A 72,089-nucleotide genomic window follows, 5' to 3' on the forward strand; every position below is an offset into this window, starting at 1 on the left:
TTCTTTTTTATGCTACGTGCAAAATATTTCGAAAACAATTTTTCATCAAATATTGAAACGAAACTAAACCACAAAAAGTTTGGAAACGATCTAACTAAGAAAATGAGTGCTCACACTTATATGTTTCGTTTAGAAAAAAAAGAAAATTATTTGCCGTTTTTCGAGCGCTACTGACTGATGCAATGTTAAATATTTAGAAAATATAGGGGTCAGCTATAAACGTCTCGGTTAAATCTATCAAAAAGTCTTATTACACAGCAAAGTCCGCTACAAATTATAAGTGCTAACCAAATAAGACTCTTTTAAATTTTGTCTTCATTTTTAGGTTAGTAATTATTTTTAATGTTAAATAAATTACTATGTTGATTTTCCAGTAAATGCCTTACCCTTATAATCTTTCGGTATAATAAAATAAATATTGCATTCCTGAGAGGGTATATGAGAAATGTTCGCCCCTCGAAAAATGAATATAACCTCGGGTGGCGCCTTTGGTCAATATTCATATATCTCGCGGTGAACATTTTTCATATCACCCTCTCAGGAATGCAATATTTATATAATAACATTTAACAAATTATTCACAGCAAAGAGAAGTTAAAATTAAAAACAAAATCCTAAGTCTACACAAAAATCCTTAACATGTGGCGATAGGGCAAAATACAGCCCAAAATGTGACGTAACATGCATGTTGTACACTGAAAAGCGGTCTCGATTTTTTCCCTACAGTCAGTCATTATATGTTCAAGATCAAACCATTTTAGTAACAACAAACGGAAGTTATTCTAAATTACGGACCTGGTTCTTCAGCGTAACACTCCGTCTCATGATGATGAACAATTTTGCCAAGTAACATCAAATCCCGTCCATGCATTAAGAAGAAATGATCCGGACAAAGTCATTCTTGTACCTGACATTTGGCCTCTAAGTGTGGCCTTGGCCTTAGAGCTAGGTGTGAGCTAGGGCTAAGGAGATTTCGCATGACACGTTGTCTCATTATGGTAAACACTTGTTCTAAGTAATTACAAAATCCATTTGTGAATGGCCCGAGTTTTGAAACGGACACAAAAAGACCTGTTAACCTTGACTTCTAAGTGTGACCTTGTCCTTGGAGTTAGGTGTCTTGGTCTTGCTGAAAATGATGATACCAGATATCAAAGCCCTAGCCCTGTGGTTTTGTACAATGTCATTTTTATTTTTCCTTTCGGTTACCATGGCAACGAGAGTTCTGCAAAGAATTCAAATCTTTTGAACAATGTTGAAGGGGGGCAAACCCCAAAGGGTCATTCCTGTGAAGTTAGGTGTAATTCTGCCCAGTGGTTTTCAAGAAGAAGATTCTTTTTAGAAATGTTGAGGGGCGGGCGACACACGACACACCCCAAAATGACACACGTCACACGACGGACGGTCACAAAACCTCACCATGAGTCTTTTTGCTCAGTGACTAAGATATCTTATTACTAAAAGGCCACATCCGGGCGCGCTCCTCACTGTGAATTACCCATCATGGCAGAAGGGTTCCGAACTCACACACGGAGAATTACGTAATCTCACGGAATTCCCGAATGTCACACCGGTACACTACCTAAGTTAAACTCTTGATTCATAGAAAGTCTGTATAAACTTACCGGCATGTTCAATTCCATTAGTATTTGGTGACACGTTTCCGAATCCTTTTGACGTCAGTGACGTAAACGTTAAAATATAACGCTGTGATTAATACGTCTTTATGCTGGGTCCACTATCTGTAGCGTTGGCAACGTAAGCTTCATTGATTCCGTGGCTGCAGTTTCTAACCATCCTAGAATACCAAAAAACGGTAAAACCTTTCCCTACAAAAACATGAATATATACAAATAAGACGTCACGATTACATTCAAAACATTAAGTGCCTTCAACGGTGTACTTTTTGTAGCAAAATTCATATTGAAAAACATTGCCAATATTCAATAATCATTAACACAGAATAAAAATGTTACAGATATATTATAAAACATATCTGACATTCAAAAAGCGAGATATCCAGACTTCTTTTTTAGTAATTGCCGCATGACCTATAATTATGTCGGTGTGACGTTATCCACAAGAAGCGAAAACAAAGAGGAAAAAGAGGTATCCATAAAAAAAAAACATTTCTTAAATAATATCTGATGAAATATAAATTAGGGCTTCAAATCATTTGTTCGTCAGCTACTAGGTGGGCTAGAGGCTAATGTTATTTTTTTAATTAAAAAAACACACGTAGTGCGCATCAACCTTACACAGTACGCATTTTAAACCGCGCAGAGTGCGCACTAAATCTCGCATAGTTCGCGCAAGACCATATACTGCGCGCACATAACCTCGCACAGTTTGCACCAAATCTCACAGCTCACAGAATATCAACACCTCATGTACTTCAGAAAATTATGCTGCTCATTTGTGATTTCTGCTTTCTCCTTTTTAGGAAATACTTGGACCCCGCCTTATAAAGAACCGAGGAAAAATGTTTTTTGCAGATAGCCCTTGATAATAACATACTGCTGTTTACAGTGGGCTATTTGAAAAAAAAAATCATATAAAATTTTAACTCTTTATTACAACTATTTCTGCGGTGTATTATCAAAAATCATGGGATGAAATTCGAATTATGTGATATTTATAAAGTCTTTACTTTTCACTGTTCTTCTTTGAACGTTGTCTTTGTGTCACCTTGGCTTGCTACAGAGCAATTAAGAATGTCATAGATGTCGGCTCACCTTCACCTTACTGCGGTCCCGTGCTAGCAGGTAGATCGCCCACTTGTCGAGATGGTGTCAAACGAAGAAACACTTCAGCATCTTGAAGAAATCAAAAAAGATAATAATGTGTTTAAGAAGATGGACTGTAAATGCTAACAAAATCGAGGTGCGGTGGGGGCTTGGGGGCGGTTGGCGGGGGGTAGTGTCTGGAGTTACTTGAAATTCAATGATGTAAAACTGAATAAACCCTGTGAATTAGTGTTCTGTCCTTGTGACTGCATTTGCGACCTCTTGTCGTATAAAGATATTTAGTGTCAATCAATTACACTCATTATAGATAGACAATCTGACCCCTCCGAGGTTAAGATTGATTATGACATCTTATTACAGGCTATGGCAAATTCAGCATTGCAGAGGTACTGTAACAGAAATATGTAGAATTTAACTTCTTGACATTTGAGCTGCACCATGAGAAAACCAACATTGTTGGCTTTGCGACCATCAGTGATCCAGACCAGTCTGCACATCCATGCAGTCTGGTCTGGATCCGTGTTGTTCGCTAACAGATTCTTTAATGACAGTAGTCGGATGCGCATGCTAGTCTGGATCCATGCTGATCGTAAACGCACTATGTTGGTTTTGTCATGGCGTGGCTCATTTTATACAACGTGCAGGAGAAAGATACTAAAGATGTGAATTTTAAAAGGAAGCAAACTCATGATTGAATGTAAACAAATCACAATGATTTCATTTGTAAAGAAAAATCAAAATAAAGATGGAAATATCAATATTCCTTTGTGTTTGTTTTTCTTTTTAAAGATTGTTCCAGCTGCTGTAGCAGTCTTTTTCGAGAAAGAGATGCCACTTTTCAACCAACGACAGAGATTGACCATAAAATGTTTTAACGAAAAGGCTTGCCTATGACCAGCATAAAAACAAAGAACTAAAAATACAATATTATTTTTATAGCTCTTTGATAAAAAAAAGAGTACTACATGAGTAGCATAAGAAAAAGATAACATATGAAAAGCATATAAAAGTAGAATCATATGAGTTGCATATAAAAGGAGCTAACATATGAAAAGCATATTGAAGGAGAAGCATATGAATAGCATATGAAAGGAGGTAACATATGAACTTGATATTGGTATCATGCCCATATCATATGCTAGGCCTTTCAATTTGCATATGAAATTCATATGCTAATCATTCATATGAAACTGATATAATTTTCATATGAGAATCATAAACTGATATCATATGCTTATCATATGAGGCTCTTTCTTATGATTAGCATATTAAAAGGTCTCATATGAAAAGCATATGATAATCATATCGGTTTCATATGTGGCGACATTGGCTGTGTACCCAGAGCACAAGACAAATTACCTATGTTCCGGCGATTTTAGAGGGAATAGCGACACGGTGCGCCCTAATCCCCACATTATGAATCCGCTAGTGGTAATCCTATCTGTACAAAATTCATATCGCGGCCATTTAAACTTTTCAAGCCTGATGTAGCGCTATTGTATAAAACGGCCGTTGTTTTGGAGTTAAAGTATGCTGCATCTTAAGCCTGGCAGCATAACAACTTCATGATCTCAGCAAGACCTCTGCTGACGTCGTTGATAAGCTTAAATGTTGTAAAACTTTGCTAGATCCATCGTCCGACAACGAAAGATCCCTCTTAATTTGCGCTATTAGTGTTAATTGGCATTAATCTAGTTTTTGATATTGTCAATTTGCAAGTAGAACAAAAAGTCGGAAATTGTCGGACTGGATGCCCAGGCTTGATCCGGACCTGCCTTAAGCTTGAGGACTGAGTATAGGACACTCGGCGGCTAAAATATATGCATTACTTTGGACCAAATATCATTTATTGTTTAGATCTTCCCCTGCATAATGTACATATTCATCGAGTGTTAACGAAATCGTAACATTTATAAAAAAATACGGACAACTGAAACTGAGAACACTTCTTGTGTGAATGCCTAGCTATGTTCCTCTTTGTGGACTTGTAATACTTCGCATTTCTATGTAAGACGGATGATCGACATTTGATACGGACGAAGGATTTCTTTTCACACACGTTCCAAGATTAACTATTCTGTCTTAGATAATTAAGTAGAACATATTCACAACAAATGTGTTTGTATAAAGCATTTTCTCTGAATGACTGTGCTACTAACGGTAAAAGGATGAAATGGACAACAAGTTAAGAAATTAATAATGACCTTTTTATTTTGCAGTATAACAAATTCCATGTTCAAACAAATAAAAGTATATATGATCAATACACAATTATGCATAGAAAGTTGTGCTACAAAAGGAAGCAAACTCTTCCCCTTATCGGTATAGTTTAACAATATTCCTTCACGAAGGTTGCAAAGCGAACTAGAATGGTGTCGACAAAAAATGTTTCATTCAATATTTTAGTATAAGGACGACTCAATAATGTTATAATGTAAAAAATATATAACTAAAACAACTGAACACAAAACAAATGCGCATGTCTACATAAAGTTTATGATGCTAAAAATAGTTTTATTTGAAATAAACAGAAATGTAGGAAACTACAATGAAGTTGTCATCCGTCGTTAAAGAAGGACCGCAACTCCAGCCAGAACACGGCAGTCTGAAAGACAGCTATATCACCCACCACTGTGTCGGATAGTGATAGGATAAACCTTTGACTTCGAGCTGTGACATTGAACTGACATGGCTGACTCTTGAATTCTGCACATTGTCTTGATGAGGTGATCATTTGACCAAAGTTTCATGAAAATCCTTACAAGGGGTTTAGGAGATAGGAGCTCAAACCCTTGAAATTGAGTTGTGACTTTGACCTTGAGTTGACATGGCTGACTCATGAGTTCTTGATGAGATGATCATTTACACAAAGTTTCATGAAAATCCTTTGAGGGTTGAGGAGACACAGAGTGAACACAAAATGGAAGGCTTAAACCTTTGACCCTAATAGTGACTTGAACTTGAGCTGGCATGACTGACTCATAAGTTCTGCACATCGTATTAATTAATAAGATATTCTTGCCTACCTAGCAGGGAAAGTATACATTTGTTGTCCGAGCACGCGCAAGGGATAAATATTCCTGTCTTTCCCTAGGGAAAAACCTTGTCTAAAATAACCTGCACTTTGGTGACGTCACATCGTACTGACACTGTTATGACGTCATAAACTATATAAAGAATGTCAGGAGATTCCCAAATCTATTTGTCTCCATGACCTTTTTCGAACGTGATAGGCAAGAAAAATGATCTAACATGTCCGTTTGTGTAAGACAGCTGTTTTCCCAACCCTCGGGACAGATTGGATAAAAAACCTCGCTAAAGCTCCGTTTTTCATTCCACACTGTCCCTCGGGTACTAAATGAAAACCCTGTCTTACACAGGCAGGCATGTAAGATCCTTATAATCATTTGACTTAAGTTTGATGAAAATCCTTCAAGGGATACTGATTACAACTAAAATGTACGGTTCAGGTACGGATAGATACGGATTACTACGTTTCTATCCGTCGCTAGACTGGTCCTCTGCGAACTTTGAACCAATATTGGATAGGGAACCAGATTATATCCGTGGCTAGACGTAGCTATATCCGCGCCGTATGTGGGACTGGGGTATTAGGTAGCACATATTTTTTCTAGTGTATTCACACACTTGAAACTCTATGACTAAATATTTGTATAATCATATCCCACCAAAATAGTCTTTAAAATCCTTCAAGGGGTTCAAGATACAGAGCGGACACGAAACTGCTAACGGACGGATGGGCGGACAGAGGGACACCGGCGTCATAACATAATACGTCCCTTCGGGCGTATAAAAATTGATTGATGTGAACATCTACTTATTTCGCGTCCATAAACAATATCACTAATAAAAATCTATAAATTTCGCAAACTGTCACACGAAACAGTCTTGGTTTCAGAATTATCTCATTGTGAAATATCACAGTTTTTAAATATGTTCGAATGCACTATGGAGTGTCTATTGATTATCTCTCATTAATCTCGAGTGGATACAATTTAACTATTAGTCTGGTAGTGGACCCATCACTGGTACGGACCTTCGCTGCTAGCACACGCCCATCTCCGCCAGTAATGTTTCTCAACAACTGCGAGTTTCCACAGTAATCTAGGAACTTCATCGTGCACCTGCACAATGTCGCCGCTGATAATCAGATTGCTGCCGGTTTGCGTATGTCGTTCTCGTAATTTGCAGGTTTTAGTGACTCTTTTATGTATTGTTTAGGTGAAAACTTTGTTCTCTCAAAATATGTTTGTGAAGGTGGCTGTGGTATATATATATACTCACAATATGTTTGCAAAAAAATCTATGTAAGCCTAACATACAAACTGTTTTGAAGGGAATTAACCCTTGTATCTTTGAGAGATCTGTAACACAGTATTGCCGTTACCATATTATTATATTATCATATTAAATACTGTCACATCTTTCATGCTTCTGTAATTCGTTTTTGTAATTAAAAATAGTTAAACTTGGATTTGGATTAAAATTGTTCAAATTTCAGTAGAAAATTGTGGTTTCTTGAATTGAATTGATGTTACCATGGAAACGAAGCCCGTGACCTATGTATCTAAATGTAAAATTCAAAAGCGTTGACACTGGTCTATTTAAGAAACACAGCTTCAGCTTTTTATTTTCATTTCAACAATATCCATGAGAATAATAGCAGCACGCTGAACGATTTTTCCATCAAAAATGGCAGACGAGGGGTACTGCTGTACATATTCTAAGCTGTGAAATTTGTTTGAATAAATGCAAATAACACGAAAATGTAACCTACGTTAGAAATAATATGTTTTAAAGCTACAACAACTAGAAAGATAATCTTATTCAATATTTTTTTAAAGAAATCACGACAAACAGCAAGATATAAGCTATTTTAAACATCTCTGTTGCCATGGTTTCTTTAAAATTTAAGGAAAATAGGGTACCATGTAAAGTGCTTGGTATTTTGCTAATAATTTTACCCAAATATTTCATGTTGGTCATTAACAGAATGGCACTGAAGCCGTCGAAAACCCCTATTTTTATACATAGCTGTTTAAAAATGAGAGAAAATGCGTTACCATGGAAACACGAGCCCAGCGACATATACATTTTAAGCTTATATTAGAAAGATAACGTGCATACCAGTAAAATGATCAATTATGCAGACTTCTACGGATATGAATGAAACTAAAATACACTGAAAAGTGTTAAATATCCGTATTTTCCTTCTTCTTTCAATATGAAATACCTTTGGAGGGTCATGTTCTTCAAACCTAGATAAAAATTGAACTTGAAGGGACAGAGACAAACGAAATTGAGATTGTAGCAGTTAAAACTTCATATTACACGAAATACAAAAACATGCTACGGTTCAACTAATTTACCCTTGTAACAAGGTATCCTACTTCCTTAACTATACATATTTATTTTATATTAGTTTCAGACATTAGAATTACTGAAACTGCAAGAATTACCTTATGATTCAAACATTAAACACCAGAAACTTATAAAATTAAGAACATATGTACGGTGTTTAACCCTTTCCTGACCATGCCCACTGAGGCGTTGGAGAGTACATTGTCGAAGTCAAAGTGCTAGTCTGTAAATGTGTGATCTGAGAAAATTAAATTATTACCTGCACTAAAGATATTAAAAATAGAAATATAAAAAGGACTTCATGTTATCAATTCACATTAACGTGAATTTAGACACTGGAACCAACAACCCAGAATTCCAGTATCAGTCAATGGATGGCTTCCATATCGGTGTTCAAGCCAGAATTCCAGTATCAGTCAATGGATGACTTCCATATCGGTGTACACTGCCTAGAGAGTTGCCTAACCTGAAAAGGAACAATGAATACAAACAACAGTGATCCTCGGTCATACATCCTTTAAGTGTACACTGCCTAGAGAGTTGCCTAACCTGAAAAGGAACAATGAATACAAACAACAGTGATCCTCGGTCATACATCCTTTAAGTGTACACTGCCTAGAGAGTTGCCTAACCTGAAAAGGAACAATGAATACAAACAACAGTGATCCTCGGTCATACATCCTTTAAGTGTACACTGCCTAGAGAGTTGCCTAACCTGAAAAGGAACAATGAATACAAACAACAGTGATCCTCGGTCATACATCATTTAAGTGCTTGATTCTTATATCAATTATTAACCCTTATCCTGCTAAATTTCTATCCATCTTTCAATTTGAATAATACCATTAACTGTTAAATGGGGTGCTTAACAAAAGGTTACCAATTGAAAAGCAAATGGTGCAGATCTTGATCAGACTGCACAGAAGGCATAATCAATCGTGTTCAGCATGATAAAAGTTTAAGAACAACCACACTGTGCTTGCTAGTCGATGCACTATAGAAGTCGTATTTAAGCCATGTATATAAATCCAAATTTTTCATCTTTTAGAAACAATCATATTATTCTTACTTTTCACAAGGCAAATACTATAATATTTGAATAAGGCAGCCTGAAAGACAGCTAAATTTCCCGCCACTGTTATGGATATTGAAAGGGTAAACCCTTGATTGACCTTGAGCTGTGACATTGACCTCTAACTGACATGACCGACTCATGCGTTCTGCACATGATCATGATGAGGTGATCATTTCACCCAAGTATAATGAAAATCCTTCAAGGGGTTTAGGAGATACAGAGTTGACACAAAATGGAATACTCAAACCTTTGTGACCTTGACCCTGAGCTGGCATGGCTGACACAAGAGTTCTGCACATTGTCTTGATGAGCTGATCATTTGACCCGGGTTACATATGAATCCTTCAAGAGGATTAGGAGATACAGAGCAGACACAACATGGAAGGCTCAAACCTTTGACCCTGAGTTGTACCATTGACCTTGAGGCAACATGGCCGACTCACAAGTCCTGCACATCGTCTTGATGAGCTGATCATTTGACCAAAGTTTCATGAAAATCCTTCAAGGGGTTAAGGAGATACAGAGCGGGCACAAAATGGAAGGCTCAAACTTTGTGACCTTGACCTTGAGTCGGCATGGCTGACTCATAAGTTCTGCACATCGCCTTGATGAGATGATCATTTGAAGTTTCATAAAAATCCTTCAAGGGGTTTAAGAGATCTAGAGCGGACACTAAAGTGTTACAGACAGACGGACGGATGGAGACCATTTTTATACCCCCCCCCCACCACCACTCGTGGCGGGGACTTAAAAAGGAATTAACATAAAGTTGTTCCAGTCCAAAGGTCTTTAAGATCAAATGCTAAGTAAACCAAAGCAACATAACATTACTGAGATACCCAGGACTCTGCGGAAAACACAATTTGCATAAAAGTGGTTTTCAGGCAACACAGAAAACAGTACGGAACAGAAAGCTTTATTGGAACATTCAACTATGGCAAATTCAACTAAACGTTCCTCCATCTGTAATTTGAAACAAGAGGACCATGGTTGTCCTGAATCGCTCACCTGTCCCCACATGACCCAGTTTTGAACTGAGTATGACGTCATTTTATTATTATTTGACATAGTGACCTAGTTTTTGAGCTCATGTGACCCAGTTTTGAGCTTGACCTAGACATCATCAAGATAAAAATTCTGACCAATTTTCAGGAAGATCCATTGAACAATATGGCCTTCATAGAGGGCAATTTTTTTTTATTATTATTTGACCTAATGACCTTGCTTTTGAAGGCACATGACCCAGTTTCGAACTTAAACTAGATATCATCAAGGGAACATTCTCACCAATTTTCATGAAGATCTCATGAAAAGTATGGCCTCTAGGGAGGTCACAAGGATTTTCTATTTTTAGACCTACTGACCCAGTTTTGAACCGCATGTAATCTAGTTTCAAACTTGACCTAGATATCATCAAGGTGAACATTCTGACCAACTTCATGAAGATCCATTCCAAAATATGGCCTCTAGGGATGTCACAAGGTATTTCTATTTTTAGACCTACTGACCCAGTTTTTTGACAGCACCTTACACAGTTTCAAACTGAACTAGATATCATCAAGGTGAACAATCTGACCAATTTTCATGAAGATCTCATGAAAAATATGGCCTCTAGAGAGGTCACAAGGTTTTTCTATTATTTGACCTAATGACCTAGTTTTGGACCGCATTTGACCCAGTTTCGAACATGACCTAGATATCATCAAGATGAACATACTGACCAACTTGCATACATATCCCATGAAAAATATGGCCTCTAGAGAGGTCACAAGGATTTTCTATTTTTAGACCTACTGACCTAGTTTTGATCACACGTGACCCAGTTTCAAACCTGACCTAGATATCATCAAGGTGAACATTCTCATCAATTTTCATGAAGATCCATTAAAACAAGAGCTGTCAGAGGACAGCAACGCTCGACTATTCAACAGCCTTGTCAATTGAATTAATACAAAAGTTGAAAAAGGGGCATAATTTTGTAAAATGCAAAGTAGATGTATTGAACCTCTGTACTGCATGTCATTTCATGACAGTTAACAAGTGTGTGAAGTTTCGATCCTTTCCAATTTGTGGATACTGAGATACCAGCTTACATACAAAAACTTAACCAAAATCTGCTAAGTCCAAAAAAGGGGCATAATTTTGTAAAAATGCAAAGTAGAGTTATGGGACCTTCACAGTGCATGTTAGATCATGATAGTGAACAAGTGTTTCAATCCATTCCAGTTAGTGGATACTGAGATATCAGATTACATACAAAACTTTAACCAAAAACTGCTAAGTCGAAAAAGGGGCATAATTTTGTAAAAAAGTAAAATAGAGTTATGGAACCAGCTGTGCAATGTAGGTCAGTTTATCATAGTGAATAAGTGTGTGAAGTTTCAATCCATTTCCACAAGTGGTTACTGAGATACCAGCTTACATACAAAACCTTAACTAAAAATTTCTAAGTCGAAAAAGGGGCATAATTTTGAAAAAAAAGAGCAGAGTTATGGGACTTGCTTAGTGCATGTCAGATCATGACAGTGAACAAGTATGGGAAGTTTCAATCCATTCCCATCAGTAAGTAATGAGATACCAGCTTACATACAAAACCTTAACCAAAAATTTCTAAGACGAAAAAGGGGCATAATTTTGTAAAAAAGCAAAATAGAGTTATGGAACCTGTGCAGTGTAGGTCAGCTTATCACAGTGAATAAGTGTGTGAAGTTTCAATCCATTCCCACAAGTGGTTACTGAGATACCAGCTTACATACAAAACCATAACCAAATCGGGACGCGGAAGCGGACACCGACGCAGACGCGGACGCCGACGCATGGGCGAGTCCAATAGCTCTACTATTCTATGAATAGTCGAGCTAAAAATATGGCCTCTAGAGAGGTCAAAAGGATTTTCTGTTTTTAGACCTACTGACCTAGTTTTTGACCACACGTAACCCAGTTTCAAACTTGACCTAGATATCATCTAGATGAACATTTTGACCAATTTTCATGAAGATCCATTGAAAAATATGGCCTCTATAGAGGTCACAAGGATTTTCTATTTTTAGACCTACTGACCTAGTTTTTAACTGCATGTGACCCAGTTTCAAACTGGACGTAGATATTATCAAGATGAACATTCTCACCAACTTTCATAAAGATCCCACGAAAAATGTGACCTCTAGAGTGGTCACAAGCAAAAGTTTACGCACGCACGGACGACGGACGCTGCGCGATCACAAAAGCTCACCTTGTCACTATGTGACAGGTGAGCTAAAAATAAGAGAGAACAAACAAAAATTAATCCAAGTTGGAACATATCAATTATAGTAAAGGCCCATTTGAAAGATAATCTTTGTTTGTTTGTGTTTTGGGTTAAACGCCATTTTTCAACAGTATTTCAGTTATGTAACGGCGGGCAGTTAACCTAACCGGTGTTCCTGGATTCTGTACCAGTACAAACCTGTTCTCCGCAAGTAAATGCCAACTTCCCCACATGAATCAGAGGTGGAGGACTAATGATTTCAGACACAATGTCGTTTATCAAATGGTCACGGAGAACATTCGCCCCGCCCGAGGATCGAACTCACGACCCTGCGATCTGTAGACCAACACTACCTACAAAGCTAAGCGGGCGGTCTTAAAGATAATGACTGAACTGGAATATTGTAAATGATGAATTGTATGTTATACAAGTGTTTTAATTCTCACAACAGCGAAAATGTCTGTCATGCATTTGTATATATATTCTCTTCATTGGCAAAAAGGCTTTTTGTATACATTTTTGTATCTTCAACATTTTTTTTTTATCATAATGACCGTTCCTTGAGCAAAGCCCTGGTCTTTCAAGAACATTCAAGCAAAATACAAATATACAACAATGTCAAGGATACGTGCATTATTCAAACAAAGAAAATCTTTAGAATAAAGGAGCCTGATTCTGCTAATTTCACAGCTATAAGCAATGCTGACTATTTCTCTTATTTGTCTTTTCAATTTATAACGAACACTGCTAAAAAAGCAAGGGAAAACCTGAATTATTGCATTGATCATACCTAAAAACAAAAGAATGTGAAATTATTGTCGTTCTGCATTAATTTTTGTAAATTTCATGGTTGGCTTAATCGAAGGAATAAAATCCCAATAAAAAAGTAACCAATAAATTCAATTCATTAATCAATAAATCAATCAATTTATGCCAAAAAAAAAATGATATCCAAAAATTCAAGCCTCTAAGAAGTACATGTAGCAGCATTTAAATCATTTGTAATTTCGTGGTTTAAATTTTTTTTTCATTTTTTCTGTATGAGAACTTTGAAAATAATCTGTACAGAAAAGAAATGGCATGAGATTATTCAACTTTATTGCAAAAAAGTCAGAGATTTTGGAGGCTTAAAATTGCTACCACTGAAATGTTTAGACATTTAGAAGTATGATCTTATCACACCAATTTATGAAGTATATCATGGTTATTATTAGTTACAGGATACGTGATATACGCTGTTGAGAAAATCCATATCAGACGAGAGCGTAGCTCGAGCCCGATATAGATTTTTGAGACAGCGTATATCCCGTATCCTGAAAATGGCACCTCATGTGTCAACAAAAGTTGACAAACTATACCATTCAAACATATTTAAGATTTAGCCATCATTTTTGTACATTAAATTACAGGTCAAATCTAGTAAGGCACTTACATTACATCAGCAATCATGTAACAATGCTTACAGCTATTTAAAGGTTTCTAGTTAATAGACAAAATGTATCAAAAATATTATACATCATTATAATAGTTTTTATTTGACTGGAAGGGAACTGAACAAAAGAGGTTCTACAAAATAAGCTACAGAATCCTTTATTAAGACCCTTGAAATATGAACAATTGACCTCTTACCTAGACATAAGCAGATTTATCTGGGAAACAAGTCAATAGTCTATTCTTCCTTACTTAGTTTTTGAAACCATGTGACCCAGATTCGTACTTGACCTAGAGATCATCAAGACAAACATTGTGTCCAAGTTTATTGGACAAGTTATATTCACAACTGTGCCTATTGATATTCACAAGCTTTCTCATGAGTTTCAAATTTAAATTGTGGTCTCTAGAGAGTTCTCAAGATTTTCCTTTGATCTGGCCTAGTGACCTAGTTTATGGCCCACATAACTCAGTTACAAACTTGACCTAGATATCATCAAGACAAACATTCTTACCAAATTTCATAAAGAATTGGTCACAACTGTAGCACAACATTTCCTTTGATTTGACTGAGTGACCTACATTCTGACTAATACTCATTCTGACTTACATTCTGACCAATTCTCATGAGTTTCAAACTTTAATTGCAGTCTCAAGAGTGTTCACAAGATTTTCCTTTGACCTGGCCTGGTAACCTAGTTTTGATCCAACATATTCCAGTTACAAACTTGACCTAGTAATCATCAAGACAAGCATTCTGACCAAGCTTCATAAGGATTGAGTTACAGCTGTAGTCTCTAAAGTGTTCACAAGGTTTTCCTTCAGTTTGAACAGGTGACCTAGTTTTTAACCACAAATGACCCAGATACAAACTTGACCTAGAAATCATCAAGACAAACGTTCTGCTTCTAAATTATTCACAAGTTTTTCCTTTGATCTGCCTGCTGCCCTGGTTTAAGTCCCCTCATGACCCTGTTTCAAACTTTTTAAATTATCAAGAAAAAAATTGTGACAAAGTTTCATAAAGATTGGGTCACAAATATGGCCTCTGAAGTATTAACAAAGCAAATGTTGACGGACGACACACAACTGACAATGACCGGTCACAATTGCTCACCTTAATACTTCGTGCTCTGATGAGCTAACAAGCAATCACTGCAATCTTGCGTATCTTAGAGACATGAAAAAGTCAATTCATAAGTATTCATATATAAAAAAGGTATTTTTAACATAAAAATATTTTTCTTTGTTTTATTTTGCCATACAAAATTGTCTGCAGTACAGTTATCCCCCCTCACCCCAAAAAAGAAGTTTAAACCCTTTGACTGAAAACAGTATAAAATATTAATGTAGTCTTTTAAAAGTCAATATCACATTTTTAAACTTAAATCTTAAAAAAAATTCTAAGATCGCCGATGGTATCTCCAGACTAGAATCTTGAGCAGAATGTCAACACTCCTGAACGTAAAATCTTCTTGCCAGGTTGTCTGATTGTGTTCATCCTATATTTAGAATGGCTGTGGTTTCTGGCTGATACTGCAATCTGTAACCAGAGTATATACCTGACCTGAAAATACAATTGGTATGAATATGAAATACAACAGAATCATAAAATATTGTCACAATACAATTTTGTGTTTTTTGGCTGTTTAATGCAGACATATGACATCTTATATTCTAATTTCTTTTAAGAAGAACAAGGACTTCCAAGTTATTATCTATTAATATAGTAATAGCTTTCTTGCAGAAATGACATATAAAATGTTTACTGTGTATATGGTTGACAAGAATGTCAAAATGAAATGATATTATAATACCACTAAATATACAAAAAAAATCTTTCAAATGAAATGTTTACATTATTTTTGTACCCTTTTTCATGGTGTTTCCACATGCCTACTGGTGAAAGGCAGAGCACAAACAGAATGTGTATCATATGTGTAGATTGAACAAGAGAGGTCATTAGTAAACATGAGGTGGGGGAGCGGTAGTATAATGGTTAAGTTGTCGTGTTGATCAACCCGGGGGTCATGGTTTTGAGACCCAATGGGGTCAAGACCACATCTTCTATTCTAGCATAAAACTGCTGTTATTGTCACTTTTCGGGGGTGTTTTAACAGGAGAGGAAACGTGTGTTAACAGAGACATTCTTGCGCTCAAGTGCTGTTATAACACCTTTTTATATATCCACGTTCCGTGGCAAAGCGTAAACGCATTACGGCCCCAAAACGGATAATTCAAAATGAAATGACGTCAACGTGACAACACAACGTAGACTTTACCGCGCATTTCATGGAAATTCAATGACTTTGAGGGACAATATATTAATTCACACGTTTTTTACGCGTTTTCTGCTAGAATAGCGTTAGCGCATGTTCTTTTCGTGTTATAACATCTTCAGAATCCCTCAACCAATCCCTAGGGATTCTGCAGATGTTATAACACGAAAAAACATGCGTTATCCCTACATTATGACATCAATACTGTGGACACAGATGTGGTTCAAATAAGCTTAAATATACCATCACAATTAAGCTAAAATGAATATGTGAATTAAAAATGAACACCCATGAACTGCACTGCCCTTGGCTGTGACCTTGACTTTTGATGTAAAAATCTGATTCATGTACATAGCACACAATTTCTCAACATGATTTCATCTGTGTAAGGTATCATTGGAATTCCTTGAACTGTTTAAAAGTGAAAACTCAAAACACTAAGTGCTTAGCATGGATGAATTTACTAACATATACATATATATATATCAATGTCATTATTTGTAGGTATAAACAGTCTTCCATGCCTTCTGTTCCTTTTTGTAATAGAGAAATACCTGTTTGTTTGTTTGTTTGTTTTGGGTTCAACGCCGTTTTTCAACAGTATTTCAGTTATATAACGGCGGGCAGTTAACCTAACCAGTGTTCCTGGATTCTGTACCAGTACAAACCTGTCCTCCGCAAGTAACTGCCAACTTCCCCACATGAATCAGAGGTGGAGGACTAATGATTTCAGACACAATGTCGTTTATCAAATAGTCACGGAGAACATTCGCCCCGCCCGCGGATCGAACACGCGACCCCGCGAACCGTAGACCAACGCTCTTACCTACTGAGCTAAGCGGGCTCCAGCAGAATGTAAACTCACTCTCCCTAACTGTAAAAGCACTACAACTGGCTTCGTCAAATGATCACCAAAAAATGTACCGGCAGTCTCTGGTTTCAACTGGCCTGAAAATGTTGTAATATTATTATATACGTGTTATATATGTGAAAACTTATTATTGAAAGTCAGAGAAAATTAAAAACCTTGACATTTCGTTTATGGAGATGTTATGGACTTTAACTTTAAAACTCAATAATCAATTTCAATATTATTATTTATTGATTATATGGCAGTGTACACAGGTAAAGCTGGTAGCAAGAAAGTCACTGAGCTTCATGTCAGTTTACACAGGTAGAGCTTGTAGCAAGAAAGACACTCGGCTTCGTGACAGTGTACACAGGTAGAGCTGGCATTGAAAATGTCACTCGGCTTCATGACAGTGTTCACAGGTAGAGCTGGTAGCAAGAAAGACACTGGGCTTAATGAAATTGTACCACTGCATTATACACAGGTAAAGCTGGTATCACGAAAGTCACTGGGCTTCATGACAGTGTGCACAGGTAAAGCTGGTATCACGAAAGTCACTGGGCTTCATGACAGTGTGCACAGGTAAAGCTGGTATCATGAAAGTCACTGGGTTTCATGACAGTGTGCACAGGTAAAGCTGGCATCAAGAAAGTCACTAGGCTTCATGACAGTGTGCACAGGTAAAGCTGGAATCAAGAAAGTCACTGGGCTTCATGACAGTGTACACAGGTAAAGCTGGAATCAAGAAAGTCACTGAGCTTCATAACAGTGTATACCTGTAGAGCTTGTAGCAAGAAGTTCACTGAGCTTCATGATAGTGTACACAGGTAAAGCTAGAATCAAGAAAGTCACTGAGCTTCATAACAGTGTATACCTGTAGAGCTGGTAGCAAGAAGTTCACTGAGCTTCATGATAGTGTACACAGGTAAAGCTGGAATCAAGAAAATCACTGGGCTTCATGACAATGTACACAGGTAGAGCTGGAATCAAGAAAGTCACTCGGCTTCATGACATTGTACACAGGAAAAGCTGGCATCAAGAAAGTCACTGAGCTTCATGACAGCTGAATCAAGAAAGTCACTGGGCTTCATGACATTGTACACAGATAAAGCTGGCATCAAGGAAGTCACTAAGCTTCATGACATTGTACACAGGTAAAGCTGGCATCAAGAAAGTCACTGAGCTTCATGACAGCTGAAATCAAGAAAGTCACTGGGCTTTAGGGCATTGTACACAGGTAAAGCTGGCATCAAGGAAGTCACTAAGCTTCACGACAGTATACACAGGTAGAGCTGGCATCAAGAAAGTCTCTTGGCTTCATGACAATGTACACAGGTAGAGCTAGTAGCAAGAAAGTCACTGAGCTTTATGACAGTGTACACAGGTAGAGCTGGAATCAAGAAAGTCAGCCGGCTTCATGACAATGTTCACAGGAAGAGCTTGTAGGAAGAAAGTCACTGAGCTTCATGACAGTGTACACAGGTAAAGCTGGAAGAAAGAAAGTCACTGGGCTTCATGACAGTGTACACAGGTAAAGCTAGTAGTAAGAAAGTCACTCGGCTTCATGACAGTGTGCACAGATAGAGTTATCAGCAAGAAAGTCACTCGAGTTCATGACAATGTAGTCAGGTAAAGCTAGTAGCAAGAAAGTCACTCGGCTTCATGACAATGTACACAGGTAGAGTTATCAGCAAGAAAGTCACTCGGCTTCATGACAATGTACACAGGTAGAGCTATCAGCAAGAAAGTCAGTCGTAACACACCGTAACAGTGTACACATGTTTGTCCTAGTGACCCAGGTTTTGATATCACATGAACCAGTTTTAAACTACCCCAAGTTTTCAAGAAGATAAACAAACTGACCAAGTTTCATGAAAATTGGAGCAAACATGTGGCCTCTAGAGTGTAAAATAATTTTTTTTTCGATTTGGTCTAGTGACCTAGTTTTTTTGCCCCAGCCCAACACAATTTTTAAACCTTCTGAGATTTCATGAAGACAAATATTCTGACCTATTTTCAATAAAATTGGACAACAAGAGGACCATGATGGTCCTGAATCGCTCACCTATCCCCACATGACCAAGTGTTGAACTGAGTATGACGTCGTTATTTCTATTATTTGACACAGTGACCTAGTTTTTGAGCACATGTGACCTAGATATCATCAAGATAAAAAATTCTGACCAATTTTCATGAAGATCCATTGAAAAATATGGCCTCTAGAGAGGTCACAAGGTTTTTCTATTATTTGACCTAATGACCTAGTTTTTGAAGGCACGTGACCCACTTTTAAAATTGACCTAGATATCATCAAGGTCAACATTCTCACCAATTTTCATGAAGATCTCGTGAAAAATATGGCCTCTACAGAGGTCACAAGGTTTTCTATTTTTAGACCTACTGACCTATTTTTAGACCGCACGTGACCCAGTTACGAACCTGACCTAGATATCATCAAGCTGAACATTCTCACCAATTTTCATGAAGATCCATTGAGAAATATGGCCTCTAGAGAGGTCACAAGGTTTTTCTATTTTTAGACCTACTGACCTAGTTTTTGACCCCACGTGACCCAGTTTCAAACTTGACCTAGATATCATTAAGGTGAACATTCGGACCAATATTCATGAAGATCTCATGAAAAATATGGCCTCTAGAGAGGTCACAAGGTTTTTCTATTTTTAGATCTACTGACCTAGTTTTTAACCCCACGTGATCCAGTTTCGAACTTGACTTAGATATCATCAAGGTGAACATTCTGACTAATTTTCATGAAGATCCATTGAAAAAAATGGCCTCTAGAGAGGTCACAAGGTTTTTCTATTTTTAGACCTACTGACCTAGTTTTTGACCGCACGTGACCCAGTTTCGAACTTTACCTAGATATCATCAAGGTGAACATTCTGACCAATTTTCATGAAGATCCATTGAGAAATATGGCCTCTAGAGAGGTCACAAGGTTTTTCTATTTTTAGACCTACTGACCTAGTTTTTGATCTCACATGACCCAGTTTCGAACTTGACCTAGATATCATCAAGGTGAACATTCTGACCAATATTCATGAAGATCTCATGAAAAATATGGCCTCTAGAGAGGTCACAAGGTTTTTCTATTTTTAGATCTACTGACCTAGTTTTTAACCCCACGTGACCCAGTTTCGAACTTGACCTAGATATCATCAAGGTGAACATTCTGACCAATTTCATGAAGATCCATTGAGAAATATGGCCTCTAGAGAGGTCACAAGGTTTTTCTATTTTTAGACCTAATGACCTAGTTTTTGACCCCACGTGACCCAGTTTCGAACTTGACCTAGATATCATCAAGGTGAACATTCTGACCAATATTCATGAAGATCTCATGAAAAATATGGCCTCTAGAGAAGTCACAAGGTTTTTCTATTTTTAGACCTACTGACCTAGTTTTTGACCCCAAGTGACCCAGTCTCGAACTTGACCTAGATATCATCAAGGTGAACATTCTGACCAATTTTCATGAAGATCTTGTGAAATATATGGCCTCTAGAGAGGTCACAAGGTTTTTCTATTTTTAGACCTACTGACCTAGTTTTTGATGGCACGTGACCCAGTTTCGAACTTGACCTAGATATCATCAAGATGAACATTCTGACCAACTTTCATAAAGATCCCACAAAAAATGTGACCTCTAGAGATGTCACAAGGAAAAGTTTACGCAGGGACGGACGCACGGACGACGGACGCCGCACGATCACAAAAGCTCACCTTGTCACTTTGTGACTGGTGAGCTAAAAATGTGTAAAAACATGAAGAAAAAATCTCTGAAGGATATGTTAACAAGTTGTTTGGGATAATGGATTTGGATATTTCATACTTATATTACCTGGTTTTCCAGGTGAGGCGGTATATGAAACCTGGACAGTTTTCTCCTTCATGTTGTATTACTGTAAAACACAACTTAGTGTTTTCATGTGAGATATGACTAACACATTGTTTCAAAGTATTTTTGTGATCAAAGTTGGACAGTCAGGCTTCTGCTACCAACAGAATTAACATTTTATGAGCACTAAATGGTAATTAAACTTTCATCAGGATATACAAGAGGGCCATGAAGGCCCTGTATCGCTCACCTGACCTACTGACCTAAAGATCATCAAGATCAACATTCTGACCAAGTTTCATTAAGATATGGTCATAAATGTAGCCTCTAAAGTGTTAACTAGCTTTTCCTTTCATTTGACCTGGTGGCCTAGTTTTTGACCTGACATGACCCAGATTCGAACTTGACCTAAAGATCATTAAGTTTAACATTCTGACTAAGTTTCATGAAGATACAGTCATAAATATGGCTTCTAGAGTGTTAACAAGCTTTTCCTTTGATTTGACCTAGTGACCTAGTTTTTGACCCCACCTGACCCAGATTTAAACCTGACCTAAAGATCATCAAGATTAACATTTTGACCAAGTTTCATTAAGATATAATCATAAATGTGGCCTCTACAGTGTAAACTAGCTTTGCCTTTGATTTGACCGGGTGACCTAGTTTTTGACCCTACATGACCCAGATTCAAACTGGACCTTGAGATCATTAAGTTTAACTTTCTGACTAAGTTTCATGAAGATACAGTCATAAATGTGGCCTCTACAGTGTTAACAAGCTTTTCCTTTGATTTGACCTGGTGACCTAGTTTTTGACCCCAGATAACCCAATATCAAACTCGTCCAAGATTTTATTGAGGGTAACATTCTGACCGAGTTTCATTAAGATTGGGCCAACATTGTGATCTCCAGCGTGTTAACAAGCTTTTCCTTTGATTTGACCTAGTGACCTAGTTTTTGACCACAGGTGACCCAATATCAAACTCGTCCAAGATTTTATTGAGGGTAACATTCTGACCAAGTTTCATTAAGATTGGGCTAAAATTGTGACCTCTAGAGCGTTAACAGTCAAATTGTTGACGACGACGGACACAAGGCGATCAAAAAAACTCACCTTGAGCACTTTGTGCTCAGATGAGCTAAAAATTGGCACATCTGAGGAAACTGGAGCTGTCACTTGAGTGTTAAATGACTTTAATGGTGGATAAAGATACTGCACAATAGCTTTAGTCTGTGTCCAAAATAAAAAGTAATAAGACAGATCAAGATAAAGTGTATAAAAACACTAAATAACTATAATTCTAGTGGGCATAATTTATAAAAATTTTGGTGCAAGAATTATGCATCTTGTGTCATATGAATGTGAAACAACTACTTCAAGTCTGAATCAAATCCATCCAGTAACAACTGAGATATAGTGAAAATGCATCAAAATTTACCTTAAATTTCAAGTAAAAGGGGGCATAATTCATGAACAAGAGGGCCATGAAGGCCCTGTATCGCTCACCTGACCTATTGACCTAAAGATCAACATTCTGACCAAGTTTCATCAAGATATGTTCATAAATGTGGCCTCTAAAGTGTTAACTAGCTATTCGTTTGGTTTGACCCCGTGACCTAGTTTTTGACCCAACATGACCCAGATTCGAACTTGACCTAAAGATCATTAAGTTTAACATTCTGACTAAGTTTCATGAAGATACAGACATAAATGTGGCCTCTAGAGTGTTAACAACCTTTTCCTTTGATTTGACCGGGTGACCTAGTTTTTAATCTTACATGACCCAGATTCGAACTGGACCTTAAGATCATCAATATTAACATTCTGACCAAGTTTCATGAAGATATAGTCATAAATGCGGCCTTTTTAAATGTTAAACTTTTCCTTTGATTTGACCTGGTGACCTAGTTTTTTATCCCAGATGACCCAATATCAAACTCGTCCAAGATCTTTTTAAGGATAACATTCTGACCAAGTTTCATTAAGATTAGGCCAAAATTGTGACCTCTAGAGTGTTAACAAGCTTTTCCTTTGATTTGACCTGGTGACCTAGTTTTTGACCCCAGGTGACCCAAAATCGAACTCGTCCAAGATTTTATTAAGGGTAACATTCTGACCAAGTTTCATAAAGATTGGGCCAAAAATATGACCTCTAGAGTGTTAACAAGCTTTTTCCTTTGATTTGACCTGGTGACCTAGTTTTTGATCCCAGATGACCAATATCGAACTCGTCCAAGATTTTATGGATGGTAATATTCTGACCAAGTTTCATTAAGATTGGGCCAAAAATGTGACCTCTAGAGTGTTAACAAGCTTTTCCTTTGATTTGACCTAGTTTTTGACCCCAGATGACCCAATATTGAAATCGTCCAAGATTTTATTGAGGGTAACATTCTGACCAAGTTTCATTAAGATCGGGTCAAAATTGTGACCTCTAGAGTGTTAACAAGCTTTTCCTTTGATTTGACCTGGTGACCTAGTTTTTGATCCCAGATGACCCAATATCGAACTCATCCAAGATTTTATGGAGGGTAACACTCTGACCAAGTTTCATTAAGATTGGGCCAAAAATGTGACCTCTAGAGTGTTAACAAGCTTTTCCTTTGATCTGACCTGGTCAAATTGTTGACGACGGACGACAACGGACGCCGGACACAGGGTGATCACTAAAGCTCACCTTTGAGCACTTCGTGCTCAGGTGAGCTAAAAATTGGTGCCAGAGTTATGGACTTTGTGTCGTATGATGTGGAGCAACTATTTTAAATTTGAATAAAATCCATACAGTAATAATTGTGAAAATGCACAAAAAATTTAACTTGAAGTGAAAAGGAGGGAAAATTAATGAAATACTGGTATGAGAGTTATGGCCCTCATGCTGAATGATGTGGGTGGTGGTGGGAAATAGCTTTTAAAATTAAATGCACATCAATCAAGTAATTTCAGAGAGAAAGAGGAAGAAGGGAAAGTGTAAAAAAAAAATCTCGGCCTTTAACCAAAACTGGGACATAGAGACGCCAACGTCGGGGCAAGTAGGATAGCTCTCCATATACTTCGTCAAATGAAAATTACTGAATAGATTTACTGCAAAAATAAAACCAACTGAAAAATTCTAATATTCTATAAATTATTCTTTTGTTACAACTGAAATACTTAGTAGCAAATTATTAATCATAATAGACTAGACTCACTCAAATATCAAAATCCTAGGTCTTGAACTTTCAGAAAAGAAGATCTTTATTTTTCTTCATAATTTTATATAAGTCTATGTTAAACTTGGTACCCCCAGGGCAGGGCCTCTTTTCATCCTAGGGACATAATTTGAACAAATCTGGTAGAGAAATACTAGGAAAGGCAACATACTTAATGCCAAAAGCCTAGCCCTTGCATTTTCAGGCAAGAAGATTTTAAAAGGTTTTTCCTGTATCAGTCATCAGTCTATGTAAAAACCTGAGACCCCCCGGGGCATGGCCTCTTTTCACTCCAGGGGCATACAATTTTGGTAGAGAACCACAAGGCAATGCTACATACAAAATATCAAAGGCCTAGGTCTTATGGTTTTAAACAAGAGGAACTTTAAAGTTTTTTCCAATATAGTCTATGTAAAACTTGTGATCCCCGGGGCGGAGCCTCTTTTCACTCCTGGGGCATAATTTCATAAATCTTGATAGACCATAAGAAGAATATCCAGGGTAAAATGCAGTCCCTATTGCATACACAAGGTTTTTCTTTAATTTAACTGGGTGACAGTTTTTGACCACAGATGACCCACATTCCAACTTGACCTAGATTTCATCCAGACAAACATTCAGTTCAAAGGGGGGGTCCCAGTTAGGTGTCTGCGCAAAATGTTTTTTGATTTTATTTATACTTTGTGGTAATATACCTACATGTATTAAGTTTCACTAACAAGTGTTACTGTTACCAGTTTTGACTTACTTTTATAGATATTCACATTTAAAGTGGGTGGGGTAATCTGACATGTGACCAGCCAGGAACACAATTTCTGTTATTTTTTTAAAATGGTTCTAACTTTTTACCTGAAACTTTTATGATAAAATAACTATGCAATGGACATTCACACAACATGTTGCATTTTAAATTGTACTGAATACTTTTTTCAGCACAGAGCCACAAAGTGGTCTAATCAAATTTACTGATTTTCAATGGGCGAACTTTACCAAAAAGCTAAAACATTTTTTTTAATTAGTTGAGATATTAAAGTGTTATTTTCAGCAGATATTGTAAACTAAATAAACATAAAAATGACAGTATATCAGTACACTCTGATTAATATTGGAAGAGTGGTACACTCTCAAACTGGGAAAAAGTGGGTGGGGTAAATAAATATTCGAAGCAACACTACAAAAATTGTGCAGTTGTTAAGAAATGGCCTCAGATTGTCTATTACTGTCTTGATTTTATTAAATACAGCATTGATTGATAAATTAACAAAACATTTCCCACTTCATACATGTGTGTCATGGAAAAAGCATGGACCTTGAACATGACATGTAGACAAACCAAATTAACCCTGAAAGCTCAAAGTATTTAACAAAAGGTTTTGCCTGAGGCAGTATATTTTGGGGAAAGCTATTGTTCAAATTAACATTAAATTTTCTGCATTGATTTTTCCACGGCACACATGTATAAAGTCTTATTAAAGAGAATTTTTTTTTGTTAATATTTATCAACCAAGTCTGTATTTAATAAAACTAGAATGTGTCTGTCGGACACATGGTGTGCCCCCCCACCCCCCCCCCCGACTGGTACATTTGTCACAAATAAGGGAAAAGAATTCAAATGTTTGCAGTCTTAATGGGGTATAGCCTCAAAAAAAATATGAAAAGGATTCATTATTCTATACCATGTACTTTTTGAGCTATGAGCATCACAAACAAAAAATCCACTATTTTGGCTATTTCAAGGGCCATAACTCTGTAATGAATGCTAAAATTCTCAAGAAGAATGCCATGTGCAAAGATCACATTATGATAAAGACTCAAGCAAGGTTTCATGAATTTACATTTAAATACTTCTAAGTAAGGCACCGAGAATACTTCTGAGTAAGGCACATAATTAGGTAAAAATGTGCATTTTTTTACTATTTCAAGGGCCATAACTCTGGAAATAGGGGACAGACCCAGATAAAAATAGTAGGTGCGCAAGTTCATATCATAATAAACATTCATCAATTGATATCAAATACTTTTTGAGCTAGGCGTGTCACAAGGTGAAAATGTACATTTTTGACTATTTCAGGGGCCATAATCCTGGAAATAGGGCGCGGACCCAAAATAAAAATAGAAGATGCGCAAGTTCATATCATGATTAAGACTAATGTAAGGTTTCATGAATCTATATCAAGTACTTTTTGAGCTAGGCGTGTCACAAGGTGAAAATGTGTATTTTTTACTATTTCAGGGGCCATAACTCTAGAAATAGGGGGCGGAGCCAGACGAAAAATAGGAGGTGTGCAAGTTCATATCATTATAAAGACTCATGCAAGATTTCATCAATTTATATCAAATACTTTTTGAGCTAGGCGTGTCACAAGGTGAAAATGTGCATTTTTTACTATTTCAGGGGCAGTAACTCTAAAATTAGGTGGCGGAGCCAGACGAAAAATAGAAGGTGCGCAAGTCCATATCATGATAAAGACTCTTGCAAGGTTTCATCAATTTATATCAAATACTTTTTGAGCTAGGCGCGTCACGAACTTCGGACGGACGCACGGATGGATGGACAGACGGACGCACGGACAAGAGCGAATTTGTATGCCCCCACCACTCATTGGGGCACAATTAAGATAGTAATAGACAATCTGAGGCCATTTCGTAACAACTGCACAATTTTTGTAGTGTTGCTTCGAATATTTATTTACCCCACCCACTTTTACCCAGTTTGAGAGTGTATCACTCTTCCAATATTAATCAGAATATACTGATATACTGTCATTTTTATGTTTATTTAGTTTACAATATCTGCTGAAAATAACACCTTAATATCTCAACTAATAAAAAATGTTTTAGCTTTTGGGTGAAGTTCGTTCATTGAAAATCAGTAAATTTGATTAGACCACTTTGTGGCTCTGTGCTGAAAAAAAGTATTCAGTACAATTTAAAATGCAACATGTTGTGTGAATGTCCATTGCATAGTTATTTTATCATGGAAGTTTCAGGTAAAAAGTTAGAACCATTTTTAAACAAGAGGACCATGATGGTCCTGAATCGCTCACCTCTTCCCACATGACCCAGTTTTGAGTATGACGTCGTTTTTTCTATTATTTGACACAGTGACCTAGTTTTTGAGCTCATGTGTCCCAGTTTTGAACTTGACCTAGATATTATCAAGATAAAAATTCTGACCAATTTTCATGAATATCCATTGAAAAATATGGTCTCTAGAGAGGTCACAAGGTTTTTCTGTTATTTGACCTATTGACCTAGTTTTCGAAGGTACGTGACCCTGTTTTCAACTTTACCTAGATATCATCAAGGTGAACATTCTCACTAATTTTCATGAAGATCTCATGAAAAATATGGCCCCTAGAGAGGTCACAAGGTTTTTCTATTTTTATACCTACTGGCCTAGTTTTTGACCGCACGTGACCCAGTTTCGAAACTGACCTAGATATCATCAAGGTGAACATTCAGATCAATTTTCATGAAGATCCATTGAAAAATATGGCCTCTAGAGAGGTCAAAAGATTTTTCTAATTTTAGACCTACTGACCTAGTTTTTGACCGAAGTTGACCCAGTTTCAAACTTGACCTAGATATCATCAAGATGAACATTCAGACCAACTTTCATACAGATCCCATGAAAAGTATGGCCTCTAGAGAGGTCACAAGGTTTTTTTTATTATTTGACCTACTGACCTAGTTTTTTAAGGCACGTGACCCAGTTTCAAACTTGACCTAGATATCATCAAGGTGAACATTCTGACCAATTTTCATGAAGATCCATTCAAGGGTATGGCCTCTAGAGAGGTCAAAAGGTTTTTCTATTTCAAGACCTACTGACCTAGTTTTTGATCGCAGTTGACCCAGTTTCAAACCTGACCTATATATCATCAAGATAAACATTCAGACCAACTTTCATACAGATCCCATGAAAAATATGGCCTCTAGAGAGGTCACAACGTTTTTTCATTATTTGACCTACTGACCTACTTTTTGATGGTAGGTGACCCACTTTCGAACTAGACCTAGATATCATCAAGATGAACATTCTGACCAATTTTTATGGAGATCCATTCACAAGTATGGCCTCTAGAGAGGTCACAAAGTTTTTCTATTTTTAGACCTACTGACCTAGTTTTTGACCGCACATGACCCTGTTTCGAACTTGACCTAGATATCATCAAGATGAACATTCAGACCAATTTTCATACAGATCCCATGAAAAATATGGCCTCTAGAGAGGTCACAAGGTTTTTCTATTATTTGACCTACTGACCTAGTTTTTGACGGCACGTGACCCAGTTTCGAACTTGATCTAGATATCATCAAGGTGAACGTTCTGACCAATTTTCATGAAGATCTTTTGAAAAATATGGCCTTTAGAGAGGTCACAAGGATTTTCTATTTTTAGACCTACTGACCCAGTTTCGAACTTGACCTAGATATCATCTAGGTGAACATTCTGACCAATTTTCATGATGATCTTGTGAAATATATGGCCTCTAGAGAGGTCACAAGGTTTTTCTATTTTTAGACCTACTGACCTAGTTTTTGAAGGCACGTGACACAGTTTCGAACTTGACCTAGATATCATCAAGATGAACATTCTGACCAACTTTCATAAAGATCCCACAAAAAATGTGACCTCTAGAGTGGTCACAAGCAAAAGTTTACGGACGCATGGACGACGGACGACGGACACCGCGCGATCACAAAAGCTCACCTTGTCACTTTGTGACAGGTGAGCTAAAAAATAACAGAAATTGTGTTCCTGGCTGGTCACATGTCAGATTACCCCACCCACTTTAAATATGAATTTCTATAAAAGTAAGTCAAAACTGGTAACAGTAACACTTGTTAATGAAACTCAATACATGTAGGTATATTACCACAAAGTATAAATAAAATCAAAAAACATTTTGCGCAGACACCTAACTGGGACCCCCCCTTTCATGAAGATTTGGTGTAAAATGAAGTCCCTATTGCAAACACAAGCTTTTTCTTTGATATGACTTAGTGACCTAGTTTTTCACCCAAGATGACCCGTATTCCAACTTGACCTAGATTTAAACGCAATCATTCTGACCAAAATTTAGCTTCTATTGTTTACACAAGGTTTTTTTATTTGACCTAGTGACCTAGTTTATCACCCATTTTCAAACTTGGCCTATATTTTATTGAGGCATTTATACTGACAAAATTTCATGACGATCAGTTGAAAAATACAGCCTTTATCACTTACAGAAGGTTTTTCTTTGATCTGACTTAGTGACCTAGTTTTTGACCCAAAATGACCCATTATCAAACTTAGCCTAGATTTCATCAGGGTTATCATTCTGACCAAAATTCATGAAGATCAATTGAAAAATACATTGTTTATCTCATACACAATGTTTTTCTTTGATTTGAGCTTGTGACCTAGTTTTTTTACCCTAGATGACCCATTTTCGAATCTGGCCTAGATTTTAACAAGGTATTCATTCTGACAGAATTTCATGAAGATCAGTTGAAAAATACAGCGTCTATCGCATACACAAGCTAAATGTTGAGAGACAGACTGACAACGAACACTGGACATTGAGCGATCACAAAAACTCACCTGAGCAAAGGTGAGCTAAAATATTATACATGCATATAACGTTTATGTGTAATTTTTATCATTGTTTTATATGAACTAATATACCTGTCACCAAGCCAGCTTATCCCCTTTGCACAACAGGTACATCTTTCTATCAGAAAGTTGCTGCATGGATTCCTGGGGAAGGTGTTTGGCTATCTGTAAGGCAAAACATCAAGGTTAAGTTTACTCTCTAGATCATGTGAAGAAGTTCTCCGAGTTACTTGTAGAAAACAACAAAAATTTGTAGCAAAGGTCCCTGGCTTAGGGACATTTTTCACAAAACATATTGCATGCAATCACAATGTCTTCTTCTATACTATAGATGTACATAAATCAGAAAATTCACACAGACGTTATGTAGTTTGAAAATGTCTGGATGCTCATATATGCATTGTAATGGTTTACTGTATTTTTATCTTTAAATAAGAAAAGAAATTAATTAAAATAAAATGAAATATTTTGTCGTATTAAAGGGAGATAATTAATAAACAAGTGAAATACATGATGTTTATATAGTACTAAACAGTCTATCAATACAAATTATCTTACTTTCATTTTTAATTTACTGGGAAAACTGATAGAAATACATATGTATTGTACTTTATCATAACAAGAGGACCATGATGGTCCTGAATCGCTCACCTCTTCCCACATGACCCAGTTTTGAGTATGACGTTGTTTTTTCTATTATTTGACATAATGACCTAGTTTTTGAGCTCATGTGACCCAGTTTTGATCTTGACCTAGATATTATCAAGATAAAAATTCTGACCAATTTTCATGAAGATCCATTGAAAAATATGGTCTCTAGTGAGGTCACAAGGTTTTTCTATTATTTGACCTATTGACCTAGTTTTCGAAGGTACGTGACCCTGTTTTGAACTTTACCTAGATATCATCAAGGTGAACATTCTCACTAATTTTCATGAAGATCTCATGAAAAATATGGCCTGTAGAGAGGTCACAAGGTTTTTTAATTTTTTAAACCTACTGGCCTTGTTTTTGACCGCACGTGACCCAGTTTCGAAACTGACCTAGATATCATCAAGGTGAACATTCAGATCAATTTTCATGAAGATCCATTGAAACATATGGCCTCTAGAGAGGTCAAAAGATTTTTCTAATTTTAGCCCTACTGACCTAGTTTTTACCGCAGTTGACCCAGTTTCAAACTTGACCTAGATATCATCAAGATGAACATTCAGACCAACTTCCATACAGATCCCATGAAAAATATGGCCTCTAGAGAGGTCACAATGTTCTTCATTATTTGACCTACTGACCTATTTTTTGAAGGCACGTGACCCAGTTTCGAATCTGACCTAGATATCATCAAGATGAACATTCTGACCAATTTTTATGGAGATCCACTCATAAGTATGGCCTCTAGAGAGGTCACAAGGTTTTTCTATTTTTAGACCTACTGACCTAGTTTTTGACCGCACATGACCCTGTTTCGAACTTGACCTAGATATCATCAAGATGAACATTCAGACCAATTTTCATACAGATCCCATGAAAAATATGGCCTCTAGAGAGGTCACAAGGTTTTCCTATTATTTGACCTACTGACCTAGTTTTTGATGGCACGTGACCCAGTTTCAAACTTGACCTAGATATCATCAAGGTGAACATTTTGACCAATTTTCATGAAGATCTCATGAAATATATGGCCTCCAGAGAGGTCACAATTTTTTTCTATTATTTGACCTACTGACCTAGTTTTTGATGGCACGTGACCCAGTTTCGAACTTGACCTAGATATCATCAAGGTGAACGTTCTGACCAATTTTCATGAAGCTCTTGTAAAATATATGGCCTCTAGAGAGGTCACAAGGTTTTTCTATTTTTAGACCTACTGACCTAGTTTTTGAAGGCACGTGACCCAGTTTCGAACATGACCTTGATATCATCAAGGTGAACATTCTGATCAATTTTCATGAAGATCTTGTGAAATATATGGCCTCTAGAGAGGTCACAAGGTTTTTCTATTTTTAGACCTACTGACCTAGTTTTTGATGGCACGTGAACCAGTTTCAAACTTGACCTAGATATCATCAAGGTGAACATTCTGACCAACTTTCATAAAAATCCCATGAAAAATGTGACCTCTTGAGTGGTCACAAGCAAAAGTTTACGGACGGATGGACTGACGGACGCTGCGCGATCACAAAAGCTCACCTTGTCACTTTGTGACAGGTGAGCTAAAAAAGGGAAGTAATTTCATGTACAAACAGATAAAAGAAATTAAATGGGGTGCCTGTGACCTCAAATTTGTATATGACACCATGTCTTGTAATAGTGAATATTTATACCAACACCACTGCATCAAAAAGTTACAGAGCAGACAAAAATTACCAAAAATCCCAATAGGTGACATTGACCTTGCATTAGATGTCTGAGTCTTCATGCAACAAAATAATTTGTTTTTGTGACTGTTTAAGTCAAGTTAACATCTAACTGTGACCTTGACCGTTGAAACAGGGGCCTGGTCTTGCACATGACACATTGCCTCTTAATGAGGTATATTTGTGCTAAGTGATTTTAAAATTCCTTGACAAATGGCAGAGCAATGGACAGGACAAGAAGCAAGACCATGTTAACCTTTGACCTCTATGTGTGAACTTGACCTTGGAGCTAGAAGTCTGGATCTTGCATATGATATATCAACGACGTGATAGGAAAAATTTGTGCCAAATAACTTTAAAATTCCTTTATAAATGGCAGAGCTATGGACTGGACAAGAAAAGGACCAAGTTAACCTTTGACCTCTATCTGTGACATTGACCTTTGAGCTAGGGATGTTGGTCTACAGAGTGACACATCAACTTATTAAAGGGAACATTTGTGTCAGGTAATTTGAAAATCCCTAATGGATGACTGGACTAGAAACATGCAATGAGAACAATGAACCTCTAACTGTGACCTTGTCCTTGGTGCTTGAGGTCTGAGTCTTGCACATGACTCATTGCCCCATTACGGTCAAAAAATGTTTGCCAATCAATTTAAAAATCCCTAGAAGAATGGCAGTTATGGATCGGACATGAATCAGATGCTATTTACCTCTTCTTAATCTTAAAAGCTACATGTACATGTAGATGTTTGGTTATCCATATAATTCATAAAACAGGATCAATCACACGGCACTTCAAAGCATTATTCATGTGAAAAAAATTTATCAAAACTTCAACCTGAAAATTTATTTAATTCAGGGCATAACTGAGGAAAGACTGATACGAAATTTATGGTCTTAGTTTCATATGATGCATGTGTTATAAGGAATAACTATTTTCAGTGAATTTAGCCATCAAGTAATAACACAGAGGAAGTAGAAGTTCAGGAAACTTTTAGCATTTAAATGGAAGACAGGAAAGCAGGTGCCAGAGAGACAAGAATAACTCTCTGTATACTTTGTACAGTCAAACCTATAATATCGATTCGTTTACATAATATTTTTTTCAGCAGGAACATACCATATCCTTACATATTCTGTACCCTTTTCCTGTAACTATTCCTTCAACTCCATACATGTGAGACACAAATCTGTGCAACAAATGTGAACTTCTTGTTGCGTTTATGGAAAACTGCCCTACCTCATATATTTCTCTACAAAAGAAGAATATTTCCTCACATGATGTACATAAAAAATAATTCCTTTTTTGATGCAAATCATATATTAAGACATATCTCAGTGTCGTATCAGAATTGTGCATTGTAGCAACTGTTTCCATGTGTGATGTGATGTTGTGTTAAAACATTAAATGTTCAAAAAGTTACTTTCCCAGTTTTCAATTTTGTTCTGTCTGTGACTGATAGCAGAGCTGGACTAAGTGAAACAAGTGATGAAAGACTTAGTGATCTGCAATAAAGAAATCCCTGCTGTTAAGGTGAAATTACACAAAACCAGACAGACATAATGTCCAGTCACAATGAACAAAATCTTAAATTGTGTATCACAGATAAGCTTTCTGGCAAAAAAAACAGCCATGATCTATATAAAGAATGGTTTTAATGTACATCACTGCCTGCTGAATTTTCCAAACTGGCTAAATTTCTGCGAATACCTTAATAAATTTCAACCTGAGAATCTACAACTGGTTCTCATTTTTCCTGTGACTAATATCAATTGAAGTGACCCTTCTCGTGATCCAACCAGTATCTTCTGTGTGATTGGAAAGCCTGCGGCCAAACAACATCTGAAATATGACTCAAACTAGTCATAATGTCTCAGACTGAATACTTATTCAGTTTAAATGATTGCATGTATGTCCAAAATATATTTCAAAACAATCTGACTGCAAAGAAAGTGTGAAATGTAGGAAAGTGTCCCTCTAAGCAACTTTTCTATGAACATTTACATCACAATCTCCTTTCCCTATACTGAAACTGTCAAAATGCAATATAAAACCTAACAAGAGCTGTCTGTAAGACAGCGTGCTCCACTATTCGGGGATTTGACAGTAAAATGAATGTATGTCTGAATAAGAGACCTCTGCTTTAAGAGGAAGATACACCTAGGGGCATAATTCCATCAAATACACAAATTTGAGTTATTAGGATTGTTACAACATATGCAGATGATGATGATAGATATAGTTTGAGTTTCAAGTCATTATCTTATATAGTACTAGTTATGTCCAGAAAACGAAGTTTGTAAAATATTAAAGTATAAAAGGGGCATAATTCGGTCAAAAATACAAATCAAAGTTATGGGGATTGTTACCACACATGCAGATGATGATGATAAAGATATATTTTAAGTTTCAAGTCTTTATCTTACATTGCATTAAAGTAGTATCCAGAAAGCGAAGATTGCAAAAAAAGTTAAGTACAAAAGGTGCATAATTCTGTCAAAAACACTATTAGAGTTACGGGGTATGTAGCCACAAATGCAGATGATTATAAATAAATACTTTTAATTTCAAGTCATTATCTTTTAAAGTACCAAAGATATGTCTAAAAACAAAGCTTTCGAAAAAATTTATAACTCCTTGGTGACCTTAACCTTGGGTATAATGGGCCCAGCCCCTACACATACTTTGTTTGCATGCTGGACAATGTTTATGTGAACTTACAGTATGATGTAAGCAAAAGTAACAAAGATATGACAGAAAAACAAAGGTTGCCGAAAAACTTTAACCTTAAAAATAACCTAAGTATAAGACCTTGGTGACCTTGACTTTGGGTATAATGGGCCCAGTCCCTATACATACTTTGTTTGTATGCTGGACAATGTTTATGTAAAGTAACAGTAAGAGTTAAGCAATAGTAACAAAGATATGACAGAAAAACAAAGGTTGCCGGAAAAAACTTTAACCTCAAAAATAACCTAAGTATAACACCTTGATGACCTTGACCTTGGGTATAATGGGCTAAACCCCTACACATACTCTGTTTGTATACTGAACAATGTTTATGTGAACTTACAGTAGGATGTAAGCAAAAGTAACAAAGATATGACAGAAAAACAAAGGTTGCCAAAAACTTTAACCTTAAAAATAACCTAAGTATAACAGTTTGGTGACCTTGACCTTGGGTATTATGGGCTCAGCCCCTACACATACTTTGTATGTAAGTATAACAGCTTGGTGACCTTGACCTTGGGTATAATGGACTCAGCCCATATACATATATTGTTTGTATACTGGACAACGTTTATGTGAACTTACAGTAAGATATAAGCAATAGTAACAAAGATATGAAAGAAAAACAAAGGTTGCCGAAAAACTTTAACCTTAAAAATAACCTAAGTATAACAGTTTGGTGACCTTGACCTTGGGTATTATGGGCTCAGCCCCTACACATACTTTGTTTGTATACTGAACAATGTTTATGTGGAGTTACAGTAAGATATAAGCAATAGTAACAAAGATATGACAGAAAAACAAAGGTTGCCGAAAAACTTTAACCAAGAAGGGTTGCGCCGACGCCGGGGCGAGTAGTATAGCCCCCCTATTCTCTGAATAGTAGAGCTAAAAATCAAGTCTTACGTATGTAAAATGTGTCATAACAAACACTTTAAATAACAAAGGTATCAATCACACTGTCTGTTCAAATTCCTTGCTTTACTGACTTCCAGATCTGAAGCAACGTCAATTGTTTTCAGGTAAAATTTAGTACAGTAACTGTATGCCAAGTGAGAATCATTAGGTCAGATTGCAGCTAACAATTAGCTGCAGTCTGACCTAATAATTCTCACTTGGAATACAGCTTACTGTACCAATTATTATGAACAAAATCCTGTCCAATTTCAAAGTAACAGATTACTAATGTAATCTCACTACCACACATGCTTCAGAATGTAGTCATTATGGTAAAACTGGCTGAAATAATGTTACTCCACTATAATTCTAATTTCTACCTTTCTTTCAATTGCTGTTGCAATTTAAACGAAGTCTATTAAATTTTACAGTATCATGGAAAAGTACCTGATTTTTATTAGAAGTATTTACAAAGGAATTATTTACCCATTCACAACACCAAACAATTGTCTTCGGTCAAATCTGAGAAGTTGTAGACTTATATACACAGAGGTGGCCAATCCCCGTCTATGCGAAAAACTTTATATTGTCAAAGCACTCTCATTTTGAGGGTTTTGGGTACTGAAAATATAAGAAATCCAACAGAATAAGTAAACATAGAATTCAGGACCTCAAATATGAAGACTTATGCTCAATTAAGCATTTAAGGAAACCAATATTCAAGTCTAGTGTGTGAAAATCTGCCTGTTTTCCTTCAAAATCTAATGAAATATGCCAATTTCAGGCCTGATCTGTTCAATTTCAAGTCTGTAAACTGATTTTTCTTGCACAGATTATGATTACACATATTTCTCTATTCAGACTTTGTGTACTGTGTAAATTCAAGTATCCAAAAGAGCAATTTAATGTAAACAAGAATAGAAATATATATGAGCCATTCCATTGGAAAACCAACATGGGAGCTTTGCGACCAGCATGGACCCAGACCAGCCTGCGCATCCGCGCAGTCTGGTCAGAATCCATGCTGTTCGCTAATGGTTTGCCAATTGCAGTAGGCTTTAAAAGCAAACAGCATGGATCCTGATCAGACTGTGCGGATGCGCAGGCTGATCGCAAACCCACTATGTTGGTTTTGTCATGGCACGGCTCATATATAATATCCGACTCTAGGTCAGATTTCCTCGGCCGCAGCTCAAATTTCTAAAAATCCATGGCGGCATTTGTAATATACCATTTTGTTTTCCGCAAACGGTTTCAAACATAGAACTTATACAAATGCATTTTATGCATGAAAACCTGCAAAATTAGAAAATTTCCAGAAATATGTAAAACTGAAAGTAGGATTTTCATATTTTTCAAGCATGTATAGTTTTTACTCAAACTGAAGCTATTTCCGCAATTGTAATAATTAATTCAAGTAATTTCCAGATTTCTATGCCTACCAGCCATTCACCATCAAAAATACAGCCATATAGATTGCAAAATAACAAATATATTGACAATTTACTTTCTGAATTTTTCCATTATATCAGGCCTAAGACCTAAGTATTTTTTACTATATATTCTATATAGGCAATGGACACTAATGTATTTTTTCATGCATTCCAACCCCCAAAATACCTGAACTCAACAGAACTATTCAAGAGAAAAAATTCCAGCCACAATAAACATGGGGTTTGAATGGCTCTTTTTTCAACCATTTTGAACCAAATCACATGCATATGAAGAACGCTCTCTTGATGGCCGCAAACAGGCAAAACTGGCGTTATCAAAAAGTCATGTTATGCATATTCTGACATTCTCATTCTGTCAAATTGTACATGTACCTATTATTTTATATCTCCTCTACTAAATTTTGCTATCCATTTATTTCAGGTTTTTCACCCAAAAATTCACCAATGCATTTTTGTATTCACCAGCAAACAGAGGAACTATTTTCTATGTTACCACTTCCTTATTGCGGTCAACCAAGGGCAAGTTACTGTGATCTTGTTCCTATCTGAGCGCAGCCTCTGCACATACCTTGTTTGCATGCTGAACAATGTTAATGTGAAGTTTAAGTTTTCACATCGCATTTTAGAACAAAGACAGTGTTGTTCATATAATGTAAGACAATTGACTTAGTACTGATAAGACATTATCACCTTTCAGGTTATTAGGTATTCAATTATAGAAAATATTAAGAATTTCTAAAACTTTTTTTTTTTAACACCTAGCAGATATACATGTAATCAATTTGGTCAGGTTCGCGCCATTTTTCCTCCGAACAGGTGTTGTATTCAAGCGGTCTTTATATAAAATTTAGCCTGGTGACCCATACATTTTTAGCCATTTTTATTCTCACAATACAATTATTCATACAAAAGAAAAATAGGAAAAAAATCTACGAAACAGTTTTTTCAAAATTAAAAAATTTATTCTTCACTATGGGTATTTTTCATTGAAAAAAAGTTCACAGAAGTGAATAGGAAACAAGATTTATTTTTCATTTGTACCCATTATTGTAAGGATACCATATTACAAATATGACTGTGATATCTAATAAGTATATAACAAAATCTGAAAAAAGAATCAACCTTATTGTGCTGTCTTGATGTATATTTTGGTTGGTATTTATAAACAAGAGGGCCATGATGGCCCTATATCGCTCACCTGTTATCACTGCACTTGAGGACAAGAAGGTCCTCAGTAAAATATCAAAGTCCAAAGGACAGGAACAACAAAGGGAAGAAATTTAACCAAAAAGAAAAAAAAATTCTTACAAGGTATAGATATGTCAAAATACACCTAAAAATTGGAGGTACCATCCATGTCGTACCACAGAAAAGTGGTCTCGGTTTTTCCCTATGGCCAATAATAAAAAAGTTACTAAAAATAAGCTATTTATAGTAACGTAAAAGGGAAGTAACTAAAAAATAAATATTGTAAGTGAACAAAAGAAGGATCTGCCAAATAAATCTGTTGACATAAATGAAATTTCAGATCAGTATCTTCATTAGTTATGGATATATACCCATTTTAATTTGAAATAAAGGGAGATAATTTGACATAAAACCAGTCCATAGTTATCTACCCTGATTGTCTCTGTCCAACTAATAACAATAATGAAATTTCAAATAAGTCCTATAAGTACTTACTGATATAAATCCATTTTGATTACAATCAGGGGAGGTAATCAGATATAAAATAACTCTGGAACCTACGATTGGATCTGATTTGTCATGGAATCCAAGATTTATTGTTGTTGAAGACATTTTGGAAGTTTGTATCAAATAAAACCATAAATGAAGTCTCTATACGGCTGCAAAAGCCAAAATAGACAATTTTGGACCTTTAAGGGGCCATAACTCTGGAACCCATGATGGAATCTGGCCAGTTGAAGAAAGGAAGCAAGATCTCGTGGTGATACAAGTTGTGTGCAAGTTTGGTTAAAATCAAATCATAAATGAAGCTGCTATTGTGCAGACAAGGTCAAAATAGCTAATTTTGGCCCTTTCAGGGGCCATCACTCTGGAACCCATAATGGAATCTCGCCAGTTCAAGAAAGGAACCAAGATTTTATGGTGATACAAGTTGTGTGCAAGTTTGGTTAAATTCAAATCATAAATGAAGCTGCTATTGTGCAGACAAGGTCAAAATAGCTAATTCTGGCCCTTTAAGGGGCCATAACTCTGGAACCCATAATGGAATCCGGCTAGTTCAAGAAAGGAACCAAAATCTCGTGGTGATACAAGTTGTGTGCTAGTTTGGTAAAAATCTAATCATAAATAAAGCTGCTATTGTGCAGACAAGGTCAAAATAGCTAATTCTGGCCCTTTCAGGGGCCATAACTCTGGAACCCATAATGGGATCTGGCCAGTTCAAGAAAGGAACCTTGACCTTATGGTGATACAAGTTGTGTGCAAGTTTGGTTAAAATAAAATCATAAATGAAACCACTATCGTGCAGACAAGGAATTGTTGCCGCACGCACGGACGAAGGGTGATCACAAAAGCTCACCTTGTCACTATGTGACAGGTGAGCTAAAAAGCAGAAAATTATGAAAATGTTGAAAAATTGCTGGAAGTTTCAGCAACAGTGGGTGTGTTCAAAACATTTTTTCACAAAAACAAGCCTTGTGACCCATTGTTTTTATTTGTAACATGTTCATTGTTTTCAGCACAAAATTTCCTATCATACAGTCATGTATATGTGAATTTGAAAAAATTCTATGAAAGGAAAACAAGAGGGCCATGATGGCCCTATATCGCTCACCTGTTATCATTGCACTTGAGGACAAGAAGGTCCTCAGAAAAAATATCTAAGTCCAAAGGACAGTAACAACAAAGTGAAGAAATTTAACCGAAAAGAAAAAAAATATTCTTACAAGGTACAGATATGTCAAAGTACACCTAAAAATTGGAGGTACCATCCATATTGTACCACAGAAAAGTGGTCTTGGTTTTTCCCTACGGCCAATAATAAAAAAGTTACTAAAATAAGCTATTTATAGTAACGTAAAAGGGAAGTAATTAAAAAAAATTTTATTGTAAGTGAACAAAAGAAGGATCTGCCAAATAAATTTGTTGACATAAATGAAATTTCAGATAAGTATCTTCATTAGGTACGGAGATATACCCATTTTAATTTGAAATAAAGGGAGGTAATTTGACATAAAATCAGTCCATAGTTATCTACCCTGATTGGCTCAGTCCAACTAATGACAATAATGAAATTTCAAATAAGTCCTATAAGTACTAACTGATATAAATCCATTTTGATTACAATCAGGGGAGGTAATCAGATATAAAATAACTCTGGAACCTATGATTGGATCTGATTTGTCATGGAATCCAAGATTTATTGTTGTTGAAGATATTTTGGAAGTTTGTATCAAATAAAACCATAAATGAAGTCTCTATATGGCTGCAAAAGCCAAAATAGCCGATTTTGGACCTTTAAGGGGCCATAACTCTTGAACCCAAGATGGAATCTGGCCAGTTCAAAAAAGGAACCAAGATCTTGTGGTGATACAAGTTGTGTGCAAGTTTGGTTAAAATCAAATTATAAATGAAGCTGCTATTGTACAGACAAGGTCGAAATAGCTGATTTTGGCCCTTTCAGGGGCCATAACTCTGGACCCCATTATGGGATCTGGCCGTTTCAAGAAAGGAACCAAGATCTTATGGTGACACAAGTTTTGTGCAAGTTTGATTAAATTCAAATCATAAATGAAGCTGCTATTGTGCAGACAAGGTCAAAATAGCTAATTCTGGCCCTTTCAGGGGCCATAACTCTGGAACCCATAATGGAATCTCGCCAGTTCAAGAAAGGAACCAAGATCTTATGGTGATACAAGTTGTATGCAAGTCTGGTTAAAATAAAATCATAAATGAAGCTGCTATTGTGCAGACAAGGTCAAAATAGCTAATTCTGGCCCTTTCAGGGGCCATAACTCTGAAACCCATAATGGAATCTGGCTAGTTCAAGAAAGGAACCAAGATCTTATGGTGACACAAGTTTTGTGCAAGTTTGGTTAAAATCAAATCATAAATGAAGCTGCTATTGTGCAGACAAGGTCAAAATAGCTATTTTTGGCCCTTTCAGGGGCCATAACTCCGGAACCCATAATGGGATCTGGCCAGTTCAAGAAAGGAACCGAGATCTTATGGTGATACAAGTTGTGTGCAAGTTTGGTTAAAATAAAATCAGTAATGAAACCACTATCGTGCAGACACGAAATTGTTGACGGACGGACGGACGACGGACGACGGACGAAGGGTGATCACAAAAGCTCACCTTGTCACTATGTGACAGGTGAGCTAAAAACTATAGGAATTCTCTTTAAGGGGCAATAACTTTAGAACCCATGATGGGATCTGGCCAATTTTCGAAAGGAACTGAGATGTCATGCCAATACAAGTTTTGTACAAGTTTGATCAAAATTGCCTGCAAAATGTGGTCTCTATCTTGTTCACCAGAAATTGTGGACGGACGGACGGACAATAGACGATCACAAAAGCTCACCCTGTCAGCTAAAAAGGGGGATGATTAATAAAATATTGTGGCAAGAGTTATGGCCCTTGTGTCATATGATGTAAGTGATGATGTTGAATAACTTTTTTAAGTTTGAATCAAATCCATTTTGTAATACCCGAGATAGAGTGAAAGTGCATCAAAAATCTAACCTGAAATTCTAAGTAAAAGGGGGCATAATTCAGGAAATATTGGTACCAGAGTTATGGACCTTGTATCATATGATATGGGTGATATGGTAGAATAACTATTTTAAATTTGAATCAAATCTATTCCGTAATATCTGAGATAGAGTGAAAGCTCATCAAAATGTTCTAAGTAAAAGGGGGATAATTCATGAAATATTGGTGTGAGAGTTATGGCCCTTGTGATGTGCGTGGTGATGAGCAATAACTATTTAAAGATTGAAACAAATCCATCAAGTAATTATAGAGATAAAGAGAAAGTGCATCAAAACTTTAACCTAAGTGCATACACAGGACGCCAATGCCGGTGTAACAGCCCAGTTTTTCCCCCAGTCAGTTCTTTCCCCGGGGAAAAAACTGACTAGTCAGTTTCTTCCCCCCCTAGTCAGTTTTTTCCCCCCTTGGAATAAGTTTTCTGATAGGGAAAGAAACTGACTAGTTAGTCAGATTTTTCCCCAGGGAAAAAACTGACTAGTCAGTTCTTTCCCCCTAGTTTTCCCTTCAAGTACTGGATTCTTTCGGTATTGTTATTTGGGATACAAGTGTCTATTCATTTTCCATTTAAATTTCAGATGAAACAGGTATTGTTTTTCAATTGAATAAACCTGTATGTTTCTTTTTTGTAACTTTAATCAATGTTTTTTTTTGTCAAATCAAATTTTTTAACTTCTGTTTGATTGCCATTACTATTTAATATCTGTCAGGTGCGGGGAAGAAATTGACTGGTCAGTTCTTTCCCCCTTGCATATACTTCACCTATCAGGTGGGGGAAAAAATTGACCAGTCACTTATTTCCCCCCTAGCGTATATTTCACCTATCAGGTGGGGGAAGAAATTGACCAGTCAGTTCTTTCCCCCCTAGCATATAGGTGGGGGAAGAAACTGACTAGTCAGTTCTTTCCCCCCTTGCATATACTTGACCTATCAGGTGGGGGAAGAAACTGACCGGTCAGTTCTTTCCCCCCTAGACAGTACTTGACCTGTCAGGTGGGGGAAGAAATTGGCCATTCGGTTCTTTCCCCGCCTAGCCACTACTTGACCTGTCAGGTGGGGTAGAAATTGACCGGTCAGTTCTTTCCCTCCTAGCATATACTTGACCTATCAGGTGGGGGAAGAAATTGACCAGTCAGTTCTTTCCCCCCTAGCATATATTTCACCTATCAGGTGGGGGAAGAAATTGACTAGTCAGTTCTTTCCCCCCTTGCATATACTTGACCTATCAGGTGGGGGAAGAAATTGACCGGTCAGTTCTTTCCCCCCCTAGCCAGTACTTGACCTGTGGGGTGGGGAGAAGAAATTGACTAGTCAGTTCTTTCCCCCCTTGCATATACTTGACCTATCAGGTGGGGGAAGAAATTGACTAGTCAGTTCTTTCCCCCCTACATTTGTAGCATATACCTGATCTATCAGGTTGGGGAAAAAATTGACTGGTCAGTTCTTTCTCCCCTAGCATTATACTTGAACTGTCAGGTGGGGGACGAAATTGACTAGTCAGTTCTTTCCCCCCAAGCCAGTACTTGACCTGTCAGGTGGGGGAAGAATTTGACCAGTCAGTTCTTTCCCCCTAACATATACTTGACATATCAGGTGGGGGAAGAAATTGACTAGTCAGTTCTTTCCCCCCTAAAATATACTTGACCTGTCAGGTGGGGGAAGAAATTGACTAGTCAGTTCTTTCCCCCCTAGTCAGTACTTGACCTGTCAGGTGGGGGAAGAAATTGACTAGTCAGTTCTTTCTCCCATATATATAGTTAGTACTTGACCTGTGGTGTGGGGAGAAGAAATTGACTGGTCAGTTCTTTCCCCCCTAGCCAGTACTTGACCTGTCGGGTGGGGAGAATAAATTGACCGGTTAGTTTTTCCCCCCCTTGCATATACTTGACCTGTCGGGTGGGGAGAAGAAATTGACCGGTCAGTTCTTTCCCCCCTTGCATATACTTGACCTATCAGGTGGGGGAAGAAATTGACCAGTCAGTTCTTTCCCCCCTAGCATATATTTCACCTATCAGGTGGGGGAAGAAATTGACTAGTCAGTTCTTTCCCCCCTTGCATATACTTGACCTATCAGGTGGGGGAAGAAATTGACTGGTCAGTTCTTTCCCCCCCTAGCCAGTACTTGACCTGTCGGGTGGGGAGAAGAAATTGACTAGTCAGTTCTTTCCCCCCTTGCATATACTTGACCTATCAGGTGGGGGAAGAAATTGACTGGTCAGTTCTTTCTCCCCTAGCATTATACTTGAACTGTCAGGTGGGGGAAGAAATTGACTAGTCAGTTCTTTCACCCCAAGCCAGTACTTGACCTGTCAGGTGGGGGAAGAAATTGACCAGTCAGTTCTTTCCCCCTAGCATATACTTGACTGTCAGGTGGGGGAAGAAATTGACTAGTCAGTTCTTTCCCCCCTAGCCAGTACTTGACCTGTCAGGTGGGGGAAGAAATTGACTGGTCAGTTCTTTCCCCCCTATATATAGTTAGTACTTGACCTGTGGTGTGGGGAGAAGAAATTGACCGGTCAGTTCTTTCCCCCCTAGCCAGTACTTGACCTGTCGGGTGGGGAGAAGAAATTGACCAGTCAGTTCTTTCCCCCCTTGCATATACTTGACCTATCAGGTGGGGGAAGAAATTGACTAGTCAGTTCTTTCCCCCTAGCCAGTACTTGACCTGTCAAGAGGCGAAATGAAATTGACCAGTCAGTTCTTTCACCCCTAGCCAGTGCTTGACCTGTCAGGTGGGGAAGAAATTGACCAGTCAGTTCTTTCCCCCCTAGCCATTACTTGCTCTGTTAGGTGGGGGAAGAAATTGACCGGTCAGTTCTTTCCCCCACCTAACAGAGCAAGTACTGGCTTTGGAGGGGAAAGAACTGACCAGTCAATTTCTTCCTCCACCTGACAGGTCAAGCACTGGCTAGGGGGAAAAGAACTGACCAGTCAATTTCTTCCCCCACCTGACAGGTCAAGAACTGGCTAGGGGGAAAGAACTGACCGGTCAATTTCTTCCCCCACCTGACAGGTCAAGTACTGGCTAGGGGGGAAAGAACTGACTAGTCAATTTCTTCCCCCACCTGACAGGTCAAGTACTGGCTAGGGGGGAAAGAACTGACTAGTCAATTTCTTCCCCCACCTGACAGGTCAAGCACTGGCTAGGGGGGAAAGAACTGACTGGTCAGTTTCTTCTCCCCACCTGACAGGTCAAGAACTGGCTAGGGGGAAAGAACTGACCGGTCAATTTCTTCCTCCACCTGACAGGTCAAGTACTGGCTAGGGGGGAAAGATCTGACTAGTCAATTTCTTTCCCCACCTGACAGGTCAAGCACTGGCTAGGGGGGAAAGATCTGACTAGTCAATTTCTTCCCCCACCTGACAGGTCAAGCACTGGCTAGGGGGGAAAGAACTGACTGGTCAATTTCTTCTCCCTAACCAACAGGTCAAGAACTGGCTAGGGGGGAAAGAACTGATTGGTCAATTTCTTCCCCCACCTGACAAAACAAGTACTGGCTAGGGGGGAAAGAACTGACTGGTTAATTTCTCCCCCCCACCCCCCCCCCACCCTTACAGGTAAAGTACTTGCTGGGGGGAAAGAACTGACCGGTCAATTTCTTCCCCCTCTAGCCAGTACTTGCTCTGTTAGTTGGGCGAAGAAAATGACTGGTCAGTTCTTTTCCCCCTAGCCAGTACTTGACCTGTCGGGTGGGGAGAAGAAATTGACCGGTCAGTTCTTTCCCCGCTAGCCAGTACTTGCTTTGTCAGGTGGGGAAGAAATTGACCAGTCAGTTCTTTTCCCCCTAGCAAGTACTGCCTAGAGAGGAAAGAAGTGACTGATCAATTTCTTCCCCCACCTGACAGGTCAAGTATATGATAGGGGGAAAGAACTGACCGGTCAATTTCTTCCCCCACCTGACAGGTCAAGTACTGGCTAGGGGGGAAAGAACTGACTAGTCAATTTCTTCCCCCACCTGACAGGTCAAGCACTGGCTAAGGGGGAAAGAACTGACTGGTCAATTTCTTCTCCCCAACCAACAGGTCAAGAACTGGCTAGGGGGGAAAGAACTGACCGGTCAATTTCTTCCCCCACCTGACAGGTCAAGTACTGGCTAGTGGGGAAAGAACTGACTAGTCAATTTCTTCCCCTACCTGACAGGTCAAGCACTGGCTAGGGGGGAAAGAACTGACTGGTCAATTTCTTCTCCCCACCTGACAGGTGAAGAACTGGCTAGGGGGAAAGAACTGACCAGTCAATTTCTTCCCCCACCTGACAGGTCAAGTACTGGCTAGGGGGAAAAGAACTGACTAGTCAATTTCTTCCCCCACCTGACAGGTCAAGCACTGGCTAGGGGGGAAAGAACTGACTGGTCAATTTCTTCTCCCTAACCAACAGGTCAAGAACTGGCTAGGGGGGAAAGAACTGATTGGTCAATTTCTTCCCCCACCTGACAAAACAAGTACTGGCTAGGGGGGAAAGAACTGACTGGTCAATTTCTTCCCCCACCTGACAGGTCAAGTACTGGCTAGGGGGGAAATAACTAACTTGTCTATTTTTTCTCCCTCCTGATAGGTCAAGTACTGGCTAGCGGGGAAAGAACTGACTGGTCAAATTCATTTCCCCACCCGACAGGTTAAGTACTGGCTAGGGGGGAAATAACTGACCAGACATTTTCTTCGCCCACCTAACAGAGCAAGTACTGGCTAGAGGGGGAAGAAACGGTCAGTTCTTTCTAGCAAGTACTGACTAGAGGGGAAAGAACTGACCAGTAAATTTCTTCCTCCACCTGACAGGTCAAGTATATGATAGGGGGGAAAGAACTGACTAGTCAATTTCTTCCCACTTAACAGAGCAAGTACTGGCTAGGGGGGAAAGAACTGACCAGTAAATTTCTTCCCCCACCTGACAAAGCAAGTACTGGCTAGTGGGGAAAGAACTGACTGGTTAATTTCTTCCCCCACTGACAGGTCAAGTACTTGCTGGGGGGAAAGAACTGACCAGTCAATTTCTTCTCCCACCAAACAGAGCAAGTACTGGCTTGCAGGCAAAGAAAGGACCGGTCAATTTCTTCTCCCCACCTGACAAGTCAAGTACTGGCTAGAGGGGAAAGAACTGACCAGACATTTTCTTCGCTCACCTAACAGAGCAAGTACTGGCTAGAGCGGGAAGAAACGGTCAGTTCTTTCTAGCAAGTACTGACTAGAGGGGAAAGAACTGACCAGTACATTTCTTCCCCCACCTGACAGGTCAAGTATATGATAGGGGGGAAAGAACTGACCGGTCAATTTCTTCCCCCACCTGACAAAGCAAGTACTGGCTGGTGGGGAAAGAACTGATTGGTCAATTTCTTCCCCCACCTGACAAAGCAAGTACTGGCTAGTGGGGAAAGAACTGACTGGTCAATTTCATTTCCCCACCTGACAGGTCAAGTACTGGCTAGGGGGGAAAGAACTGACTGGTCAATTTCTTCCCCCACCTAACAGAGCAAGTACAGGCTAGGGGGAAAAGAACTGACTGGTCAATTTACTTCCCCCACCTTACTGGTCAAGTACTGGCTACGTGGGAAAAGAACTGACCAGCAGTAATTTCCTTACCTTAGAAGAAATTGAAACAGGAAAAAGGCAAATAAAAAAATACAACAGAAATTAAAATAAGTTCATTTAAAAATATTTCTTTAATTTACACAAAATATGAAACATATTTCTTATTTTATATGAAATTTAAATGAAAACCGACTATCGGAAATGAAAAACAGGCTAGTTAAGAATAACCAAGAATAACCAGTTCCAATTCACTAACAGGGGAAATAACTGACTAGCCAGGAAAATTGATGAGGGGGGAAAGAATTGACTAGTTAGTTTTTTCCCCCATAAGAATGATCAAGAGTAACCAGTTGCGACTGGGGGGAAAAAATTGACTAGGCGGGGAAAGAACTGACCAGTCAGTTTCTTCCCCGGGGAAAAAACTGACTAGTCAATTCTTTCCCCCGGGGAAGAAACTAACTAGTCAGTTTTTTCCCCGGGGAAAAAACTGACCGTTACACCGGGTCGAGTAGGACAGCTCTCTACACATTGTATAGTTGATTAAAACTTACCTAAAGTCTTTTGCAATCTGTCTTGTGTGAAAATTCTGCCAAATTATGTGAGAAACTAAGCATCCACTGCGAATTTTTCGATTGGACAGACACATAATAGTCTGACAGACTGGTACACACATCACTGTCCAACAGACCTGTAGAAATAATATTATATATGATATGGTAGTGTTTAATTGGTATGAAAATATAATGCTTCATTTACTGTAATTATGGAAGCATCCATCAATTCTTAAAATATCAGTGTAGTCGTACTCAATCCAAAACTAGAAACCTGATAAGATTCTGTAAGTGAAAATTTCTATGAAAGCAAGGGCATTTCAGTATGTATTTTTTTTAATTAAGTTAGCTCCCTTCAATTGTAAAATCTGTTTTATAGAAGATTGGACATTTGTTGCTGCTTTTTAAAGTATTGGTATCTGTTCAGCTCTTATGTAGCTCTAAATGCAGTTTTTAAGTGGTAAATTATTCTTAACAAAAATTATCTGGTTACTTATAAGATATTTCTATGACTGCCATGAAATCCAAATTTCCACCATGGTTCCCTCATACACCATAATTATAGAACAAAGACCTGCATCTCTTCTTCAATTCTGAACTAATTGTCTGTAGCCATTCTGCTTTACTGTTACTTCACACTACAAAAGAAGAGACACTTTTCAGTGTTTAGAAAGAAATATATTATGAGAAGCAATTTTACAATTTTTAATGATAATCATCTAAAACTCCTAACTTGTAACTTGAAACTATAAAAAGTTTCCTTTTATGAAATTTCATGCAATGATATTCGTAAGTGAATCTATGTCAAGGGGCCTCCATGGCTGAGTGGTTAAGGTTGCTGACTTTAAATCACTTGCCTCTCATTGATGTGGGTTCGAGCCTCACTCGGGTTAATGAATTCTTCATGACAGGAAGCCATCCAGCTGACTTACGGAAGGTGGGTGGTTCTACCCAGGTGCCTGCTCGTGATGACATAATGCATGAAGGGGCACTTGGGATCTTCCTCCACCATCAAGGCTAGAAAGTCTCCATATGACCTAAACTTGTGTCGGTGCGACGTTAAACCCAACCAAAAAAAAAACAAAGAAATAAAAAGAATTTATGTCAGTAAGTAAAAGGTTTAGACTAAACAAGAAAAAACAATACCTAAAATAACTGCTGTTCAAAATTTATGTCACTTTGATTTTCCTTGAAATTAATTTCCCCTGTTATTTTGCGTATCTGAATAATTACAAAATCAATGCATGTAATGTAAATTTGCTGAACAGAAAGGAAAAATGAATATATTTACGGATACTCTTAAATTATTTTTACCCTGCTAAATTTTTATCATGCACTTGTCTATTTTTCAATTTAGACAGTACCATTAACTGTTAAAACGGGTATTTACCAAAACGATACTGACTGAATGGCACACAGTGCAGATCTTGATCAGACTGCACAGATGGCATCGCCTGATCATGATCTATACTGGTCGCAAAGGCAGAATCAATTCTGTCCAGCATTATAAGCATTAAGGGACAACTGATAGAAAGAGGGAGAACATAACAGGTAATATCTGGAATGAATCAAATCTCAGCCATCAAAGATTTTTAACATTCTGGTGTAGTATAAACCCATACAGAAACTTAAAACCTTGATTTGTCTTAACTGTTTACAGTGAATATTTCTATGAAAACAAACCCTGTAATTTACCAAAAATAGAAATTAAGCAAGGGCATTTGTGTGTGTGTTTTTTTTTAGATTGAGTTACCTCCCTTGAGCTGTAAAGTTTACTGTATGTGTTAACCTTTACCGTGCTAAATTTCTAAAAAGAACAGGTCCATCATTCAGTTAAGGCAATACCATTTATCATTCCAAAGAAAGTTCACTGAAAATGTACTGACTGAATAGCAAATGTGCAGACCATGATTAGACTGCACGGATGTGTAGGCTGATCTTGGTCTGCACAGGTCGCAAAGGCAGAATAACTCTAAATTTATAATAATTCTAAATACAAATTTAAGGTGTGTTTACTCACGAAATCATTTCATGTCTGCGACCCACAATGTTTCCCATATACAGCATGCTGTACAGAGACATGCATCTCTTAATTTTCTAAATTTCATGGTCTGTAGAATTTTTTGAAAACATTTTGTAAATCCATCAAAGTTCTAAAGATGCACATTCAAACAGCACAAATTTAAATGAAATTCATCAACTTCAGTTAGACAGACTGACAGACATTCCATCAGCATACATGTGTATAAAAGATTATAATAAGTACTACATCCGACATTATAGACATAAATTTTAGAAGTACCTTCAATAAATGTAAGGTTATATACAATTGTAAAATCATTCAAGTAGATTTAAACAGATTTTTTGCATCAGAGAACACAATGGATTGTATTATGTGAAAAGGTGTCAGGAAAAAAAAACTACGTGTAATATCAAGAGAGGCTGCAAAAGTTAGTGTCCTTAGTCAATGTTGCTCTTATGGTTACATGGAAACATGTATCAATCGTGTACCTTATAAATTCAAAACTGCACCATGGTTCCATCAATCACCATGTAGAACAAAGACCTGCATCTCTTCTGTGTTATCTGTGTTAATGTAACTTCACACTACAAAAAGAAATATAAAGTTCAAACAAGACATATATTAGATGCACATAAACCACAATAAAATCAAGCCTGGACATTTTATATATAGCTGTAATTTGGTGAAAAAAGTTTCTCAGGGATATATGCTATTTATTTTTCATAAATTACGACACTTTTCATGTTTTTTTTTCTGCATTTTTTCAATTTATTTAATTTAAAACAAAAGAAGGGTGTTTACTTTGCAGACCGCTGTCTGAAATACTGTTATATGAGGGTACCTGACTTCAGATGACTTGCATTTCACTGCATACTATTCAACACAACTTTATCTTTTCGTTTTCTTGAAGCAAATGTATGGATATCTTGTGGAATATAGGTCTCTGATGGAGATAATATAGAAACTGTATAGAAATTGATCTAAAGTAGCTCAATTTTATATGAAACAAAGAACAATTTCTTTTAATATAGCCTTTTAGTGTTCTTTTTTTGAAATTGAGTTACCTCCCTTCCATTGTAAAATTTGTTTTATTTCTACAAAAAAAGCATGTTTTGTCTGTGTTCAGCTTTTCTATAACTCAGAGTGCAGCTGGATTAGAGGAAAATGGTTTTAAATAAAAATGATCTTCTTACTTGTCACATGATTTCTATGCTTCATATCCACGATGTTTCCGTATTAAACAATTTACAGCTGCATCTCTGCATTTCTCAACTTCATGGTATGTAGGTATTCTGCATTACTGTTACTTCACAATGCCCTGCAAAAGATTTGATTATTTTTTGCTTTAAGTTTAATGCTATTTTTCAATAATATTTCAGTTGTTTTCCGGCAGGCATTTAACCTTACCAGTGTTCCTGGATTCTGTACCAGTACAAACTTGTTCTCTGTAACTGCTAGATCTATACATAGAGCTCTGAATTCGGCTACCCATATCGGGCCTCAGTCAAACGGCAGCATGTCAATACATGCGATCAGCTGTTTAGACGGCATAGAGGCTATGACAATGTAACTGCCAATTCCCTATATGAAACAGAGGTTGAATACAAATAATGTCACAGAGAACATGTGCCTCACACGTGGCCCTAACTCATGGATGTGCAGGCTGATCTTGGTCTGCACTGTACGCTATGCTATCAATAAATTTTCAGTGAACACCCCTTTGAATACTAAATTGTATTGTCCAGATTGAATGATAGACCAGTCCATTTTAGAAATTTAGGAGGGTAAAGGTTAATTCTTCACAAAGTCTACAAAATATCTTACAGTCAACATTGACTTCAAGTTAACTGATTAGTATTCATTGGCCAATAGACTATTATGCACTGGTCACAAAGGCAGAATCACTTGCCGACACTGGCAACAGTGGGCTAAAGGTTAAATAACAACAGTTTAGGGCATTTTGGGCCTAATTAAGGTGAATTCAGGCATTATTAATTATGATTACTTAGACAGTAACATGTGAAACTATTGCAACAAGGAAACAATTAATATGTATATAGCAACAACCACCACTTTTGGTTAGTTTTAATTACAGGAACGAAATTATGTTTTTTGGACTCTTAATATGTGTGTATAAATGACAAATCAATTGTGTTTTTGACAATAAATATTACTGATAAAGTTTTATGAGGTGCTAAAGGGTTGTATGTCCTGGGGGGCAAATGTTCGGATCCCGTGTTAAAGTCTTGTCCTAGATTTGACAGGTAACAACTTTTTCAGGCTTTTTGTGCAAAAGTGACTGCAGTTAATTGCATTCTTTCTGCTACATGTATTTGATTTATTTCAATATGACTAGTCACTTATTCATCCATTATAAAGGAAGATTTCCCTAGTTTCCTTACAGAGATTACAAAGCCATTGACTGATTCAATAAAAAAAATATATGTGCAAAGAAGCAGAAGGATAAAAATTTGCATGTGCTGTGAAAAAAAATTTGCCTTGGACGTCTAATACGCAGGCTAGGTGTCCGGTTGCCGGACGGCTAGACACTTCCTTCTGTTTATTATAATGTGCTGACCTAGACAAAAAAATTTACATTCAGATTGTTTTATATTTATGACAGGCAATCTAAACGTCAAAACTTTGAAGGAGCAAAATAATGGAGGATGAATCACAGTACACAGTCATGTAAATGTATTGGTTTTATTGCTTGCGCACCAGAAAATTTGTAATTCTGGATATTATCTGATAATTTTTAATATTAAAATCAATGAGGAATTGAAACCCCTTTTGATATATGTAAGCTTTATTTGAATTTACAGCCAATTCGTAAAATAATCAGCATTTTAAAGTGTGTAAAGCGTTGGCAGCTATGAAAATTTCATCGGAAATTGCGTCAACTATTTTGGTGTTTTGAATACTTGACGCTAGTGGAAATAATGAAAAAATTATGTCAATGTTTCCTCGAATCGCGTCAAATAAGTTGGACTAGTGCCGACCGTATCGCCAGTGGAATAGTTTGATTAACGTCTGTTAACGTCTGCAAATGCTACAATAACATAATGGCTGATATGATCTCACATGAGATTATCTCCTGTTGTCATTCTGTATATTTTATACTTCCTTTCATGGTCAGGGTTCTCACTAGCAATTTCAAGTTGTAGTCCTGGGACTCCCAAAGCTGAAAAAGTTGCAGTCCCAACTACTGACTAGACTGACGGACAGACTTAAACTTTCGTCAAAACACAGGCCTCTATTGTACTGTCAAATTAAGTAAATTAAGTGTAGACAGACAGACATTCTGTAATCACAATTCTTCACCCAAATATTGTTAAGGTGAGATAAAAAGGTAAATGTAAAATAGGTAAAATGTAGTCAAAAATTAATGAGGGACAAAATCACCCCCCTGGACATAGTGCCATAAATGTAAAATAGGTAAAATGTAGTCAAAAATTAATGTAGGACAAAATCACCCCCCTGGACAATCCCCCCCCCCCCCCCTACCATCCCTGCTGTTTCTGGTCTTCCTGGACAAAGTCCTCCTGTGAAATTATCATGGTGGACAAAATCCCCCTTGTGAAAATACCAAGTTGGACAAAATCCCTCGTGATAATTTTTTTCTTTACCTTTTTATTTCAGAATGGAAACGTATATAAACATACAGTGAAAAGAAAATATATGAACAATTATACTTTTATTTTAATACTTATTAAGAGCATAACGTTAAAACATTCGGTCTAAAATACATTAAGACTGCACAGTATGTCTATGATCAACATATTAATAAATGCTTCTTCAGTAACATCAGCGATTTTGCTGAAAAATAATCATGTTACTAAGACCGACATCTACAGCATCTTAAAATTACTCGAACATTCATAATTAAGTCTAATTATCACTTTTTCTAAAAACATCTTGAAAACTGCCTAGTAATTAGTACGTGAGAAAACAATCGAAGTTACTTCAAATACTTTTATCCCCAACTGCACTAGAAAATTCCCCAACTGCAAGTCGTTTTGATCAGCGAAAATTTCCACCGCTGAGGGATTAATAGGTCTGCATTTTTTTTACTGACAGTGTCTCTATGTATATGCGTTCTAAACACCGCAATTGGAATATCTCAGATATTACTGTTAGCGTCATTTAAAATCATCATGGATTTCCCTTTCCAAAGAAAAGCGTTTCCAGAATTCCAGAATAACATAACAGGCCGATTCGCGGGAGAGATATTTATAAGTAACTTTAAATAACAAGCTGATCCACGGAAGTAATGAACGAAAAAAAAATCTGAAGACAAGTCGAAGCGCTTGCAAAGAATTTAAAATGCGCGGCTCATACGTAAGATTTCACTTGCGTTCATTTCAGCTGACGCAAAGATTTCAATCGTGTTCATTTCTGAAAGGACCTGCCAACCTTCCCCAAAACCATAAGGCAGTGGCTAGAGAACCGGAATCGGTTCCCTAGACAGCGAACTTATTCGTCCAGAACCGGTTCTCTAGCCAAAGTACCGTGCATTGGCTAGGGAACTGGAATTTTACTTCTATGCATAAAGCTGTGAAATTCACTTAGTTTTTTTTTTTGGTAAGTATTATGCATGTTATTATCTTAATAAATTTAACATTTCAATTTTCAGCAGGTAATGCCCTAGCTTTCATTTATCTGTGTTTACCGTGTCTCCAAAAGTATACTCCCCGCATACTGTCCACCATATTGGAATGATAAAATAAACTAGGACGAATGAATGCAGAAATAGCATTGGAGCAAGCCGAAATAAACTTGAAATGTAAAATTAAAAGGTATAAAACAATAAAAGAAACATTTAAAACAAATTAAGTAATTTCTGTTAATTAGTATTGATCACATATCTTTGAACGTCATCGTCGTGAAATGCCAAGATGTTACACTCAGGTTTTTTTTTCGGCCGTTTTTATAGCCGTTATTCGGCTATATTCCTAATGCCAAAATGTATGTATTTTTCCCAAAATGAGTACAAAAATTCCCAATCTACATTCTGAAAAAAATTTCATCAAAATTGCACAACTATTGACCAAATTATGGACAATTTTGTGATGGAAGTATGTTAAAGAGGTTGTACAAAGTGAAACAAGTGCGATAAGGAAGTGCTTAAACACATTCTTACTATATCCTCAGGGATATAAATTAACACTCAGACCCTATTAGCCAACTGGGCTCCTTACTGGCAAATTCTAGGGGCCCAGCCTAAAAGTTAGGGGCCCAGCTATTATTAGCGGAAAAATATACTAACAGCGGTTTAGATCGACATACTTAATAATAAGTCTTGTAATTTGCTTCCTGCCAAAATACATCAATTTTTTAAATATAATTACAGAACACTCATCAAACTCGCACTGAAAAGGAAAGCTGTAATCAACCAGTGCATGACATGTTCTAAATATAGGACACAGCCTCTCAAACACAGATGCACTTAAAGTTTGAACGAATTTTGCAGCACTAGAGGATTTGGGTTATTTATGGGCATTTTGATTGAGGCTGCAAGCTTATGGACGTCTGCATTCTAGTATTTTGTTGCATTGTCGAGTTACAGGACTCGCAATTACGAAATTATTACTTGTACAAAAAGTACAAACCATGTTGCGGTCGGTGTTCTATGCAGCCGCAGTCTGTTAACAGCCCATTTTTCATTAAAGTCCTCATTGGCCTTTAGGTCTTTAAATAATCCTGATAATATTTCCTTTTGACGCCGCGACCGACCGTTCTAAGCTCTTTAACAACCTTCAATAAACCTCTACTTTCTAGCACTGTATTCCTATGGGCGCAGCCATTGTTAGTGACGGAGTAAATGATCCGCGTATTCCGATTGGTCGTAGTATATATCGGTAATTTTGATTGGTCGATTTAAGTGACGTAGTGCATATTAATAAGACAGTCTAGGAAAAACCCAGAATATTGACATTAATAGAATCCAAAGCCATTCGCCGGCTGGGCGAATATTTTGGAAAATTGACTCGACCAGCTTCAAATCTGGTCGCACTGGGCGACTGTTAATTTATATCCCTGATCCTATGGGACTAAACATTTCCCAATTTGGAACATTTATGCGTCAAAATTCCCAATTTTGGGGGTATAGGCTATGTTCCCAAATTTGCTAGAAAAAAACCTGAAACTGATCAAAGAATCTGCATGAAATTTTAACGGCAATTAAATTAGGCCTAAATTAAAATTAAGTTTGTTTGACCTTTACCGACCCAGTATTTTTACAGTGGGTAGGTAGGTAGGTAAATAATTTTATTATATTTTAGTTTTTTTTAATGTTTGTTGTCTCAGTAATAATAAAAATTAAAGTCTATTTATGAATACCTATTGCTTGTAGATAATCTCGGAAGATGCTCTGTTAAATGTATGCTTGTAATAAACCCCTAGCCCTATTCATGCACACACAATATGGGCACAGACTTAATTTGCACATAAGGCAAAGTTGACCAAGTTTTTGAGTATCTTTCATGTCTATACTTTTTCTTTATATATATACGAAAAATGTTTTCCCTACATCTGCGCTTAAAAGTACAAAACGATATAGTCGCGAAAATATTTGGCATCTAAACACTACTGAATTACAGCTTATTTTCAACAAGTGTTTGATGCTTAATTCAATAGATAATAACTTTTTATGAGTTTTAGAAGGTTTTTACAATGGTTATGGCAGTATGCAAGCAAAAGTGATGATTTTTTAGCTTCAAGCTACTTGCACGTATTGGTCATGTTACTAAGAACAGAAACAAGATTGGGTTTCCCCGACATCAGACATTTATTATGCCATTGTCCTGGCAAAAGAAGTATTCGATTTTTTATACCTCTTTGTTCTGGCATTACAAAATGAAAATATTAAAACTATCTAGCTTGTCATATTTCAAAACATTTACGTTCGTGTCAAATTCTTGAAATTCGGAAACTGAGATTTTCTCACTTCGAACAAATGCATTTCAAAACGATCTCTGATCAAAGACATTTTGAAATCAACAATTAAGTCAGTTCATAATATATTTTCACAGATAATCAAATTTCCCACCACACGCCTGTCAATTGCCGCAATACTGTCACTGTTATGAAAGCAGTATTATGTACAAGCAAATTTCAAATATAACACGTAGTAGACAAATAATAATCTCATGTACATTACGTTTCCTTTGTAATCAATCATATTTGTTCTTCTTAAATTTCGTTTTCACAGCAGACATTTTTCTTTCAGGGTATTTTAGTAATCACCACCACCTAGTTGCTCTCCATAATAACTGCATCGATAGTAAAAATAATCACAGTCTAGCCCTTACCGTATTTTCCAAAAATGTTAGGACTAGTTATTTTCACTTTCTCAAGACTTATTTCCCGAAATATTGATTATTTTGTAAAGTGTCGCAAAAATATGGACACAATAATCATAATCCACCCAATGTTGAAAGCGTAATAAAAAGCGTAAACGATTATCGGTAATTGTTCTGTTGATAAACTTAGTCCTTGTCCTTGTTTTCATCATCAATTAACACCCCCCTCAAAGAGCTAAAAGAAGTGTGTAGGTATCATGGCATCTGAAGTGGAGATCAAAGCGTTACAGTTGCCCGAGATTGTCATGGAATTACATCATGTTTTCGCGCCATATAACACATCACTGTTTGATTGTACCGCCTCGGTTCTTTGAATTAATCAATAAAAAAGTTTCTTCTTTAATTTCTTAAAGCCAATTCAATATCCTGTATAAACTGACAGGTAAATGTGTGAAACGATAATTGTGGATATCCTACCTCTGTGAGCTATTTTGCCGCACTAACATAAATCTGTTTGCCAAAAGTCGTTTTACGCCATGTATTTAAATTGCTGACGCTTTTTCATTAAGATTTTTTTTTTTTTTTTTTTGTACCTTCTGGTCAAAAGTCTGAACTTTATGCGCATAGAATTTATCATTTATTTACTCTTAGAAAGAAGTAAGTAATTTTAAGATCGCACTGTTTGAAATTTTACAAAGAACTAAATTTAAATTTGACCGTTTTTATAGAATTTTGCCTATATTCCTGTCGATATCTTATTAAAGTCGTTATAGAATTCAAACTATATTACTTCTTAAGCGGTGCTAAAAAAATATTGATGCGATATTAACAAAAAATGAATGCACTACGCGCGTTTTTTTTTTTGTGTATGTGTAAACAAAAGTAACGTCGAGTGATGGAAATTAGATATTACGATAGCTCGCATGTGCTCGTGAAATGGAAAAGTACCGGCATGACGTTTTGGTTTCTTTACGTTTAGCGGGTAAATTAGATACTAGATTTGTAAAATTATGTCCTTTCGTCAGATTGCCTTCCGGTTATAAGCGGTTTGATTGTCGTCTGCATCCTATGGCCTTAGGCAATGTTATCGGCATAGCTGACACGTTTTCGGAATACACGAGATGATAAACAGTCCGCTTTATCGATTTCTACTAGCCGACCGCGGGTTACTTTCTCACTTGCCATAATTATGTACGCATTTGTTAAATAAAATAATCGCCAGTTTCAAGCACCAAAATTAGTTTTTCCCTTTGATAAGAAAATAAAAATATTTTTTTTCTCTGGAATGCAATAAAATTATTTGAGTCGGGGCAATTTTTTCGGGTCGGTCGGTAAAGGTCAAACAAACTTAGTTTTATTTTAAGCCTTAGTTTGTACATCTATAAACATGTAATGATACAAAAAAAAATCAATATAATTTTATATTTAAATAATTTTGACATATTTCATGTTGAAAGATTATAACATTTAAAAACGGGAAAGTGAGTTTTCACGCGTTTATTCGTATACTAGTTTTTATCATTCCAATTCTGTGGTGCCAGGTGGTGGATTATACCTGGACATACCACAGCTGAACCTGTTGGGATTTGACATTTCTGGCAGTCAAGATTACAACAACAACAATATGACGGACAGTAAACGCAGATACATGCAAGGGCACGGTAAAATTAATTAAGATAACAATATGCATGACATTTACCAAGAAACAAAGTGGATTTTGGCAGCATTATGCATAGAAATAAAATTCCGGTTATTTTGGTTAGAGAACCAGTTCCGGATGAATACATACGCTGTCTAGGGAACCAATTCCGGTTCTCCAGCCACTGCCAAACCATAAAAAAGGGCTGCTCTATCACTAAAATTATCTATATACCGATGATACTGTTGCATGGTGGTAAGGTGTCTGACTTCAATTCACGCATTACCATGGGTTCGAAATCATATTGTGGTATCCAGACATTTGTTGAAATTGTTCATTGTTGTTGTAATTTTTTTATCTTGCCTGACACTGGGTACGAAAGTTCTATGTACGAACATCGAAGGCTGATTGCTTCATAAATAACTTCATAAAAGTTCTATTATTACGTTAAATCGATATCATTTATCCGTAAATAGTTTTACAATTCATTATTAACTGCTGTCATACCCTTATTTACATGTAAACATGCTTAAAAGTTGACTTAGACTAGCAAGCCAGCGAATGTCAGCCATTTTGAAATTATGACGTCATATTTGGGTTAGTATAAATACCGGACGTTCCGTATCGCTGTAGTCACACAGTCACACAACCGATAAGCATCAACACAGTTGTGTTGAAAACAGAAAAGCTAAATCTCTCTTATCCGATAGTAGAATATGGATCGTAATAAGGTGAAATACTTGTTACATTTGCCTGTTCGTTCATTCCAGTGCAGATCAGTTGATTTTTAACTTTGTTATAACCAAAGTTTTTGCCAAATTTGGTACACTACCAAATCTGGTACCCACAAGATATGTTTACCGTCGTCTGCTAAGTCAACTCTAGGTCTTTTATATATATCCTTATTATACCGTAGAAGTGGGTGGATATATCTTTGATCTAGAGATTCAATCCGTAGAAGTGGGCAGATGCTTTAGGAATACAACTGTAGGCCTAAATGTGGGCAGACTAAAAGTACCAGAAAACAAAGGAATCTATATATGAAATCCTCAGTCAGACCGCATGTTCAGTTCTAAGTATATGTCTTCTCATCGAAAGTAGAAAAATATTGACATGTTATGTAACATCTGTTCTGAGAAACATCGCCCTCAAAAAATGCTCCAACAAAAAATAGATGTTTAGAATTTAAATTAAATAAAAAAAATGCAGAGTTACGGTACTTGATGTGAGAGTCAGCTTTTAAATAAGACAAATAACTGCTCCAAGTTTTAAAGCAATAGCTTTGACCTTTAAAGAGAAAAAATGACCTAAACGCAAAACTTAACCAAAAATTCTGATAATTTCTAATTTCAAGTTCGTAAGGGGCAATAATTCTTGCAACAAGCAGGATAGAGTTATGTTTATTCCTGTACAGAGTCAGTTTTTGATGTTGTACAAGTGTTGCAAGTCTTAAAGCGATAGCTTTGATAGTTTAGGGGAAAAGCTGACCTAAACTCAAAACTTTACAAAGAAATCAGTTTTTCTAAGTTCAAAAGGGGCCATTATTCTTGCAAAAAGCAGCATGGAGTTATGTTTGTTGCTGTGCAGTGTCAGCTATTGATGGTGAACAAGTGTTGCAAGTTTTAAAGCAAAGGCTTTGATAGTTTAAGAGAAAAGTTGACCTAAACGTAAAACTTAAATAAGAAATCTGACATTTTCTAAGTCTAAAAGGGCCTTAATTCTTGCAAAAAGCAGAATGGAGTTATGTTTATTGCTATACACAGTCAACCATTGATGGTGAATAAGTGTAGCAAGTTTTAAAGCGATAACTTGAATGGTTTAGGAGAAAAGTTGACCTAAACATAAAACATAACCAGATAAATCCAGCACCGACGCCAATCAAGTGATGACAATAACACATCTTTTTTTTCTCAAAAAGTCACATGAGCTATAAATGAAATCAAAATGATTGTTTTACTATGATGACTACATTCTTAATATTGAAAACATACATTATACCATAATTTCTTTTAAGAAGCAAACGGAAAGCTAGTATAGAACTATGTGTAAAGACGAATTCCGAGTGTAAATGAATAACTCCGGGTGGCCAAACCCCAGGCACCCCACCCCACGTACTACCCTTTACTCAGTTTGGGCAACATGAATTAATTCTAGACGTCTCAGTGCTAGAATAAATACTTTATTTCAACTTAGTACGAGTGTTCAGGTACTTATCAATATGCACACTATATTAGAATGACCAATTTGCTTTATGTGAAAACACCGAAATGGTACAAGGTTATATTCTTCCTTTGTTTCATATAAACAATTAAATCTTGAGACCTAACTTTCAGTGCTTACAACATTTCTGTGATATACAAACATATATATAGCCATTAAATATAACATGTCTTCTTACATAATGAAAATATATATATATTGAAATGTTAGGTTACTTATATTGAAGAAACATTATCTGTCTGATAAACATCACCCTCTGAAAATACTCCCATGAAATTTGTCATTTAGCGATAACCCGTATACATGTAGACATGGAAATTAAAATAAGCAGCATCAACAACATGGAAATTCATTTTGGACCACTTAACATGTAACACTGAGTTGTCACTTCTTAATTGGTGTAAAAAGTCCTACAAGGTACGGACTACGAAAAGTAGAGTAAACCCCTAGCTTCTTTCGCTCTATGACTATGTCTAATGATTTAACTGCGAAAACAGAAGGCGGTCAAAATATTTTGATCATCTAACATCATTTAAATGTTTGGCGAACTTCCCTCTTTTCGTAACACTGGTGCTCATTGTCCCTGCGCAGTTAGTGAAGACCGAGGCGCTATGCTAACTGCCAAATGTTAAAAAAGAAATAGTTAATGGTAAATGCCAGCAGCCTAATGTTAAATGTCACATACTTAATATTAAGTGCTACATACAAAATATTATATGCCATATACAAAATGCTAAAAGTCACAAAAATAAATTCTTATTTGTTTCATTTCGTTTATACTAATTTGCTTTAGCTCGACTGTGGTGAAAAAATCAGTCTTATTGTAGCCACTCTCGGGTCTGCTTCCTGGACTGGTCATATGGGAAGTCATGGTTGTGACACCAGTGGGGCTGGAACCCACGGCCCCTGGATTGATAAATGTTAAATGGCATTTCTCATATTATCAATCTTTATGATCTTTATCTCTTCAACTAATGAAACTTTTACTCATTTTAAAAAAAAAGTTCTGCCAGTCTAATTTAAAGCAATAGTGTTACAGATGTTACGGTGACATGGAACCTAGACATTTTGCTGTAATATGTTTAGACTAAGTATGTAACAGAGAAAAAGTTATGTAACGAAGGGCAATGATTATATAACTTATGTATTCAGTTCTTTATTTCATTGTTAGCAATGAGCATTTTGACATTTATTGTTTTAACAATAAAGCATTTATCATTGACAATTACCGTTTGGGAGCCAAAATTTGACAATAAGCAATTCGTAAATAGCATTCATTTTGCATTACAATTTTGCAGTTAGCATTACGCATTGGCCTTACATAGGCATATAGAATTTAGTATGTTGCATTTTATATAAAGTATTTGGCATAATGCATTAAGTAACTGGCATTTTGCATCAAGTATCCAAGGCGCTTAGCTTTAAGTACTTGGCATTTAGCATTTAGTATTTGTCATTTAGCAATTGGCTATAATCATGGAGCACCGGCCTTCCATACATGCCAAATGCCATATGCCATATCAATTCAATTCAATGCAATACTTCTTTATTGCGTCAAGGTTACATAGGTAACATCAGACAATATAAAAATATAACAGATTAAACACATGTGGGTAACAAAAATATTGTGACAAAAAGTAAATTACACTGTATTACTATAACATGAATTCTATTATAATTGTAAACATTAAGGAAACACATTTCTATTTTTCTACCCTAAGATGTTTGTTTGGGTTAGGGGACAGCGATACTTATTATCGATTTTCGCCGTATTCTTAGTTGGGAGAATTAGAATTTTATCAATGAAATCATGGTGAAAGCAGGTAAATGTGGATATATAATTACTCGATTGTAACTGCCGTATTCTTAGTAGGTAGAGTTAGAATTTTATCAATGAAATCATGGTGAAATAGATAAATAGATAGATCTTTATTTTCCTCCAATATTGAAGATTTTAACATATGTACAAACAGACAAACAGGGAAAATATATATTTTACATACAGTTTACTATACATGTATCAATGAAAATACGGAATAACATTAAAAAAAAAAGAAAAAAAAAGAAAAATAAACAAAGAAAGTTGGCAGCCCAATCATATTTAGACCAACTAATTAACATGAAATTGTCTAGTACTTAGCAAAACCGAAAACAAAACTAGAACAATTTAGCTTTTGTCATCAATTAAACTAAATATCAACACAACACTGAAGGAAAGTGCAAGTGGGCAAAACTTTTTATGGACGGCGTCTATTAGCTATATTTGACTAATTCCAAAACGACAGATAACTAATATATGTACAAGAATAGCACTTAAACTACCAAACCTGTATCCTTTTTGACTGCAATTAAATTCTAAGACTTTAGAAAAGAACTTTTCTAAATGTAATCTAAGCTGGGCAATATTTTAAACCCAGCATTTAAATATAAAACTTGACAAAGTTGAATATTGCCAACAGTATAAATAAGAGCACGGGTTTCTCTTTATATCAGTCATGATATGCCGTAACATAAACTGTCTGCATGTCAAAACGTGTCAGCTCGGAATGAAAGATATGCCGGCTCATCACATATTTTTAAATTAGAACTACTCCGTAAACATTTTACAAAGTACTTTCAGCATCCTGAAATTTGCAAATTGCAAATGTGCAAATGTTCATTAAGTTTTAATGCTATAGTTATCAAATCAACACACTGTTCATAAGGCTTTAACTTCACGAAATGTTTGTACGTTTGTATGTCGCAAAGTTCAAACCAAGCCAGAAATAATTGCTTGTACAAATCGTGATTTCTTAGGCATTTACATATTGTGTGCTCAACAATATTTTCACAGAATAAAATACTCTTGCGGCATTGTGTTGGAAAAGACCTTGAGACAATTTAACCTAAAATTCGCACAGCAGTTTTACATAAGGGCATCAACTTTTGCCTTTTTCTGCACACCGACCAGAAAATACACGGGTTGTTTGTAGTCAACAGGTTGTTAGTTACTGGAATTTCATTTACTGTGCTGATGCGAGATAGTCTTTGTACATGGTTCACAAGTGTGACATTTTGGTACACTATTTTCTTCCACGGAACTTTTGCAGGGAATAAACAGATACCTATGGAAATAATTTGGGATTAATTGCCTTCTTTTCGCGTCAAAAGGTTTACAAACTAGGAGATAGTGAAATGCGTCACCTAAGTCATTTTCTTGCTTGTGTAATTAAATGAGATTTAGCCTTGTTAAATTTTCCACTAGGACTAAATTTAACGCCTAAATATTTGTAACCATCGGCTATTTGCTGCGCATTACCGTCAAGTGTAAAATGCATGTTGCGCGTCCCGCGTCTGTTTGAACCAAAGACTACGACTTTTGACTTTTCGGTATTAATTTTTGATTTCTATCTTTGGCAATACGTACAGAAATCATTCAAGCATTTTTGAAATTCTTGGCTGCGGATTTTTAGAAATAAGGACTGTGTCGTCTGCGAATAATAGTACGAGAATACTTAGAAGTCTTACAATGTCATCACTTTGATATTCAAGAGTAACTCCGCCATTACCTCTAGATTCCAGATAATCTAACAAATCATTTAGGAAAAGGGAAAACATCAGAGGGGAAAGATTTACCCTTGTCTCACGCCACATTCACATGCAAACATTGCAGAGATTTCACCTTTCAGTTGTACTCAAGACTTAATATTATCATACATGATGCGAATTATCCTAAGAAATTTACTGTGTATGCCATTGTTTATCAACGTTTGAAATAGCTGTGCTCTCGGTAAGTTATCGAAAGCGCGGGAAAAATCAACAAAAGCTACGATTGCATACACACTTGTTCAATTAAAAAGTTTAAGGTAAAAACGTGATCTACAGTTGAGTGGTTCTTTCTGAAACCCATTTGGTTTTCATGTATAATAATATGTGTATCTACAAATTGTGTCATCCTATCGTTTAAAACAGCCGTAAATAATTTTCCAAGGCAGCTTAAAATTGTAATTGGTCTATAATTATCAGGTGCAGTAGCAGAGCCCTTTCCTTTAAAGACTGGAATTATATAACCTTCAGACCAGGTACTAGGAATTATGCCTGTATTGGGAATTATGTTGAAAAGCTTTGTAGGACCACATTCGTAACAGATCGTATTTGTAACAGGTGTTACAAATGCGATCGCATATGTAACACGTGTTACAAATGAGATCGCATATGTAACAGAAATCAAGCACATTTGTAACAATTTTTGAGACAAATGTGACCGATGCCGATTTTTGATGTGACATCTGATCACATTTGTCTCATTTCATTTTCAATCGGAAAGATGAACAAAAAAGTGCATTTTTACATCTGAAACAAACACATTTGTAACATGCTTTAGCTTACTTGTTCGAAGTAAAAAGTAAGTTATTGTGATCATCGTTTGTACGTCGTCCGTCGTCCTACCGTCCGCCCGTTCACATTTTTCTTGTGAATACGATAGAGACAACATTTATTATTTGATTTTGACAAAACTTGCACAGAATGTGTATATATCTATGATATCTCGGTTCCTTTCAAAAACCATCCATATCACGTTATTCTTCTTGAAGTTATAGCCCTAGAGATGGCAATTATTACTGATTTTAGCCTTGTGAACGAGATAGAGACCACATTTTTTGTTTATTTTTACTAAACTTGCGCACAACTTATATATCTATAAACATGCTGATTTTATCCTTGTCAACACACTGGGGACTACATTTATTATTTGATTTTTATTAAGCCCCCGCCACGAGTGGTGGGGGTTATACGAATGGTCTACGTCCTTCCTTCCGACCTTCCATCTTCCGTCCTTCCGTAACATTTCGTGTCCGCTCTGTATCTCCTAAACCCCTTGAAGGATAATCATGAAACTTGGGTCAAATGATCACCTCATCAAGATGATGTGCAGAACCTATGAGTCAACCATGTCGTCTCAAGGTCAAGCTCACAACTCAAGTCAAAGGTTTGAGCCTATCATTTCGTGTCCCTTTCTATCTCCTAAACCTCTTGAAGGATTCATATGAAACCTGGGTCAAATGATCACCTATCCAAGACGATGTGCAGAACTCATAAGTCAGCCATGCCGGCTCAAGGTCAAGGTCACAACTCAAGGTCAAAGGTTTAAGCCTTCCATTTCGTGTACGCTCTATATCTCCTAAACCCATTGAAGGAATTTTATAAAACTTGGGTCAAATGATCACCTCATCAAGACGACGTGCAGAACCGATGAGTAAGCCATACCGGCTCAAGGTCAAGGTCACAATAAGGGTCAAAGGTTTGAGCCTTCCATTTTGTGTCCACTCTGTATCTACTAAACCCCTTAAAGGATTTACATTAAACTTGAGTCAAATTATCACTTCATCAAGAACTCATGAGTCAGTCATATCAACTAAAGGTCAAGGTCACAACTCAAGGTCAAAGGTTTGAGCTCTGTATCTCCTAAACCCCTTGAAGGATTTTCATGAAACTTGGGTCAAATGAACACCTCATCTAAACGATGTGCAGAATATGATGGGTCAGCCATGTCAGTTCAAGGTCAAGGTCACAGCTCAATGTCAAAGGTTTACTCTTTCACTATGCATACCAGTGGCGGGGGATTTAGCTGTCTTTCAGGCTGCCTTGTTAAACTTATAAAGGATCTCACTTCCTTTAAAAACAGCCATATCGCGCCATTTGTCTCGGAGTAATGGCTTAAATGGCAACATTTCTTATTTTAGTCTTGTGAACACAATAGAGACCATATTTATTAGTCCATTTTGACCAAACTTGTATAGAAGTTATATATCTATGCTATCTCGTTTCCTTGCGAAAACCAGCTATATAGCACCATTTGTTCTGGAGTTATGGCCCCTAAAATGACAACATTTGCTGACTTTAGCATTGTAAACATGACATAGGTCACATTTATTATTTGATTTTGACCAAACTTGCATTGAAATTATATATCATTATTATCTTGCTTTATTTTCTTCGAAGAGTAGTCACATCGCGCTATTTGTCTTAGGGTTATGGCCCCTGAAATGGCAAAAAACGCAGATTTAATAACCTGTTTACTAGTAGTAGTATTACTCATGTTAGCGATAGTGGGCCATGACTATCCTCTTGTTGATTAGGGGCATATTTCCGGTCAGGTTAATATCTTGGTACTGGTTTGTTGTCTGGCAATTAAACTTGGAAAGAATACTGTTATCATGACTGGCCTGTTCATAGTAGCATGGTACTACATGTACATGTCACTTATAAATTTCTCATATCGGTTTTGGTTTGTAAGATTTCATTTTTACTGAATGCATGAATAAATGAATATGTATGATTAAAGGTGAAGATGCACACCACCTGCAATCCCTGTTCAACTTTTATAATCGGCAAATCGCTGGTTGTATCGCTTCAACAACAAATAAAACAAGATCAAAGCAGTCTCAATTAACATAGAAAGCCTTGTAGAACACCGGGTATATGTACATTTATATATACTAAATAGTGACTAGCTTGACTATTCGAAGACTATTCAAAGACTGCTCAATTTTATTGTTCTGATCCTGATGTCGTCGGCGTGCGCGGGTTCGTTGCAAGATAGGTTTTTCGTTTTCGTTTTTTTATCTTTGTCAATTCGCATTGCTTTGAACATCAAAAATTTGAAAAAAAGCAAACAATTATACTGAAGACAATGGATACATCAAATGAAATATGTCCTATGCAAAACCCTGACGTGAACTTTATTGGATTATATTTACTAAGACAGTTTTCTTGCCTGGCCTGGTGTCTGCATTCGTATGGAAATACTCGTATTTTGTATCTCTATAGGAGCGGCACAAGTAACTCCATCGGTGAGGGTGGTGCAGTGGATAGTTTTGCAGATTACGAAACCGGCGGAGCCTGTTGAATTTCCAGTCAGGGCCGGAACTTCCAGAGTTACTGTGTCTCTCATCCACCCAGTAAAGACTTTACGTGTATCGGTGCGTTTTACCAGACCCGTAAACGAGTGTATGAGTGTAAACTCGTATATACAAACATAATATTTACAAGGAAATTCATTGATGCAAGCATCAAAGACGCCGCCAAGTGATGTGTCTGAAGTACATTTATTGCAATATGAGAAATCACCTAATCATTACTTTATTAGTCTGACTAGCACATAAAACAATGTATGTTATAAACATGAAGAATATAACATTGCGAGTAGGTGGTCCCTATACATACAAAATTAAAGTAATTATTTCACTAACTAAGGTCACCTCCTGTGAAAAGTTGTGGTTCACAGAAACCATTATTTTTATTATCATGTAATGTAATTAGTGTTTTCTATTTACTGATGAAGTTTTATGGACCTTAGTCACCTACATTATATTAAAATAAAAAAAAAAGAAGCAAGTAACAAGATATAATAAAACCAGAGCAACTGACTAGTCATATAAGATCAATGAACATATAAATTCAACAAGGAATTCTATTTTAAAGTCACTGATGCTTTGATATGTTATGGTCCCATGGCTTTTGATATTTCGATCTAACCACATTTAAAGAAGTAATAACTTGTCACTGACAAATTCAGCCAAATGCTCTTTAGCCTATTGCACACCTTAGTTGACAGTGTATATCTGTAAACAATGAGTAGATCTATATGACACATAAGCAAAAAAAAAAAAAAAAAAAAAAAAGAAAGAAAAAAAAAAAGAAAGAAAAAAAAAACAACAAACAAACAAAAAACAAATAGAAATAGGAATTTGCTAAAGTGTGCGCATTCTGAAATTACATCACTGTACCTATCAACAAAGAAAATAAGACAAAAAGGTTAAAAATAAGTTAACAGAGGCCCTTCCTTCGTTCGTTTCAACATATCTATGCTTATTGATTCCTTTATTTACTTGGTAAATACGTTTTTCTTTCCAGGGAATTTTTATGCAGGTAAATTGTAATTTTCCATAATTTTTTTTTTTAATATTCTCTTCGAAGTTTACTGCAAGATTATTGTAAAATACACGAACGCTCCCTTGTCCAGGCGATTCACGCGTTGCAGTATCTGCGATGTGTTCTATTTATAGAAAATGAGATAGGTAAGTAGGTCATGCTAAGAATAGAAATAGAAAACTTGACTTACAGGGTAACCTCCCTTATCAATAAATCGGATCAACATTTTTGACGAAATTGTAAATAAAAAAATATGTTCTGCTCTACAAATAAGGAGAGGAAAGACAGATAGCATTGTTTTAAATCACATAATAAGTTGCATTACATACATTTTTTATGTTTTCTTTTTGCCATTTTTTGTTTATTCACTAAAATGTATTGTGCAATATCGTTCATCCTTTTACAAACTATTCACTGTGTTCAGTTTATCACTCCGAAACTATTCATTACCATCTTTACAGGGTCCGAAATAAAAGTGTATCCCATATACTCGACACCACCTTCAGGGCGGCGTCGAATCAAAACCATTCTACACGCGGCGTGCCAAAATTTGAGTCGTTTGCAGTAATATGTGTAATATGATCACTACAGATTATCAATAAATGGTGGTTATTTGTACCAAAGTATTTGGCAATCTGACTACAGCGAGTTATGAGCCGGACACAAACGTATATATTACAGCAAAATAACAAAACAAATCTAAGTTCAAAGCTGTGACCATGATATGTATATATCAACATGGATCATGATCGCAACAAACCATCTATCCATGCTGATCATTTGTACCAAATAATTCAAAAATCTAACAATGCATGGGCAAGTTATACCAAAGACAAGATCCTATATATAACTGCAAGAACGCACAAACTCCGCTATTTCACGGCGGGATTATAATAAACGAAGGCCTATTTCCTTGCGAGCGAGCTAAGTGGGGTGAGGGTAATAAAAAACTAAGGTGTATTTTCTTAAAATCTCATAGACATAAATTCGCAGCATGCACAAGGTCGGGCCCTCCTAGACTTAAGGCTAACGACTCCGCCCATGACAAGTTGTATATAATTTCTCCCAGGACATAGCAACTTCCTATTTGTCACCCAACTTGAGACAGCTCTAGATAACGAAAGATAGCTACAAATGTATGTCGCCACCGGGTTCGAACCAGTGACCTGACCATATTGCACCTGTCAATATTTTGCCCGTCCAGGGGGGCGGCGGGCTGACCCAGGGGAATTTGACATTTCAAAAAAATTGTTGTCTAAATCCCCACCCTAGAGACAACCTTTTTTGTCTAAATCCCACCCTAGAGCCTTGTTGGTACAACAAATGTTTGTCTAATTCCCGCCTGTCGGGAATGGCCTTCTGTCTAAAGTCCCGTGTATGCCCGCCGCTCCCCCGGGCGGGCAAAATATTGACAGGTGCATATGGGTCTACCTTTCAGCTAGTCGAGGTAACAGTAGAAGAAGCTGAAGTTGTAATCATATTATAGTGGTAGTGGCAGTGGATGCAGAAATGATAATAACAATTGAGCCAAGTCATGGGAAAATTGGCATTCGAACATTTTCGTGAATTTCCGGAAACTCTATATTAAGGCTGACCTGTGCATTTATGCATCTGAATTAGGGTCTGAAAACTTCATATTCAGGTAGAATAAGCCTTCTTTGAGGCGCTTGGAAAGTCCAGGCTAAATATGATTAATAGGTCAGCAATTTATATGGAACGTTATCATATACCGAGATATAAAGAAACTGACTATTTCGCTACCAAATTTTCTCATACATAATCATTCTTGGCAAGACCCGCTTTCCAACGATCATGTCGTTTTATTAATCTGTCAGGAACACCACTGTTTTTAGCGCTGGTAGCTCCATCTGATCTAAACGAATTAAGCCGTAACTTTGACTAGTCTATACTTGTTCCTAATAAGGACAGGTTATGTAGAAATATTTCTCTGGATCGGGTGTACGGTAAGTGATGGACCTCTCTCAATTTGAAACGTTAAGACGTCTTAAGAAAAATGACATCTCTCTAAAGATGAAGGGTGTCGATTTTCCAGAAATCTCAGCAGTAAGTATAAGGCATAATGTAAGTATATTAGGACGAGTGCGACTAACTACGAATACCGATTCATTGGAACTGATTTGTCCCCGATTTGTTAAAATATACATTGAAGTATGTGTCTATAAAATTAATAATAGTTCTTCTCAAAGAAACAACTTCTCTGAATCTCAAAAATTCTGATAAAAAAGCACTTATAATTACTCATATCTATCAGCGAACATGTAAATCAAAAACATTTCACTATCAAGATCACTGACAGAAATAGGTTCCGAAGCATTGCGTCGTTTTTGTTCCGATTTAATGAGCCCATCTTTAACATTTATTTACTAAATTTGAACTACATCGGTCAGATAAATTGACTATGGGCGCGAACGATATTCAGTAATGAATTAAGCTGATAAGAAAACATAAAAGGTATTAAAAATGCAAGAAACAATAATGATAAAGGATTGTAATGGAATGAGTATATCCCTCTTGTATAAAAGAAAGACCTTTGATTTATTTCACCAAGAAATGTTATAAATAAACAATCCTAAATCGTGTTTGATGTAAACGATAAAACATGATACAGGGCAGCTCTATAATGTATTACTTACATACACGAGATTTTGCATTCAAACCAGATTGTTCTTTGGCATGAACTTTATGTGTTTAATTTCAAATCATTGTTAGTTAATCCAAAGAGCTATATACTTCTTAACCTTCATAGACTTCTTCGACTCCAGGGGACCATGCATTTTGCTGACTTAATATACCCGCTCGTGACAAGAACGGATAAAGTCAAACGTTTGTATGATAATCAAACAAAGAGAACAATATCTTTTGTTTGGAATTCATTGATTTATATTTATGATAAATGTAGAGCTGAAGTCTTCAAACAGATATTTTTCATAAAGTTGCGTGCAGAAAATAACTGTTATTATCAAGTGATCTGCTTTAACGCTAATTAAAAAAAAATGTTAATTATGATGACGGGGTAGGAATATAATATGGGAACAAGATCGCACAAA

The 72,089-nt window shown here is 36.7% G+C and overlaps 2 long non-coding RNA genes across 5 annotated transcripts; both read right to left on the reverse strand.

The window, feature by feature from the left end:
- Positions 1–12,552: 12,552 nt before the first annotated feature.
- Positions 12,553–48,559, reverse strand: LOC128546182 (uncharacterized). Of its 4 annotated transcripts, none has more exons than XR_008367582.1 (8): positions 48,418–48,559; positions 47,925–48,061; positions 36,140–36,274; positions 33,753–33,868; positions 33,146–33,278; positions 29,736–29,828; positions 17,027–17,109; positions 12,553–15,449 (listed from the first exon to the last, which is right to left on the reverse strand). It is a non-coding gene; the product is annotated as an uncharacterized LOC128546182 (long non-coding RNA). The 4 variants fall into 4 exon arrangements; XR_008367580.1 differs by having other exon boundaries at positions 16,988–17,109; XR_008367581.1 differs by having other exon boundaries at positions 16,988–17,109; positions 33,737–33,868.
- A 1,873-nt stretch (positions 48,560–50,432) lies between these two features.
- LOC123543408 (uncharacterized) lies at positions 50,433–59,461 on the reverse strand. Its single transcript, XR_008367588.1, has 3 exons — positions 59,122–59,461; positions 51,141–51,265; positions 50,433–50,531 (listed from the first exon to the last, which is right to left on the reverse strand). It is a non-coding gene; the product is annotated as an uncharacterized LOC123543408 (long non-coding RNA).
- Positions 59,462–72,089: the final 12,628 nt, after the last annotated feature.

This window comes from Mercenaria mercenaria, chromosome 16 (genome assembly GCF_021730395.1).
Source record: "Mercenaria mercenaria strain notata chromosome 16, MADL_Memer_1, whole genome shotgun sequence".
Classification (NCBI taxonomy): domain Eukaryota; kingdom Metazoa; phylum Mollusca; class Bivalvia; order Venerida; family Veneridae; genus Mercenaria; species Mercenaria mercenaria.